This window comes from Eschscholzia californica, unplaced genomic scaffold, assembly GCF_041429995.1.
Source record: "Eschscholzia californica isolate CP2 unplaced genomic scaffold, dmEscCali1.0.p SCAF_1, whole genome shotgun sequence".
Lineage (NCBI taxonomy): Eukaryota > Viridiplantae > Streptophyta > Magnoliopsida > Ranunculales > Papaveraceae > Eschscholzia > Eschscholzia californica.
Window position 1 is genome coordinate 38,095,020 of NW_028238198.1, and position 72,089 is coordinate 38,167,108.

Genomic DNA, 72,089 nt, shown 5'->3' on the forward strand with positions numbered 1-72,089 from the left:
ATTGAACTAGAGAACTATAAAAAGAAGAAAATGACTAACTATATATATATAATGGTGAAACGGGGAATACCCGTGCTCCAAGTAAGATTCATAGGATCCTACCTCTTCTTGCGCCTCGAATGGTGCTCCTGACTAAGCTCCACTTTTCCTCGAGCTCCCTATTGCAGTACATTAGTCCTACTGAAATATAAAAATACAAAACGGTCATTTGACAGTCACATAACTGCCAAAAGTCCTCTTGCAAAGCAAGAATGCATAAAATGAATGAAACTAGACTAAGAATGTCCTATCGGCACTATGTAGTTCACTTAGATGTTCCACCAAATATCGAAAATGCAAACCAAACCACCCAACCAACAACCCATAAACTCTATTACACTTTCAAGTCTTCATAAGCCGACAATGCATAACGAACCCAATACTATGAAGTTGGAACTATCAAATCATAAAATTAACCCAATGTTACGAATCCATACCTCAAACTAATCCATTTATGTGAAATATGACAAAGTTCGGGTAACCATCTCTATTCTAATTCATTCCCAAAACTAATCCAAATATGAAATTCTAACCATAAAATAATTCGGCAGCATCCCGTCTATATATCGGCACCCCAAAATAGTCCACAATATCCTAAACATGACCCCGAACATAAATCATTCGAAGAAATTGCGTAATAATAGTCTAAATAGCTCCAAATTTTGATCCAAATGAAATTAATATAACTATACAGTTATCGATATAACCATCAAATTTGGACGACATTGAAAATTCTGAACCGCTATATATGTAGAACGAGTCGAATAGAATTACCTGGAACAAGTTTCATTGAATTCTGACCACCAGACGCAAAGAAATTGACGGACAAAAACAAACATCAAACCCTCAAGCACCTTACAGCCAAAATCCATTGTCCCTCCGTTTCTATTAATCTCCCAAATGAAACCCCAACAGGGACTAGTATGTGTTAAGTGTGTATGGTGAGTGGGGTCCATATCCAAAATAATTTAGCTAGCCGTGGGACACGTTGTAATGGCATGCAAGATACACATGAGCTTGTTTAGTTTCATTTCAACAACAATGGTGCCACGTGTCAACATATAAGGAACCATATGACATAATTTACGTTATAGTCCCTAGTCCTTATATAACACATTAACGAATCCCGCCACATTTATATTGCTACTAATTCAACCCCCACAAGTTATGACCCCCTATTTAGCCTTTTCCTTTCCTTTTCATCCCACAAGCAACCATGAAGAAACTATATGGTCCCGCTAAGTTCGATACCAAAGAAAATTGTCGAATACGACTCGATAACCAAACCATGTCCGATAATTTCGTGTGACCAGTCAAAATTCACAATTTTTCGAAAATTGTCCAGTGAGCTATCTGAATCAATAAAAAAAAGTATTCGAAACCAAATCCCAAATGAAGCCACTGGATCCGCTCGGCGTACTAACTCGTCCGATTCTCCGACTTGATGGTCTGGGCGCTACATTCAACATCAGTTTGTTCAACCTCCTCAATGAACAATGCATGAGATAACAAATTTGAACTGTCACCTTTGTTAGTTGTAGGAACATCAATTTGTTCAACCTCCTAAATGAATAACTAACGAGATAATAAATTTGAAGTGCCACCTTTGTTGGTTGTAGGAGGAGTGTCTCTACTAGGTAGCAACACAATTTTCTTCTTGTCGAATTGAAAACTGTAAGTATTCTTTTCTTTGCTTCACTTGTTGCGATTTTTGATACATTAACATGGTGTAGTTATGAGGAAGAAAAGTTGCACGCATATATTTCTTCATCTTCTCTCACGAAGTTACCTTTGATTTCCCTATTGTGGACCGCATTAACTTGTGTTGCTGCCACCATGCAACAACCCTGTCATGAAGTCTAGTAACCACAAGAGGAACCTGGTTATCTTGAGGTATCCCCTTAAACTCTAAAATATCGTCAACCGTAGTTAACCAATCGAGGAATTCTTCAGGCTGACCACGCCCTCAGAATTCCGGAATATCAATCCTCTAAAAAGTGTGGCAAAGGGCTCATGGGGCTTTTTCGTTGTTTCATTTTCTAGACATGTATTGAACGCCTTCGAGGCATGTATGACTTCGGACGCCCATGGGGCTTTTGTAGTGTTTTGTTGTTGTTCTAATCACACTTTGTTTATATTCTTTTAACAAAAGTGTAGTGTTGAACTTCTGAATATGTGAACCGGTTAATCTCTTTAATGAAATTCATGCTTTAAGTTAAATAGTTTGAACATGTTGAGTAAGAAAATATTACAAGCAAGTAGTTTAGAGTCGGGGTTTGTCGTCTCGAGCCCAGCCAACTGGATTTTAAAGGTGCACTTTTTTGGGTTGACCTTTGAGGCCCCTCTATCATCTACTTGGTTGGATATAGAGATAGCATTCTTGAAAACGACCATCAGGGATAGTACACTTTTAAGGCATCGTAATGGAATTTCAGAGTCAAAAGCCTTGAGGCATCATTTCGTCAAGTGAAGCTCGAGGTTGCATTCTTTTCGGAGAGAGTGGGGTCTCAAAGTCGTTGTGTTATTTTGATGACTTCAAGGTCTCGAGTTTTCCTTCTAATAAGGTAACAACCAAGGTGTTTATATTCCCAGGATGTGACTATCTCGAACCTTCCTTAGGTCGGGTGGAGTCTGGGGAGACGTCTCGACCCACGCAAACTACAATGTGTAGAAAGAGTTGTAAAAAAGTAACAGAAGAAGGGAGATAAGTGGTGTCTTGTGTGTTATGTGGATGAAATGTGGGTGCAAGAAGGCGTATAAAGTAGTACTCCCTGTTAGGCCACTTGGAGCTCGAATGTGAACCACGTTGCTTCGTTTAAGTGACAGTAAGCTTCTAAAAATTGTTGTTTTTCGTCGAAGTCTTATGTTCTTCTTCTGAAGTTTGAGGTTGATTGCTCTGGTCTTTCATGTGGCTATGTAGGAAGTTTAAGCTTGCATTTCAGTGTCTATTTGTCCCCTGTTAGGCCAACTGGAGCTCGAGTGTGAACCTTGTTGCTTCGTCGAAGTCTTACGTTCTTCGTCAAAAGTTTAAGTTTATAGCTCTAGTCTCCCTCTGGCTTTGAGGGAATTCAAGCTTGCATTTTAGGCACAATTTGTCCCCCAACCTAAGCGTAGAAATAAAGTTTCTAGATATAAGTTGATTATCAGTCGGTTAGCTTCAGTGGATAGGTGATGGTTGTGCTTCTCCTGCTTGTCCATGAGCTTTGGCCGACCTGCACACATAAAAATGATGGCCGATGACAGCGCCATCGACCCTCCGACGCCCAAGTGAGTAATGTTCTATCAATAAAGGAAATGATAAAAGTAAGGGTTGAATACATTCAATACTTCCTATTGTGTGTATGGGAGTTAAGACGGACGTTGCTTAACCTCGTATGGAGTGTAGGATTGTGCAAGATTCGAGAATGCTTCAGCTTGATCGTGCTCCCAAGGGGTCATTTGTTATTTTTGTGCCCCTGATTGAAGGTGGAGAATGTTTCGCGCCTTTTAGTCTAAAAGTTGAATCAACTTTTCTAGACTGTTATCTTTCGAGTCGACTAAAGTTGGTGGATGATGGAGGTGTTGTTTTCCAGCCATGCTTGTCCTCTGATTGTTTGTAGTCGCTCTGCAGTTGGGAAGGAAAGGGAGGTTGATGGTGGTGCCATCAACCCTCTGTGCTAAAGTTACTTAGTAGAATCTTGAAACTGTGTGAACTTTCAGGGTACAGTTTTAGAAGGTTAGAGATACACCTCCGGTGAGACGTCTGGTTGTCTGGGTAAGATGCTCTAACCTGCAAAAATTCGAGCTAAAGGGTTAGTTGGTAGCGTAGCCACCGACTCTCCGATGCTTAAGTCAATAAGTTTATTCGAGATGAAATGTAATAAAAAAAGTTTAGAGTTAGAAATGGTACAACTTAGATGTGTTGTATTCCAATTGTTATTGATGTTGAGTCCATCTCCGACTTGTAGTTTTTATGCACCTTGCCCTACTACCTAGTTGGTTCTATGCTCAAGTTGTATTCAGGGACTCTAGTGCGAACTGGTTCGTTCAGAAGTTCGACTTGGTGGATCAAGTAGTTTCCTGTCGTCTCGGGCTTGAGGTCGCCTTGAGGTAGTGTAGGGCTCTAAGTGTCTGCTATCTGATCTGCTATATGTTCGCCTCAAATGACGTTCTCGAGACCGCTCATAGCTAGAGTAGTGTCTATTTCGATGGTACTTGTCTTCTTCCAAACGAATTGCTACTAAGCTCGAGCGAGGACATCCTCCATAGTGGTGCAGTTGAACTTGCTGAGTTCTTTGTAGAATTCGTTGTCTGGCAGTAGCCCTTTTCGAAATGCATCCACTACCGTCTCTTGGTTGCAATAGGGGATCGAGATTTTCTCTCTATTGAACCTCCCCACATAATCTCTTAGTGGTTCACCTCTCATCTGGCTAAGTCGGTAAAGGTCTCCAGAGAGTTTCTCTAACTTCTTGCTAATAGCGAATTGTTCAACAAACATGTCTGTCAGTTGAGCAAATGAGGCGATGGAGTTGTTTGGCAGGTTGGTATACCACTGAAGAGCTGGACCAATGAGGCTCGATTCGAAGCTTTTACACATGCAAGCCTCTCTAAGATCCCTGGGTATGGCTGCAGTGAACATACTCTGTGGTAGACTCTTTCTAAGCGGGGTTGGGACTCCTGGAATGCGAGTGATCAGAGCCTCCATCTCTGCCAATTTTTTAGCCATCACCTGCTCCAAGGGGGTTCCTGCAAAGCTAGATTTCAGACCGTTAGTCAACAGACTAAAGGGTACTCCAATAGGTGGTAAAGTAGGAGCAATAAAGGAGGATGAGAAAAGTGGGGCAGTCATCGACTGCGATTGTTGATGGGTTTGAGGTGAGCTTTGGAAAGATGATAATAACGTCATTGTTGGAAGCGTAGTATTAGGCAATAGATTCGAAATCGAGCCGCCAATGGTGCCAAACTGGGCGGTTGGCTGGCTAGAGGAGTTTCCTGCATCAGGGGTCGCCAAAGCTTGCATCAGGTCGACTGGAATTCGGAACCTAGGTCCTGTTGGACACGCCATAGTGGTCTCAGTAACTTTTTCTTGGAGTAGTTGGTTCTCTGCTCGAACCAGAGCACTCTCTTCCTCCAAGCTTTAAACTTTTGGGCATTTTCTCGCATTTGAGCTGTGAGTTTAGCAATCTGGGTTGAGACGTCGTTTAGTGAGGCTATCATGTCTTCTTCCATTGACGAGGTCGTTTGAGATGTTAGTTGAAAGGGCCCCACGGTGGGCTCCAGACTGTGGACGGTAGAAAATCACACAATTAACAGAAGGTCGATTGGTGGGCCACCGACAACTTAGGCTTTGGACCTCGAGATGGACGAAGTTCTGGTTGGACCTGTAGACAGACAAAAACAAGTAAAAACCGTGGGATGAAACAAAGACTTTAGAAGAACTGGCATGAAACAGAGACTTTAGAAGAACTTCCAGAGGGATAGAGCTTGAATATTGAATATCGTCGTCTAGAGTGATCCACTAGAAAATTATCCTTCAAGTCTACTGAAATTCGAAGGTAGGTTATCGGCGTCTACAGTACTGATTAGAAGATAATAAATGAGAGATAGAGAATAATATTTAGTAGGTTTCTAGCTGATATTCCATGCCTTTGGAGTCTGAGTCTCCCTCTATTTATAGGCGAATGATGGGCTCGTGGAGTCTATCAGATTCGAAATAATTGGGGTCGAGGGTGACTCTGAACCCTAAGAGAGACTCGTTCTAGCCGTCGATCTGTCGCCTAAAGTAGTTTGACCGTGCGATTGCTCTACCTCAACTCTAGACTCTTCGTAGTCAGAGGTGACTTCGAGATATTTGAGGTGACGTGGGGTCTTTGAGTGACCTAGTCAAGTGGCACGTGGAGAAATCTTCGGAGTTGAAGACTACATGCTCGGTTGAGGGCGACTAAGGAGTGCTCGGAGTATTGTTACTTTTAATGGATTGTTGTTCGTCTAGATGGACGTTCACGAGGGCTTAGAGTCGTTTGGACCTCTAGTGGGTCGAATTCCACGTTGGAGAGTGTCCAACTAGTTGGCGAGTGGGCCGGGCCCAAGTGATATTTATTCGAAGTAGGATGGGTCTGGCCAACACTTAGGCGAAGTGGGTCTGGTACAATTTTTGGCCACTACAAATGGTAATTTTTGGATCACTTCTTTCGGGGTTAATCCGACCCTGCGTCATTCTTAGAAGAAAAACATTTTAAAATTACTGTGCCAGAAGCAATGGTTATGCCTAGTGAAACCAAAAAGAAAATAGGAACTCACCAAACTTATAATTTAGTGGGATGAACAGTGACACATCAAATTTAGCGCGTCACTATTTACGGGACTGAAAAACTTTGACATTTTCCAATCTTGTTGAATAAGGCATTGAAAAATACCAAATTTTTTGTGATAAAATTTGGGTTGCTCTAAGTAACGAGTTAAAATAGGTATAAAAAATTACTCGACTTGGGATATATCTTTGATGGCAGGCTCCAGAATGTTGATCTAAAACTTTTGTACGATGTTGTTATTTTCTCAATGAAATAATGAACACGATGAGCTATTTGATTGCCAGTCATTGTGTGCTCAAAGGAACATAAGGTACATATACACATCAGGGGAATGGGTATTTTAAGCTGATGAAATGGAGAAACCTACTAAAAACATATTTTCACCTTTTTCATTCAACAGTAAATATTGATGAAATGGATAAGATCTATATTACTTTTAGAATGGTATATTCAATCCTTCTTCAACCATAATTTCTAGAGCTCTGTTCGTGTCAGGCGAAGGGGACCTCGAAGAAGTTTCATTCCCTCCTTGAGGTCCCTTTCATCTCAGACGAACGGAGTTGGAGCAAAAGAAACATTTTCTTTCACTAGAACAACGAGAGAGAGAGAGAGAGAGAGAGAGAGAGAGAGAGAGAGAGAGAGAGAGAGAGAGATGAGCATGGGAGATAGAGAGAGAGGGAGAATCAATTGGAGATAGAAAGAGAGAGGGAATTAGCATGAGAGAGAGATGAGCATGGGAGATAGAGAGAGAATCAACCGGAGATAGAAAGAGAAAGTGAATTAACATGAGAGAGAGATAAAGAAGGAAGCAACATGAGAGTGTAGTGAGAGAGAATCCACCAGAGAGGGATAAGATAGGGAGATATGATGAGCAGGAGAGAGAGAAGAGGCTGGAAAGAGACGAAGATTATGGGGCAAAAATCAAGAAAGCCAATTGTGGACTCAAAATGAATTTGTCCCTAGATCAAATCTATTTGACCCAAGTGGCGAAATCTTTGTTCCCAAAGACTTTTTTAGATGTCCCAAAACTACACATCATTTAGATTTTCTCTTGGTATTACATGGGATATGCTCTTATGACATTTCAATTCCACATAACATACAAATGTATTAATATGAGTCTTTTATAGACATTAATTTGGAAAAAAGGGATTCTTGTCATAAATTGCCGCTCTATTTGCTCCAATGTGTCTTGATACTTGCATGCAACTTAATGGAATTAAAAGAAGAGAAAGAGATAGTGGTATTTAGATATACTAAATCAAAAGTATGAATTTAAACCAAGCTTTATTTGAAGTATGTTTTTCAAACATTTTTCCATACAACAACATACTATAAATACTGCATGCAAACCCTGTCAAGAAATAATTGTCTCATTAAAAACATTGTCAAGAAAACCCTGTGGGACAAAATATGATGAAGGAAAAATAGTACAAATAATAGATTTCGAGTGACACTGGATACGTTAAATACTGCCTCGTTAAAACCTTGCCAGAAAAATCCATTGGGACAAAAACTGGACGAAGGAAAAAAAAAGTACAGAGCATAGATAGCGATACATGAACCTGCACATGATAATAGACTCCCCCTGATGAATATCATATCTTGGACTGATGTAGTCGTAGATCATCAGACTATTCAAGCGTCGCATTCTGATGCCATCTACCAGTTTTCTGTACGTTGTAGTAGGCAGATGCTTAGTGAACAAGTCAGCATAGTTCTCACATGATTGTATCTTCTGGATATCAATCTCATTATTCTTCTGAAGGTGATGTGAGTAAAACAATTTAGGGGATATGTGCTTAGTTCTATCGCCATTGATGTATCCTTTTCTGATCTGAGCGATGCATGCTGAATTATCTTCGTGAATGATTATGGGATAATTTGTGATTGAATCAAGATCACTTGAGCTTCTAATGTGTTCAATAATGGATCTAAGCCATACACACTCTCTTGTTGCTTCATGGACGGCAATAATTTCTGCATGGTTGGATGAGGTAGCGGGCATACTTTGTTTACTAGATCGCCATGAGAAAGCTGTACCTCCACTTGTGAATACATAGCCTGTCTATGAAATTCCTTTGTGCGGATCAGAAATATAACCGGCATCTGTGTATCCCTTTACTTCAGAATTACAAGATAAGTCATTTGAATAAAACAATCCCATGTCAGTTGTTCCTCTCAGATATCTTAGAATTTGTTTTACTCCAACCCAATGCCTCTTAGTTGGTGCAGAGCTATATCTGGCCAATAGATTTACTGCAAAAGCAATGCCCGGTCTAGTGCATTGAGCTAAGTATGATAATGCACCAATAACACTCAGATATGCTATTTCTGGACCAAGGAGTGTTTTGTCTTTTTCTTTAGGTCCAAATGGATCTTTCAGAGCATCGAGAGACCTAACAACCATGGGAGTACTAAGAGGATAAGAATTCTCCATGTTAAATTGCTTCAAGACTTTTTCAGTGTATAATGTTTGATGTACAAGTATGCCACTTGTGCTTCTCTCAATTTGTAACCCAAGACAAAATTTTGTTTTCCCGAGATCTTTCATCTCGAATTCTTTCTTCAAATATTCTGCTGCTTTAGAGAGCTCTTCTGGAGTTCCTATAAGGTTGATATCATCAACATATACTGCAAGAATAGCGAATCTAACATCTCCTTTCTTGATAAATATGGGTAAATGAGATCATTTACATAACCTTCTTTGATCAGATATTCACTAAGACAATTGTACCACATTCGTCCAGCTTGTTTCAATCCGTATAAAGCTTGATTAAGCTTTAGTGAATACATGGTACGTGGGTTGCCTTCAGGGAATTTAAATCCTTCAGGGACTTTCATATAAATGTCAGTATCTAATTTTCCATATAGATACGCAGTGACCACGCCCATTAAATTCATCTATAGTTCTTTTAGAACTGCCAAACTGACCATATATCGAAAGGTTATTCCATCCATAACTGGTGAATATGTTTCTTCATAATCGATCCCCGGTCTCTACAAGAAACCTTGTGCCACAAGTCCCGCCTTATAGTGGACAACTTTATTGTTCTCATTTCGTTTTCTAACGAATGCCCATTTGAAACCTACAAGGTTTACATTTTTTGGTGTGAGGACTACAGGTCCAACAACATTACTTTTGAAAGAGGATTCAGTTCTGTCTGAATGGCCTTTTTCCATTTTACCCAATCGGTCCTTTTCCGGCATTCCTCAATAGAATGTGGTTCATAATCATCATTTTCAGTAATAACATCAGTGGCTACCGAAAGCGCAAATATATCATTGATGATTATGTTATCTCGATTCCACACTTTACCATTACAAACATGATTTATAGATATCTCTTCATTTTGAGATAACGCATGCTCTTCAAGAACTTCTGCCTCTTTTGGGGTGTATTTGTCATCTATTCGGGAACATTACGTGCTTGTGGTTGGTTTTTCCTCTTGCGGGGAACTATATCTTTAGAACCGATTAGTCGTCCACGTTTCAGACATGTCTTGGACGATTCATTTGCTGCAATATTTTTATCATGTCCTGCAGGGACATTTATCCTTGCTGGAACGTTTGCAACAGGTATATGTGATTTTGTCACTCTCACTGCGTCATCAAATGCATCAGATATTTTATTAGCAATCTCTTGTAGATGTATTATCCTTTGTACTTCAACTTCAGATTGGTTAGTACGAGGATTAAAATGAGACAAATTTGGTGTAACTCAAAAAAGTTCCTTTTTGGTAATATTTGCTTCAGGCAAATTTACTCCCCCTAATGGCAGGAAAACTGTCTCATCAAAGTGACAATCGACGAAGCGTGCAATGAAAGTCTCACCCGTCAGCGGTTCGAGATATCGAATAATAGATGGTGTACTAAAACCAATATATATTCCTAGTCGGTGCTGAGACCCAAACTTTGTGCGTTGTGGGGTTGTAATATGAACATATACAACACATCCAAAAATACGCAAATGAGATATGTTTGGCTGCTGGCCTTGAACATATTGCAAAGGTGAGAATTGATTATTTTAAGTAGGGTTAACCTTATCAAAGCTTCAGCATGAAGAACTGCAGGTCCCCATGCAGTCCTCATCAACATTGGTCTCGCAATCAGAGGGATATGTTTTATGAATGATTCAGCTAGACCATTCTAAGTATGAACATGAGCTACAAGATGTTTAACATTAATTCCAACTGAGAGACAATAGGAATCAAAAGTACTCCATGTAAATTCTCCTGTTTCATCTAGACGAATCGATTTAATCGGGTAATCAGGAAAGTGACCTCGTAAACGAATTATCTGAGCTAATAACTTTGTAAATGCCTGATTCCGCGTCGAGACCAGATTTACATGAGACCATCTAGTTGATGCATCGATTAATACCATAAAATATTTAATTGTTCCACACTGCGGGTGTATAGGGCCACATATATCACCTTGAGTCCTTTCTAAAAATTCGGGAGATTCGATATGTACTTTTGTCAAGGATGGGTGAGTAATAAGCTTCCCCAATGAGCAACCAGTGCAAGTAGAATCCCTATCTATGAGAAACTTCTGGCTCCGAAGAGGGTGTCCTTGAGAGTTTTATATTATTCTACTCATCATGGTAGATCCTGGTGAAGGATATATATCTTTATGGTCTAAAGGTATATCCTTCCGAAGGAATTTCCTTCGAACAAGATGGCAATGCGTACGATTTGGCTCATAGGATAATGATGACCTTATTTGGAAGATCAATCAATCCGGTTCAATTAGGAGTCGTAATGCTTAGGTAGAAGCCGCTTACGACTGTCAGATCACTTCGGTTATCCGCAGCTAACATAGACCGGATCCTACAACGAGTTACACATAAGAATGGTAAATTGAATAACGAGAATAGACTGATGGGAACTAGCATATAGATGGATATGATCCAGTCTGATAGCACTTAAAAGATAGAAAAAAATCGGGCTCGAAAGGGAAGCCCAAAAAGCAGCAAACCCCACTATATGGGCCAACTAGGGAAATCCCTTAAAGGGAGATCCCCGACCGGTCAAAAGGGTGAAGTGGGTCGGCCAAAACCAAACCCATAAAGGGCTGGTGTGGCCGGCCACATCGAGGGGAAACCCTAATTAGGATTTGATCCTAATAGGGAATCCGAGTTAGATAAAACTCTAACTAATGCTTATCTCTTCTGAAGGGACTTTTAGGATTTCTTATTTGAGTAGAACTCTACTAAGGTATTGCCTATATAAGGACCAATTAGAGTTCAGAAAATGTGTGGAATTTTCTCAGAAGAAAATCATCTCTCTTACACATCTCAGAGAGAAGAAGATTTTAGAGAAAAGGTTCCCATTCTATCTATCAAGTCTAGAAGAAGGTGTTCTTTATCTCAACCTTCAAGAAGGTCCTAGCTGACTGAAAGGAGGGAGTTCGAGTTATACATTCGGTGTCTTAAGTAGATGAGCTACACTTGAAGCTCTTTATCTTTCGAATACTGGTCGGAATTTAGTTCCTGGGAAAGCGAATAAGGTATTCTTCTTCCCTTCTAGTTCATTGTTAGTTCATGTATATGATCTTCGATAACTTAGTGTTAAACATTAGATGTTTGAGATTCCGCTACCAATACTAGTTAGATGATTAGGGTAGTCTTAGAGACATGTAATTCCTTACAGTAGCATCACAAGCCGTTTGCATGAAACTATCTTTGGCTAGAACGAATTAGATTCAAAACTTGAAATTGATAGATACATTTATTTCAATAGAGATTCAGACATATTCTTGATTAGTTTGAATTAGATTTAGACGTAATCAAACACGTATTTGAAAGAGTTTCAATGCATATAATCGTTAGATTTTGATGTTTTAGAAAAGGATTTTCGAAAATGGATCTAATGGATTATAGATTTTAAAAAACGGGTTTCAAAATCATAAATTTCGGATGTTGAATAGTGAAAAACAATAGGTTGGATGAAGAAGAAGCAGCTCGGATTGACAGTTTTCAAAAATTTGGAAACTGCACATGTGCTGCCCGGCCAGGACGCGTCTGGCCGGTACCGCAAGTCTCGGGAAGCTTCCCAAGACGCGGAATACTCGGACCGGGATGGAATCCCAGTCTGAGTACGACTGGGAGTCCGAGATGCGAACATCTCAAACATACCAGATGCGTCTTAGACGCGTGTGGGAATCCCAGTGCGTCTAGGACGCGACTGGGAGTCCCAGTCCGTCTCGGTCTAGGACCCGAGAGTCAAGACGCGTCTACGACGCGTCTGGCTCATCTCGAAAATCTCGGACTTTATAGTTCGAGAAGATCTTCACCGGAGAGATGGTCAGACGCGTCTAGGACGCGTCTAAGGCATCGAGACGCGTCCAGGACGCGTCTGATTCATCGATACGCGTCAGTCCCCACCGAGAGGCGTGAAAGACGCGTCTGAGTCTACGAGACGCATCAAGGATACGTCCTTGGTATCAAGACGCGCCTGGGACGCGTATGTGGAACAAAGTCGCGTCTGTTGCACCAGGATGCGTCTGGGCCGAGGGCAACAACACGTTTTGGAACGTGATGTCCCTTAGTCCGAAAGGTACCAAACCATTGTCTATGAGCCCAATCAGGCTTACCCGCGACTGGCTCATAGATGGTTGACCAAGTTTGACTTCGGTCTTCTGGGTTTTTTTGACTCATGCTTTTCCAATCTTCTTCGAATTCCAACTATATTTTTCGGACATAGACCCGGGCCATCCAAGGGCCCAAAACGGAGTTTTTTCAAAATTGATTTTAGAAATCATTAAGGAAGAAACAAAACGGGTTAATAGTCCGAATTTTACGAAAATAGACTTAGAAACCCATTAGACATAGAGATGTCACAATATCCCACAAATAACTATACGAAAATAGCAAAACCTAGAAACGAATCTAAGATACATACTTTATCTTATGAATGTCATATTTTTGTATGTATATGTGTGAATACGTAGAATAGTATTGCCTTTAGATAAGTCATTGATTCTTGTTTCTAAGCACAAACAAATATGTGTCTAAATAATACTTAGAGTATAGGGTCTATAGAAACCATTGATGAATCGAATGATGAGATCATGATTCGAGTGGGAGTAATCAATGGTTGTTCAAGGATGAAAATCTAAACGAACCATTAGGCGAACAAGAAGTAACCTAAAAGATTAGATCTTTTAAGAGGTTATACTAGGGTTTAGTCGAAACCTTACGAGAATTTACAAAAAACATTTACGTATACGTCACGAATGGTTAGGATAGAGTTCACAGTAATGCTAACTTGATAAAATACGTAAAATCCCTAAAAGAATTTTGAGTATAAGCCTACCCAGAATAAGACACATGTTGATCCCTTGTTCATCGATGGTGGGTCTGCCTCCGCAGAGTGGCTTCCTTTACCTCGTGACAATACAGGTAGATCTATGAAGAGGTCTACGCGTCTAAACTGGTTATTCTCAACGAGTCAGCAAAGGATTTTGGACTTCGAGGCAAAGGATTAGTTTGACACTCAAGTGTGAAACTAATCAACCAAGAGTCATAGGAGTATGTTCAGTAAAGATGTTACTCATCCAGGACGACGGAGTTAAGGGCAGTGCCCTAGTACGCTTAATTTCGAAGAATTGGGATCTTGGAATCGTATTATTCAAATAGGGAAAGGATTCTTGAATAATATGGAAAAATTAGGATTTTGCCAAGATAACAAGTTTAAGTCACTTTGAATTCTTTACATGTAGTTTAATTATGACAAACAAGGAAACTCTCAGCATCCGTTGGCTCCTTGAGAAGGAGAGGCTAAATGGAGATAACTTTAAAGTATGGGACCGGAATCTAGGGCTAGTCCTCAGATCCGAAAATAATTAGAAACTCCAATTCCGATGATCACTGAAGATTAGGCTAACGAAGAAAAGGAGCAAGAAAATAGACTTCAGAGGAAATTCGAACTCGTAACGTGCTTAATGTTAGCAACCATGGAACCTAGTCTTCAGGACAAGTTCATTCACGTGGATGCTTACACCATGATAGGACAACTTAGGGAATTGTTCCAAAAGAAGTCCAGAATGGAAAAGTACGAGACGTCAAAGGCAATACTAGATTATCGCCTTGAAAAGAGTAAGCTTGTAGGGTCACATGTTTCAAAATGATCAGTCTTTTTGAGAAACTAGCACGACTTGGAGTCGATCATGTCTGAGATTTCACCACTGATATTATCCTGCATTCACTTAATAATGGATTCAGTCAATTTAGGATGAACTACAAACGGAAAGAATAACGACTTAGTTTATTTGATCTTTCACCGATGTTGGTGTTGACAAACGGGCAGAGTAACGGCTTCTCTCAGTTGGTTAGAGACTCGTGCTGATAACCTGTTATAAATTGTCGCTCTATTTGCTCCAATGTGTCTTGGTATTTGCATGCAACTTAATGGAATTAAAAGAAGAGAGAGGTAGTGGTATTTAGATATACTAAATCAAAAGTATGAACTTAAACCAAGCTTTATTTGAAGTATGCTTTTCAAACATTTTTCCATACAACAACATACAATATTATCCCTATTTATAGGGTGGAAGGAGGAGTAGGATGATGACACCTAACCCATGTGTTGTCACTTGCATGATGTGGTGTCACTTAACAACAAACACTTGTCATATGGAACTACCATAAGATGACACTTCTCATATGGAACTATATACCATAAGATGATATTTCTCATACGGAACTACCATAAGATGACACTTCTCATGTGGAACTACCATAAGATGAAACTTCTCATATGGAACTACCATAAGATGACACCACATCTAGATGGTATTATATGAATGGTGGGCTTCTATAGATATAAGTTTGGATAAGAAAAGATATATTAAAGGCACCCAAGCCCCCTTGCAGAACCAATGATTTTATGAGCAGCCACATACCATATAACAATTCTCAAATTATTAGAAATATCCCTCAAGTTAGAAAAAAATATATTGTTTAGATTAAATTTTGTCCTACCATGATTGATGGTAAAGTATTTCCATCTCAAGTTAAGTAGTAGGATCCACTCAACCAAACTTTTCTTTCTTTCCTTAAAAAAGGGTTTTTGAGCTTACTGCCTCAAAACTTATTAGTAATTGAGTTTATCCCTGCAGTAATTGGTGATTGAGCTTACCTCCTTGAATTTAAATTTTTTGTCAAAACTACTAAAGACATGTTTGGATATGTGATGATAAAATTATAAATTAAATAATATATAAGCAAAATCATTCTTTACTAATCATATTCTCGGGACCCTATCAAACAATAAAGTGAGGTGTAATCTCTACTAGGAATCATATTGAAGAATAATTGCTATTGGTAGTCACAATTATTTCACGTAAGTCAAACAGAACCTTTGTATTTTTGTCAATAATATTAAGTCTAAGGTGGTAAGCTCAATTACCTATCATTGAGGGGGTAAACTCAATTACCAATTAATGACGAGTGAATAAGCTCAAAAACTCAAGAAAATACTTTTTTGAAAATGTTGTTATATGGCTAATTTCGTGTTGGCCTTTAATCTGTGACCACTCGCAATTTTAACTCTCAATTGTGGCTGATAGTCCGTCTTGCCCCAAAAACTTCCATTCTTTTTTTCCAAACTCTACCTTTATAGTGCTTTTGTAAATATTTGTTTTTATACTTCATCTCTTCCACCTCACTTATTTTTCTTCAACATAATATCGATGGCAGAAGGTCGTCTATACTATCGACCATATGCCAACAACTTTCATACAAACAATATTTGTCTCCTTCTCTTTACTTCCTCCTCCTCCACCACGACTACCACCATAATCGTCGTGTTTATCTTTCGCTTCCTTTTCTTTCTCTTAACGTTATACCAATGTTGGGAGGTTCGGGTCTCCCTAAACAAAAGTATAAATGAGAGGGAAGATAAACAAATTATTCTATTATTCTGAGTTTTGCAGACAAAAGAGTGACGAACGACTTCTTTTCGACGACAATATGTCGCAAAAGAAGATGACGTAAAGAAGATGAAGTGGAGGAGTGAGAAGTGATGGGGACGAGAGGAAAAAAATCATATTTACATAACTGTCGTAAAGGTAGAATTTGAAAAAATTAACAAATTCAAAAGTCATGGGAGCCAAAACGAACTCTCAAACATAGTTGGGGCCAAAACAAAAGGTGTTTAGTAAGGGGGGTTGCAGATTGTTGCTGGGGAGCTATTATGGTTGAGGAGCTATAAATATTAGTAAAGGGAGATAAAACTTCTGGATTATTACTTTGAAGACCTTATATGTCATAGATTTTGAATGTGAAACTCATGATCTGAAGGAATACAATGTGATAAGGTCAAATTAATCAGAAATAAAAATATCTTTCTTCTTCACTCGGTTCTCCCTTTCGATTTCGACTTCTCCCACTTTCCCCTCCGAATTCTCCTCGTCCACTCCCTTCCTTTTACTAACAACAACATCTCCGACAACTATTTTTACCAAGCATTTTGCTCAACGAAGAAGAAATATATTTAGTTTCGTAGGTAAAACTTTTCATTTACACCTTTTTTTGCCATATTTCCCTCGACCGGGGGAAATTTGTTGAAGAAAATAACATACATTTGTAGCTCCTTAGGAAAAATACACTGTTCACCGTATTTCCCTCCACTGGGGGAAATTTTACAAGAATTTTTCCAAAGAAATTTCTGAACGATACTGAAAGATTTTTCCTCTTTTTGGACAAACTTTGAAAGCTAAAGGAAGAAAAACAAATAAAATTTAGTCGAAAATATTTGTTTAGGGTTTTTTACATCTTGATAGAGATTTTCTTTTATAATGTCACAGTTTGATCGAGTTGGTGGTTGTTGGTTCGACTGGAAAATATATTTTCCCTCCATTAAAACAACATCAAGAATATCTTAAGACATAATAAATGTAAGTATCCAATAAAAGAAGAAAATAAGAATAAATTAATGTAGCGGCTTTGGAGAATAAAGAATAATCTCCTGGGAATAAATTCTCTACGGAATCCATGTTTTTTTGCACATTCTCGTGGGTATATTTTATTTTTAGTCCAGAAACTCACTTGATCAAACATCGCTACCTAACCTTCATCTTCTCTGTCCCTTTCACCACCGCAACTTCCCAACACCACCATTCCGACCACCATTGTCACCTCTTCTCCTCGTTCACTCATTGTTACCCTTTCTCTATGTTTTCCCCCTCTCTCTCACTATGTAGTTGGGAGTCTGAGATGATTCTGATTATGATTGTTATTTGGATGACAAAACCAACAAAGCATGAAGACAGAGAAGAGTAGAATGAGAGGAATAACATGAACCCATTTTTCAGAAAAGTCAGATGACCTTGAGCGAGAAGTTTATTTCTTTTCCGCCATTAGAAAATGATGAACAGAGGGATAGTTCATTATCGTCATCAGGTGTAACTGGTTTCTGTTGTTTCCAGTGGAGCTTTTGACATGAATATGTGGAATGTTAATGTCTTCATGGGAGGTTCGAATCGAGCTTGTTGGTCTTTACAGCTTCAATGATAGATGAATCTAGAAAGAGAGAGACATATAGATAGATAGTTAGAGAGAGAGAGAGAGAGACATAGGCAAATGATGATGCAAATACCAAATTACACTCATAAACACAAGAGCTTTAAATAAAGTTTTCAGAACTTTATCATAACTTCTACCCAATTTTCTCTATTTAAAAAACTACCTAGCTCGTAGGGTTGAGGATCAAAGGGGAGTGGAAGATAAATAGAACAACCATGATTTAGTTATAGTTGTTCTTTGAAGGTGGAGTTGAAAGATTTAGGTTTTGGGTGAGGAAAACCATATACCTCCATATTTATTTATAATAGAAGAGAATTACAATGGTTGGAAATAAATAACGTAAACATAGAAATAATCTTAATTCTAGTGTATTCATATTATGGATATATATATATATATATATATATGAGAATATTTCTTGATTACCCTCCCGCAAATTGAACGGAGAATCAAACCGATAGTTCAATTTGGAACTAACTTGATGAGACGATTCTTCGACACATTCTTCCTTAAGGCAATCATAGAATTGGTTGGTAGACAAGCTTTTCTTTGGTGTAGATCGATAAGATTTAGTGCAGTAATAACGAACAAACATGACATAATAACAACGAGAAATGTTGCACTTAGTGAGCATAACCACCCTGGGTTCAGAGGCTCATGGCAACAACACGAGACATATGCCTTGTGAAGAAAAACCTAGCAAAAACACCAACAGGGAGGCAGCTACTTTGCACTCCAAACGACAACAACAATGATGGCCGATATTATCGATCGGCGAAAACTGTCCTTTATGGATATCGATCGTGCACCAAAATTGAATTGACTTTGAACTTACTTGAACACTAATTTAACTCTCAAAACACCATTGATCCCCTTCTCATTATAAATAGTTCGTCCATGATTGATAACAAAAACCTCCCAAGCCCATAACCGATAATATTGATAACTAGAATCTCCACTATTGAACAGGGCCGTGCCTGAGAATTCAGAGGCCCTGTGCGAAATTTGAATGTGGGCCCTTCGTGCTATAAAGATTATAAAAAAAGAACAAAATGTAAGCTAATTTATGATCGGTAGATGAAACCATAAATGAACCCAATAATATTTTGTAAAAAGTAGTCATATGAATAAAAATCTCTAAAAATTATTTTCATTGGAAATCTAGTCTAAGAATTCACAATCATCGGTAAGCAAAAAGATTTATTTATTCTATCTTAAGAACTCGAATATAAGTTTATAACTATAAATGACATTGAAATTTTAAACTCTAATAGAACGTGTGGATCTTAATGTAATATCATATTAAATATGTAGTTTGTCGTTTATCAAACAGACGAGGGGCGGAACAAAGACTTTAAACAACAAAATGTTTAAGAAAAAGTGTAACCGACTAAAAATAAATATTGGTTTAACAGTTATACTAATAAGCTCATAAAGGAGACAAAACCAACAAAAATTCAAAAATCGAAAAATAATGTCAACACTTAGTTGCCTAAGTAGTTGAAAGTGTTAGGATAAACTCCAAAACCTTAGAGATCACATTTGCAAAAGAGATAAAATTCATAGTTATTGAATTTGGGTCATTAAAGGTGTAAATACAAATTTGTCCGACTTTAGGTTCTATGTGGTTGGGTTTTAGTGTTAATCACATCACGATAATTCCCAAATAGCAGTTTTAGCCTTTTAGGCGCCCAATAACACACCCAAAAGGCGCCAAACACAATATCTAGGGGTGTCTATAGGTCCCCCCAAAAAAATTAATTACCATGCAGGCTAGAGGAGTCGAACCCGCGTCAGCCGCAAGGCATTCCCGCCTGCTTACCAACTAAGCTATTGGCTTGCTTTGTAATAAACTAGGTATCTGCTGTATATAAATATTAGGGCATTATGAAAAGTAGGCCCCTTGTGTTTTGGGGGCCCAGTGCGGGCGCCCTGCCCGCACTCCCCCAAACACAGCCCTGCCATTGAAACCTTATTGAAAAATATCAAAAAACTTCGACGGTAAACCTTGACTAAATTTATTGAGAAGAACGAACAAAACTAATTAAAAAACTAGAAAAGAAAATAAAGGAGAAGAAAAAAAAAATAACTATGATTCCGGCGGATGGTAGTCATAGAAGCGGATACCGTCGCCGATTAAGCGGAAGCTAAATAGGATTGAAACTCTACTTGTTAGTCTTTTAGGCTCACATACCATGAAAGATTTAGGTTTTGGGTGAGGGAAACCATATACCTCCATATTTATTTATAATAGAAGAGAATTACAATGGTTGAAAATAAATAACGTAAACATAGAAATAATCTTAATTCTAGTGTATTCATATTATGGAGATATATATATATATATATATATGAGAATATTTCCTTGATTGTATCTTGGGTAGGAATACTTGACTTAAGTACCACTTTTAGCCTTATTAGGAGTTGATGGTGATTTGGTGGTGATGTCAACATCTTCAACCGTTAAAGAAGGAATAAGAAGAGGAAGGAATAGAGAGAAGATAAGACAGATGCAAGTATTTGGTTGTGGGTAAGTTTAAGAAGTGAATTGTTGTCTTCCTGGTTATATTTCTTTATAGATGGAAACGATTCTAGTACACTTTGTGGAACTTACGAGGGAACAAACAGAGAGATTAGATACAGAGAGAGAGAGAAAAAAAGATGAAGATTAGGAGGCAATGTTTGATCTACTCAATCTTTGGACTAAAAGAAGAATATGCCTCCTAAGTCAATGTTTATTGACTAAGTCTTTATGTCTCAGATTATTTTTATTCCCCAAAGCCATGACCTAAATTAACTAGTAGTTTGTTGGTAATGGTGTTATATAACTAAGATTGTCGACAAGAAAAGATAGGTAATGTTACGACAAAAATGAAATTTACCATTAAATTTTTTAAATTGTGTACTTGTTCCTTTTAATCCTTCTGTATCTCACTATTTAAAATCAGTCTACAAAAATATCTCCGATTTGGTATACAGAAGTAAAGTACATAAAATTGATTTTATACTATAGCTCCCCAACAACAATGTCTAGCTCCCCTTACCTAACGCCAAACAGAATATACTCTATGGGTGCTTCTAAAGGCACCGGGCCAAAAGACTGTTAGCATCCGGAAATTTTATTGACTCGGGTCAATCGCCATTGACCTGAGTTATCTATAATCACCGGTTTTTAATGTGGGTGACGTTCGCCTTCGCTTGCTTCTTTTATCTTTTATCCTCTTGCTTATTCTATCTTCTTATGCCATTTATTTTCTTTCATGTTTAAACTTACACCTCTTTTTCTCCTTCAACAGCTCCATTTCTTCTTTTGGCAATTAGTCAAACTAACCGTACCTTCTTCAGCTTTCCTAATCCTCTCACTCACTTGACTCACTCCCTCCCTCATTGTGGTTTTTAAGGAACAAAAGACATCCTGGGTTTCTTCCACTCTTGAACTTGACTTCACTCCTTACTACTTTCTCTGCTCTACCCTCAGTTAGAAACTGGAAGCTTTCATTTTTGGGTTGTGATTAGAGGATTGCTTGTGTTTGGGTGTCAAAGATCATCATGATGAAAAACAACAAACCTTCATTTTTCAAGGTCTTGCTTGCTGATTTCACCAATGAGCTTGTAAGTTCTAACTAGTTTTGTTATTTTGATGTATAGAGAATACCACCTGATTTTAGTGTTAAAGTGAAGCTCGGTAGCTTTCCTTCTCATCATCATCCTATTAAAGAAGAAGAAAGAAGAGGGAGAGAAGAAGAAGAAGTGATCTTCTGTGTCCCATGTTCTGTTTGTGGTACCATGAAGAGACGAATTTCTCATTCCCCCATACTCCCCCACCAACATCAACATCAAGAACAAGATCATCCTCCTATCGTTATTAACAATGATGATGATCAACTCATCTTTTCACGGATTAGCCAATCCGTGAGCATATGAAGAGAAGCGGATTAGCCAATCCGTGAGTATTTGAAAAGTAACGGATTGACTAATCCGCGATTCAATGGAAACAAACGGGTTGGTTCAGTCCGTCTAGTATGTCTTAGAGCAGCATTGTTGTCCGAAATTCTTGTTGTCTTAGGGTTCACTCCCCTTGACCGGTGCATACATATAGTTGGACGGTGCTAATAGAGAAATGAGCAGTTGAGCCTGGTGCTAACAGAAATGGATACTAACAGCATTTTGGCCAAGTGCCTTTAGAAGCACCCTTATATTCGAAGAAGTTATGATGATATTCTCGAGATCAACTAGCAGAAGCAACGGTAGATATTTCCTTTTTGAAAGATTCATATACAAGATTTGTTTTCAAAATGGGAATGATATGATTGATTAATGACGTATTAGCTCACCAAATTATGAGAAGTTTAAGCTGTTAGTCACGTTTGTTGAGAAGTTTGTCGAATTCCATGCTCTTATTATTTGGAAGATTTTAGAGAGAGAGAGAGAAAGAGATGAATTCATTTTCATTGACCTTAGATTTCGATGACTTTGAAAACTCCGAAATCGCCTCGTCTCTGATGAAGATTGTACTATTAAATTCTACCTTAATAAACACATCAACATCTGTTTCTTCATCTTTTTGATTCTTAGATTTCTGAACCCAGAATTTTGTTTACAACAAGAATCACAGATCAGTTTATTACAGGTAAGATATCCCTTTTTGGGTATTCTTTTTTTTTTTTTTTTTTTCATTAAATAGGTCTGAAATTTTAGGGATTTTTATTTGATCCTCTGTTTTTCTTTTTTGGGTAAATTTAGGTTTATTTATTGATATCTGGAACATTAATGGTTGGATCTGCTTAATAAAGTATAATAATTTCTGGGTAGATTTATTTTCATATAATAGGAATTTTATGTTCATTTCTGCTTTTTAGAATATCAAATTCATCATGCTTTGATCTGTCTCAATAACTCTCATATTCTAGGGTTCTTTTTCATTTTGCAGGATACCCAATTAAGGATTTTGGTTGGACATCTATTGTTGCTATATTCCAATTTTTACTACTTGGGAAACTTGGATATTTCATAGGAGACCTAGTTGATATATTTTGGGTTTTTTTTTTCATTTTTCTTATTGATTGAAATTGGGGAAAGAATCATATTAGAGATCTAAAGTTTGATTGAATTCAAAAGCTGTGTGAAGTATAACTAAGATGTCAAAGACACATGATCAGCTAGAAATCAAGTTTCGATTAACCGATGGGTCAGATATTGGTCCCAAAACCTTCCCTGCTGCTACCAGTGTTGCTTCTCTCAAGGAAACAATCCTTTCACAATGGCCTAAAGGTTGGTTGTCTGTCGCCTCTATATTACATCGTTTATATCGGGAAATTATGCAGATTACTTAGTATTTCCATTGCTGATTAGTTAAATCGGATATCTGTCTTTATTTTGTTCTTGTGATGGATTTAGGTGTGTATGGATATGGATGCTTCATATAATTAGTTTACCTTGGTTTAAATTGTTCAATTGCTATCGACTTTATTTACTCCTATTTTTATATTTGAGTTTGTGAATTTGCCTTCATTTGTGCCATTGAACTTGTTATACTGGTAGCTAGGGAAGATGGGTTCTCTCGAAGTTCACTACTTTCTTGGTTAGGAATAGCATCTTTGAAAAGTCTGATCTACTAACAAGCAGCACTAGTCCTTGTCTCTTATCCCGTAGTTTTGGGTCTCTTTTTCGCAATTGGAATGTTACTTATCTCCCTTTGTTTATTATTTCTGCTTCAAATCATACAGTAAATGTTAACATCCAATGCAAAAGAAATTTGGAAGCGACAAAATAGTCACTCTGTTGATGGTTTTGGAAATATGGTGGCATTTTCGCTGTGTGTGAAGATATTCATAACATTATTGTACCTCTTGGGTCATGTTGAAGGCGAAGTATGTAGGTTAACAAATATACAAATGGTGTTACAAAGAGGGATTATACGGTCTCCATGTATCATGTACGTAAACACTTCGTAAAAGTTAACATCGATATTATCGGGTTGTTGGAGACAGACACGCGTGAAACAAGGGTCCTCTTATAGAGAAGTTGACAATTGAAATCAAAGATCAATTCTCAAACTCACTTTGGTTAGGTGATATCAAGTGTATTATCTCCACTGCAACAATTCTCAAACTCACTTTGGTTAGGTGATATCAAGTGTATTATCTCCACTGCAACAAGTAGGGTTCTTCTCTTGGTCGTGGAAAAAAAGTTGATTATCAAAATCAAAGATCATTCTTACTTTGTCTGTGCACGAAACTCTGGCACGTGTGGGTTTGGTTATGATAATTGTTTTCTCCTCCGTTTTATCAATATGCATTTGATTCGCTGTTTTTGTATATTAATCTGCTGTGTTTGGTTACTTTGTCAATTAAGTTAATTATAAGTTTAAGCAGTTCTTGTTCATAAACTAATAGATAAATGATCCTCTGAATCAGAGAAGGCGAATGGACCAAGGACAGCAAAAGATGTGAGGATCATAAGTGCTGGAAGAATATTGGAAAACAATCGAACCCTAGAAGAGTGCAGAAGCCCATTATGTGTTGTTCCCGAAGGTGTTACAACCATGCACGTTATTGTTCAACCTCCTTCAGAGAGAGGAACAGGTAAAAACTCAATGATATTTTCCTCTATTTAATCTATGAATATTGAAGAGAACCGAAGTCAAATAAAATGCTTTTTTTTCATTTTAAAGCAGAGAAGAAGAAAGCATCGAAAGAACCTAAGGAGAACAAATGTGGTTGTGTTATCTTGTGATTAGCATTTTTTGGGGGGAGTAGAAGATTATCGGTCGGTGAGATCTAAAAGCTTATCGTTCTTGCACAATATCTTTTTTCTCTCTTAATTCTCTATATATGATCAACCATTATGTGTTTCATCCTTAGTAGTCTTGGTCACTTGGTGGTTGATTGATGACATAAATGCAGATGCATCCTCCCCATTCGTTTGTCCGAGAAAGTGTTGATTTGTTGTACATCACTATAGATTTGTTTACAGGATTATGCTTTTACTTGTTAAATGTCTTGTGTTTGAATAATTCATTACTTAATCACTTATTGGTAGAAAAAATCATCTCTCTCTCTCTCTCATGTGAAAAAAGATGGGGAAATCCACACTGGCATGAGATATTGAGGAAGCAATGAAAAAATGATCACAATTTACTTATATATAATGCCCCCAATATTTGGAGATTCGTTTCGAACATTTCAATACTCTTGTTGGGTATAACCATTGTCCAAAATATGCCTTTTTCACCACAAGGAGATTTTCGCAGGAACAACGAAGCATAACCATCAGAGGGAAAAAGGGTATGCTTTAGGAGAGTAACCATTCACAAGTCTCTACATTATAGAGAAGTAGAGAACCTATAGGAGAGAGGTCTTACCTATACTTATTCATGCTTTGTACAAAAGCGTTCACCAAGTCAATTGCTACAGACCAATTTGAAGGGAAAATTCATGGTTCCACGGTTTTCCCAAATTATTTCTCATTTGCTATTTGCAGAAGGTCACAATATCTCCCAACTCCTTAAGAAAGTTTGTAGCTACATTTTGGTTTTGGATAACAGAAAGTGTTTAATGCTTTCAAGGTTCACTAATATCTTTCAAAAAGTACATTCAACCTGCTTCCTGAGATTCCCACTCGAATCGTATGGGAGAGAAACAAGGGTTTTTTCTCCTCTCACATGTTCAGTCACTTGGAGAGGGAAACCCTTGTTTCTCTCTTATGCGGGCGGTTCATGTGGGAGTCCAAAGAAGCGGGTTGTGTAACCTTGTTGTACCCACAAATGAGCCAAAAGCTAAAAAAATCTGACAAGAAATGGAACACCATTGAAGCACCTATTCAATACATGTTCAATGCCTTCGTAGTTTTTGGATTGTTAGTCGGGTGAGACAAGATTTTATATCAAATATATAGGGCTATAGTATATCAAAAATTTCCTTGGTTTATGTGTAGTTTTTTCATGCATATTGCCAAACTTTATATTCAAATATTTTATATCAAATATATAGGGCTATAGTATATCAAAAATTTCTTTGGTTTATGTATAGTTTTTTCATGCATATTGCCAAACTTTATATTCAAAATACATAATGTTTTCTACTTAATGTAAAATGGAAACGGAGCTGATTTTGAATTGTAATCAATTCTCAAAGTTAGGAGATATACACATCACATTATGTTTGTCTCATCAAGATCTTAAGTTTAGAGGCAAACTTTCCTCAAATTTGATTCTAGATTAATGAGATATTGGTGATTGAAAATTTGAAAAGATTAGGTTACCCTCACTAGCGTTCAATTATAACAAAGGTTCCGTTAAAATGCGAATCAAATGTTAAAAATGGGGGAACTAAGCCATTATGGATCGTCGTGATCCAACTATGGGTGTTCCACCCACTCAAGAGAAATGATTTAACGGCAGTCACACGGGGCACGTCGGACGTGCTGATAAGCTTCTAGAAGTGCACAAATCTCGCATCTAACGACCATTGTTGTTGTTGATCTTTTTTTTGGAAAGTGACTACGAAAGTCATTAGAATGAGATTTGATACATCAAAGATGTGATAAGCACTGCCGAATTAAATAACGATCATTTCGTCTGTTAAACCGTCGCAACCCTGGTTTCCAAACTTTAATTGCAACTTTATGCTAATGTTTTGTCCCTAATAAGAGTACCTTTTCATATCCAAAACTAAAACAAAGTTTTTTTTTTTTTATTTCTTTTCATTCCGTTTTTCTAAAGGTTAGAGCATTATTAGAACTTCATTCTTGAAGCATTCTAGTATAAGAAATACTGTATATGTTATTTGTGTTTCATAAGTACTTTGGACAAGTCAAGTTTACTTTTCAAGAGGGAGATAAGTCTACACACTAAACTCGTCCTGTTTCGATAGAGACAAGCCTTTACATGTTTGTCAATGGAAAATCATTTTGCATAAAATAACACCACCATACATCTGTCAAAGTGGTCTTAGTCGCATAATATTATTCACCATACGACCACTCAAAATTATTCGTACTCAGCTAATTATAAACAATATCAACAACAAAATTTATGATTATTAACATCCACGGTGAAATCGAAAGAATCTGAAGCCATCACTGTGTCACCAAGCCCCAAAAGTTATCGATTCTGTCTGAGTTTTGTTACCAAGACTCAAGCCCAACTGATACAAGGTTTTGTTCTTAATATTGACATCTTATAGGCTTTTAGTATAACTCAAACAATACAGACTGTTTCTTCACTGATGCTAGTTAAAGCTGAATCATAAGTTAGTGGTGAAGAAAGAACAAAGGTATATGAATTCATGGTATCTAAATAATCAACTGTCATAAAATTCTGAAATTCACAAGTTGTAACACTGATACTTACCTGAAACAAAATTCTGAAAATAAAAAGCTGCAACAAACATACATGATCTCTTACTCAATTTTTTGTTTTTTGCTAAGACTCTGTCTGCGGACAAACTAGGCATCTTCATGAAGATGACTTCTTTCGATTTACGATGTTAAATCTGATTCAGTCCTCTAGAACCTACAGTACTATACCCTCGGCATCCTATTCTCACACACAACACAGAGAGGGAGTTGAGACCTATGATCAGAAGTAGGATGGTGAAGGCACTTGGCATCTACAATAAGAAACAGAAGACATTGTAGACGGGAAAGGGAAGTCGTCAAATTACACCATCAATGGTGTCATGTGGTGGGCTCCTTCGAAGAACTTTAGAAGGTTTAATTATATACCACAAGGAATCAGTAGCAGTTTTAAGTGGTGATTTCTCTCACCAACCAGTCCAGACTAGGATATGCAAAGTACAGTATGAGAAAGGATGGGAGTGCAAAGACCAGAGTGATGATTATGTACAGGAGTAATATCGCAGCACAAGCAGGTATAGCATAAATCACGATCAGAAGGAATATGACTACTAATGGGAATTTGGCAGTCAGGTGAACAAAGAAAAAGAGGGACTTTCTCAAGGAAGCATGAAGAGTTTCTAGGTTAAGGAAATTAGCTGCGAGGGCTGTATTATCATGGTTGTGGCCTGAATGTTCTTGGTTATGTAAGCATTGGGATCTCCGGAAATTACTATTGTTACCTTGGATTCTATTCGTTGGCCAAACTGATTGAGTTTGATTATCCCCGGAATATGTGGAGTGGGAGTTCACCCTATCACCGTTCATGCTCTCGACCATCCAAAGGAGGAAGAAGTTCTTGCGAGGAAATTTAAGATTTCCCTTGTAAATCCACCGCAAGGATAGCATATGACACCACGGGCAGGAAATGAATAGAGGTAATTGTATCGGTAGAGCAGGAAATTTCACGACTGCCCATTGGAGGCCCAAGACACAATTCTTGCAGAGGGTATGGCCACACCATAAGACATATGGCACATTCTCTACGATGTTGAAGGATTCACAGCATATTTGGCATTCTAATCCTTCCTCTCTGCTGTTTCTTGAGGAAACCTCATCATCATCTGAACTTTCTGAACCAGCTTCATTTACCTTGGGCTTGGGAGTGTCGTTCTTCAGGCCCATAGTTCCAGCTATGGCATTAGAAGCGAAGCTCCACATCGTGAAAGTGACAGGTTTGTGCTCATGAAACAGACATTAGTAGGAAATTGCGTCTGCTGTCGACATATCTGAGCTTCGAAAATGTGGTGGCAAGTAAATTACTCCATTCTCTGATGTCAAATTTGAAAGCGAAATCACATATCAAACAAGCAAAACGACAATAAGTTCATATGGAGCAATGTAGCATGAGTCGTGATCCTAGATTCCTATTTCCTAAACATAATGAAAGATAAATATGATACAGTATACGCACAATCCATATTGCTCACAAATAGACAAGGTTCATATCATACATATGCTTCTCATTTCCCTAACTGGAGACCAATCTTACTATTCATTCCATTCAAGAGTGGGATTTTTTAAGATTAATATGGCATAGTGGCAGTTTTTGGAATTTCGGTAGTGTGTCAAATTGGCATTGTAATTTGTAATAGTTCGACTATAAATAAATAAATAAGGATCGAGTAAGAACAACAAAATTATGCGGTTGCCGAAAATCCGATTACTTTTCATTAGGAGTTCCACTATAAAGCCTGCTACTTTCTAATGATTCCAGACAATCCATCCATGACCCCATAAACAACATTCTAACTTAAACATCAAGAAGGCACTAATACCACATGTAAAAAAAAGAATCAAAAGCTAAGAACATTAGCAAATCTAGGGCAAAAGGAATAAAAAAGGTCGCCATCATCCAAACGAGAACTAATTAAGGAGTAACTATTGTTACCCAGAATTTAATTTAATCCCAATGCAAAAGAATGATCCTTTAACCAAACAATGCTTATATTATTCAATAACCAAAATAAACAAATAACTGGACATGCACCTTTAACCCAATAACAAACCCTAGAATACTGATACTCTGCAAATATAAACCCACCTAAAAGTCATGAAAAGAATCACCCGTCGATCAAAAAATTCCAAAAATTGGGAAAGTCGCAAGAAACTTATTTCTAAATCCTGAACTTAGAGAAGAAATAATATCAAAGAGCAATGTAGCAGAACTTAATGTAGATCTAGAGATTTCAAACATAAATCAATGAAATATAATGCAAAAAAAATGCAAGTTTTTGGGAGATCACGAAAGATAAGCTTAACTAGAAAGAGGAATCAAAATCGATTAGAAAAATTACCGAATTTAGGTCGCGGATATGAAGATTGGGGGAATGGAAATGACCCAGATGAGATGAACAGAGAAAGAATCTCTCTTCTCCTCCTCTTTTCCCTCTCTCTCTCCTCTCTCTCTCTCTCTCTCTCTCTCTCCTTGCTGCTACTTGTACTTGACAAGAGGCCAAATGCATCTTGGCCACACGTGATGAGAAAGAACCGATTGCTGGATCCTACGTGTGGGAATGGGTCCACGTGGGCGGGAGACGGATATTAACTCAACCGGACCGGCGGAACAGGCACAAGTCATAAGTGTCCACTCGGACATCCGGACAAACGGGCGGACATTTCGGAGTTTTTCCATCAAAGTGTCCGTCCGTGACCGTTTTGATAGTCGGACAAATCGAGTATCGGTCGTCGGACATCGGTCAATAGTGAACAAATAAAGAAATTTTTATTTGAAATTAAACTCTTTAGTAGCCAAATACAACTTTCTAAACTCTCACTTTACAATTCCAAAAAAGTAAATGAATACAGTACAAAATTAAAAGATAATCATAGAGATTTCTTATGGATTACTATCGGTTTTGGTCTTCTTCTCATGGATTATGATCGGTGTATTTTGGATTCTTGGGTTACTAATGAGATATTGAAATTTAGGAGAAGTGAGAGACTAGAGAAGTAGACAGGTGAAGACAAGATTAAGAAAAATGATTTCTAGGCTTATATATTTTTATTCTTAAAATCTAACGGTGACAGCTAACCCTACAAATCTGAAGGCTCAAAATCAATGATATAGAGGGGCGAGTACAACGGGTAGGATAAATGGACGGGTTCTGTCGGACGGACTATATAAGCGGGTGCACTCGGTCGGATCACCGGATAAGGTTTTGTGCACGCGTCCGTCCGTTTAAGCTCTTTCGGTGGGGCGGGTACAAACTGATTCGGACATCGAACGGTCACAGACCCTTCGGACTCGGACGCCCGTATAAATAAAACTTACATTAGAATCATCTAATAAAACGAAGGGCATTTGATTCATACAGTCAGATCTGAAATCTAAATGAAAAACAACCTCTTACTATTTATTCAGAATGAAATGATTTGGGTGTAGAAGATTGAGACAGCTTAAACAAATCCTATTACTATAATTGAGGACTGAGGTCTATTGAAAGGGGACAAAAAAAAAGTACTCTTTTCATTGATACATTCAATCTGAAACTTAGGGTTTTGAATCTTGTTCCCCGATTCGTCGATCTGCTAAATTTCCCTCTCTTTCATCTCGAATATATCATCGGATTAAGCTTCCCCAGTACCTAATTTACGCCTCAGGTAAAATCTCCATTCCGAATAGGTAGATAGATATCTTGTGATTTTCTTCTTTTAGTAATTATGATTCTGGAGAAGTGTTTGTCTTAAAGCTAAATTGGATCAATTGCGAAAGTTTCCTCAATTGTGGAAGAATTTATGTCATGATTTTAATGGTAAAATGTGAAGCTTCCTTTAATTGTTAGGGTTTCACAGAGATAATCTCATAATCATTTTGGATTGTGGTTTGAGACTTCGAATTGTAGCTTGAGACATTTAAATTTTTTTTTATTTTCTAGGCAAAGGAAGATAGGAATTAAGGATTACTATTTTAATTGTTGAGGTTCAAAAATTTTAAATTCAGCTGAAGTATTTCGATTTTGGGTTAAGCAAGAGGAGATGGGAATCCATGGATTACTGCATTAGGTTTGGAGAAGTTCGATAAGAAGAAGATCGAAAGATTTGGTTTGGGGGTTGGGAAAATGTACAGGAGCATTCCTTCTGATAGTACCAGGGTAGGGTTACCTACTGATAGTGGAGAGCATGTGGTGAAACTTGATCAAGTTCCGCGTTGGAGTGATGCGGATTATAGGTCTTCTTTGGCACTCGAAGATCCCAGCTTGTACTCTTTAGATCCCCTTGCTTCTTCTTCAGATGCAGAAAGTGGAGGCAATGGGATATCATCGAGGTTTCCTGTTCATCATGAAGTTAATGCAAAGATTTATCTATGGCGAGGAGACCCATGGAATCTTGAAGTTGATGCTGTTGTTAACTCTACTAATGAGGTAAGCAAAATCACCCCCTAGATATTCTTTGCAGTATGTTTTCAGAAGTCCTTTTTTTTGTTCTGAGTTTGATCGGTCTTTTGTAAGGGTTTGACGTTCTTCACTACTACTTCTCTCACTTAAGTTCAGATATCTTTTCCTACAAGCAGATTTTAGCAACCTTCTAATTTAAAGTTTTCTGGATTATCAGTCTCATTTGTTGAAAGGGTGTTACAGAATTTGGATGAAGCGCACTGCAGTCCTGGTTTGCATGCTGCAGCTGGTCCTGGTCTGGCTGAAGAATGTGCGACATTGGTAATTTGCTTATAAATTTGTGATATTTACTATTTTTTTGAAATCAACTGTTTCAATGCAAGTCCATCTTGATTCAGCAACTAGTAGTTAGTCCAAGGACATTGTATTGGTTAAGGAACCTCATGAGTCTAGCTGAAGGACATGCTCAGTGCTCACAAAGTTATCTGAAGCTATCAAGCTGCAAATTGTTTTCGGAAGTAATTTTCGTAATTTGAAACAAGAGGTTTTACCACTACACAGATACAAACATTATGTTATTCGGTTATCAAATGCGACCCCTTTTGAAAGTTTTGGATAGAGGAATTTATGTAATAGTGTTACCTTCTCTTTCGACATTGCTGTTGATTCTTCACTACAGCTTTTGTTGTAGGGAGATTCTGGGGTATAAATTTATGGGTAAGCTGAGGAGCCACCTCTGCTGTGTATGGTAAAGAGATGAACCAAAATGGTGGAAACCACATGCAAGTATTCTTTCACAATTTAGATACACTTGTACAGCTCACTAAGATGATATATTGGTGGACTTTGTGAGAATAATCTTCAGGCTTCTTACAAACCCTATAACAATTTCAAATGTGAACCAAAAGCTATATGCCATTGTGATAGTGATTGATCGTTTGATATTATCTGATCCTCACTAGTTTCACAGTGGAAAGAATTTTATAATGATCTTTTAGTTGGATTATCCACATTAAAAACCCCAATTATTTCATTTCCGTGGTATACCAACTTTCAAAATTGTCTTCATTAAAACTCTAGTCATATAGGAAAAAATTAGCACACAGCAATATAGGAATACGTTAGCAGTAAGAAATCAAATCATAATGTAATATAGAACTCCTTTTCCTAGTCTCCTAGAATGGGAGGCTATGTTGCTTGGTATGCAACATTTGTGGCGAAGTTGCTTAACTAGGTTAGATAATGACTTATTTCAGGATTTTGAAACTTTCTGGGTTGGTAGTAGAATCTTTTCATTTAAACTGGTTTGGCATGTATTGATTTCCTTACAGGGTGGATGCCGGACGGGCATGGCAAAAATTACCAATGCATATGACCTTCCTGCCCGGTATGTTTACTGTCTGGTTTCAAACTTTCTGCTCTTTCACTTATAACTTTTGAATTTCTCCTCTTCCACTTACGAGCCTGACAATATTTTCAATAACGATGACACAATTTTATATATAAAAAGCTCGAAGGCCAATATTGTATAAGAAAAAGAGAAAATATGGAAAATAAGCTCTATTATATACAATTGCAATGAGAAATCATCGCTGTCGTAGTTATTTCGCCCAATGTAATAACTTCTGATTTCTTAGTTGCTATTGTCAGTGTTAGATATGGATAAGTGTATCAATTCCTATCTGGTGGTTTTGAAAAAGTAATTTTCTTGTGTCTTTTTTTTTGTTTTGCATTTATAATTTTCTAGTGTCTATAAATCAAATAGTTGTATTTATGTTGCAGTCACGGCCTTTATTCATCATACACGATTATCACAATGTGCTAGTTAATTTGTTTCTTTTCTTCTTGAAGCAAAAAAGTAGCGCTCTTATGTAAGTTGGTAAACATGGATATATTTCTTATATGGAATATCATTTGCCCGGTGATCTATCAGGAGGGTTATACACACAGTGGGTCCTAAGTATGCAGTCAAATATCACACGGCAGCAGAGAATGCTCTTAGTCACTCCTATCGCTCTTGTCTCGAGCTTCTTATTGAGAACGATCTTCAGAGGTTGGTATTCTGTCAATGTTAATCATGGTATTTATGTTATAGCTTGCATTCTGTGGAAATAGAATAAATTTTTTTGGCAACTTGGATGCAGCATTGCCCTTGGTTGTATCTATAAGGAGGCTAAAAATTATCCTCGCGAACCTGCTGCTCATGTAGCTATAAGTAAGACATCTACTTACAAGTTCTTGCATTATTATTGTTTAGTTCTTGGAAGGTTATTCGGGTTCACTGAGTATTTATTTGCATTAATGTGTATTGTTTTACTCAGTATGCCTTTCCTGCAAATTTATGAATGTAATCACTCCTACACTTTTCATCCCTCATTGTAATGAACAGGAACGATTCGACGATTTCTGGAGAAGCAGAAAAATAAAATCACTGCTGTTGTTTTCTGTACTACGACCGCATCTGATACGGAGATATATAAAAGGTATACCTGCATGCTAAATTTCTCTTTCCTAGTTATATAGAATTGTCATTTCTTTACGTTCCTTTATATTCTACTTTGCAGACTACTTCCTCTTTACTTCCCTCGGGATAAACAAGAGGAGGAGATTGCAGTGTCAAAACTTCCCGCTGATGTTGGGGATGAGAATGGCGAAACAATTATCTACGAACGCAAAATCAGAATAAAACCTTTGCCAGCCATTAGAATGACTGCTCCTACAACTCCCACTGCAACAGTAGATCTTCCTGTCAGTGATGTTGGAATGAGAGTAAGACGGTGAGCGAACTTGTAAGATACCATAATTCAGTTTCTGTTTGTATTACTTGTGTGGTCAGAGATGGCACACATGCATGTTCACCAAATAACAGGTACCCTATCTTACTCCGATTAAGGAATGCCGAGGTGGGTGGTTCAAGGGACTTCTGAAGAGCTCTTGTGGCTTCAATTAAACGAAAGAAGTCATTAGTCACTTATGTTATATATGCCTCACTGCTTCTTATATCTTTTGTTCATGCTCCTGCTTTATTGGCGCATCTGACCCACTTTTTCTCTCCTGATTTTGATGTCTAGACATCAATTATTTTAATTTTTTGAGAAATAAGTTGGTCATTTTTTAACTATATTAGTATATTATATACAATTCCTTACTATTCCACATTCAGTTCCTTGAGAAACAGACATGAACATCTTCGTGTGTGTGAAGTATGCACTTGCTTTATCTCCCGCTGTTTGCTTCTTTTGTATGTTGACTTCACTGGATGACTGCTATCTTAACAGCAGTTCTTCCTTCCTGGACACCTATCTGGATCCCGCATTCATGTCCATAATTAGGGATCCTGATGAAAGGCATAAGGAGCAGCGAGAGAAAGCAGCTCAAGCAAATAGTGGTTTTAATTGTGCTAAATTTCTTGGATTTGGTGATCTTGGTGGCCCTCCATTATCCGCGGCTGAGGAATACTCACTTCATTCTAGATATCTCGCCAAAGCAAATTCTCTTAATCTGTCTGAAATTGCAGAAATGAGAATAGTGTAAGTAAATCTACCCCAAAATTATGTCGAAATCCTGTCATGTGTATACTATAAAATGTGAATACAAATCGTAGTTCTTATTTTCGTGTTTCTGGGTTTATTTATGGAAGTCCTGAAAGAAATACTTTGTTTGTTATACATAGAATGTGTTGGTACTTTTAATGCTATGCATCTGCAAAATGGTGGCACCCACAAAATTTTCCAATTATTTTGTAATATAATGAAACCTAGCGTGATTGGTTTCATATTTTTATGCATGAAACAATTCTTTAATTCGATATTCTGTTGCTATATCAGTTATCGTGGGGGTATAGATAGTGAAGGGCGTCCTGTTATGGTGGTTGTGGGAGCTCATTTTCTACTGAGATGTCTCGATCTGGAGCGTTTCGTGCTTCATGTTGTAAAGGTACACATCATCAGTTTCTCCATGCAAGATTTGTTAACTGATCTCTAGCTGTTTCTGATATCTTCTTGCTTATTGTTCTTTGCTTCTATAGCTTCCCCATATTAACTAAAAACTTCGCGCATAATCTTCATTTCAGGAGTTTGAGCCTTTGATTCAAAAACCTTATTCTATTGTCTACTTTCACTCAGCGGCATCTTTGCAGTCGTAAGTATGTAGGATTTAACTTGCATGAATGAAAGCAGACTAATTTTGATAATAAACCCTTGTCCCATTCTTCTGTTACAATTTTATTTTCTCCTCCACCTTTTACGCCCGGTGTAACGACATCTTGATTGACAAAGAAACTAGGGTATTTGGTCTCTCTTCCAACTATAATCTGTAATGTAGTACAATATCGTGGACCCGTTTATTCAGTTGACTAATTTATTGTGTACATAGTATATGGAATATCATATTTTATGATTAGACATCTGTAATGTAAGTATGTAACTTTATATGTTTATTATATCGGCTCATCATTCGCCTTCATCTCCCCGCCACTCCTTGTAGAGTAGTTTAAATTTCTTCTATACTCCTCGCTTTCCACCCTAATTCCAAACTATTTTATTCTCTCCTTGTAATTAGTTAATAAATTATCTCTAGGAACCTTCCAGCGTGCATTTTTTTCTTCAATGATGGTAGTTTTGAAGGTGTCATCCTGACTTTTTTGCCTATCAATTTGGAATATGTACTAAACAGTCAGCCAGATTTGGGATGGATGAAGCGGTTACAACAAGTACTTGGCCGAAAACACCAGCGTAACCTGCACGTATGCATACTAAATTATACGCTGCTATTAGTATTTGCAAGATTAAAAATTGTATTCTTATACTCGAAATAATTGATTTTAATCTTTACTCGAACAGGCAATACATATTCTTCATCCAACATTTGGGCTAAAAGCTGCCGTTCTTGCTCTTCAATTGTTTGTAGATGGTGAGGTATGTTAAATAATCTCAGTTTAAGTGTTCCTGGGAATCCTGACTTCTTTCAGTTCTTCCATCCAATTCCTTTGAATCATTGTCAGTCTGAAAAGTTATTTAACTCCAAAAAACACCATTTTTGTTGTCTCTAGGTGTGGAAGAAGGTTTCTTATGTCGATAGGCTTCTGCAGCTATTCAAATATGTTCCTCGTGAGCAGTTATCGATCCCTGATTTCGTGTTCCAGTTGAGTTTCCGATTCTTCTCTCTTGTATTTTTCGTTTATACAATTCGCCTAAATCGTTCATACACACACACGTGCACACTTACACACACACATACTGTATAACTAGATTTGAAGTATCAGGCTGATACCATTACGGGTTTAGGGTTTTGATAGCCAATGGGTTTATGCTCTACAGGCATGATCTAGAAGTAAATGGAGGGAAAGGTTTGATTGTTGATCCGAGAACAAAATATGTATATCAACGGCCACAGGAGCAGTGAGATTTGCAACCTCTCCAGTTTCCGTCAAATAAGTTTCACTATATTTACGTGTCTTCATGTATACTTTTTTTTCCGTTTCCTTCTCCGAGGGTTGGTGATGGGTGGTGTATTTGATTCTTTTGTGTACAGACACTGAAATTTACGATTGCCATTTTTTTTCTCTTTCCTTTTCGAAAATCTGGAAAATAAAATTATTATAAGTTGGGAAGTTCTGAAATCTGTATCTATACTGATGTTAAGTGGGAGAGCAACCTTGCCAATAGTGTTATTTGAAGTCTTTACTCTGAAGTTGATGACCTTGCTTTTAGGGAAGTAAAAAGATCAAATTTTTGCACAATAATGCAGATTTATGAATTTTGGTTTTAACTAACTTTCACCAGTCCTCTCACAGGGTATGATCATATTCTGTATTTAGGCGTGTTCATTGCTATAACCAAGACTTAATTTCTACAAGGTAAAATTGAGACCATACAAGTCCCAAGCTGGTAGGTTTAAAACATCCTCAAGTGTTTGAGATTCTTTGAGGCATAAAGACTTCAACCAATTAGATTTGATCCAGGAAAAAACCTCCATCTTCCTCTCATTATCTTCGATGAAAATGTTCTGTAAAATGAAAATAACAAAAAAAGATTCATTGGAAAATGGACATTCATTGATAGAAAGAACAAAAAAAAAAATGAGAGAAAGGCCGAGAGGTAGAGTTTGGAGAGAGGAAAAAAACATAACTTACAAGATGAGGCTTGTATTTAACAAATATTCGGTCCAAGTAAAAAAAACAACCAAATTTTAACTGAGAAAAAGAGAATTCTAGATACGAAATCTGAACTGAGTCTCAATTCAAATATCAGATGATTTTTTTTGTCAGTGTTTTGGGGAAATAAGCAAAATTTCTAGGGCGATAGGTTTTGGGTGGGAATAATTTTTTTTGTTTCCTCCAAACATCACCCTTTCAATTTTTTATTCCTCTCACCTCAACTAGAACTCTGACGACCTCCACCGGATCCCGGCGACTTCCACCTTAACGTCGGCGATCACCATCAACAGAGTTCTCTCTTCTCTCTCTCCTCTTATCCTCTCTCCCTTTCTCATTATTCTCACGAAAGTTTCGGCGAAAGGAATCTCCCTTCGCCGAAAACTCGTCTAGATCTAGTTCTTCATCTAGTTTCCAGACGAAGGCTTCCGGCGCCGGAACTTTAACAAAGAAAGAAAGAGAAAAAAAGAAGGGAGGGGGGAAAGAAGAGAGAAAGAGAGAGATGCAGATAGATGAGAGAAGAGAAGAGAGAGGGAGAAAGAGAAAACAAAGAAGAGAGAGAGTGAGAAACGGCCATTTCCGGTCGACACCTTCATTCCGGCGACTTGAGGGGGAGTGTTTGGTTTTATTTTTTAGGTTTTCCACCTTCTTCCCTGAAAACTCTTCTGCTTTCCCCAAAACGATGGCTTTTTTTTTCATTGAATAAAATTTGAAATATCTAATGAATGGACTGTCTGAATGAACTAAATAAATACCACTCATTTCCGTCTTTAGACGGAGTTTGAAATGAGAGCCCAACATCTACAAACACATTTCTAACAGACCAGATTTAAGATTAAAATAAAACATACTAAATTGTGAAACGATTCAAGCAATTCAGATTCAGTTTAACTAATTCAGATTCAGTTTAACTAATTCAGATTCAAGCACAATAAAAACACAAATAAGAAAAGTACGGCTGAATATAAGCAAAAAACAATGTATCTTAAGAAGAAAGGAGAAACTACTAAAACAGTGTCTCATAAACTTAGGAGAGATGTATTAATTAATATCAAGAAAGATAAACCGCTACATCCTCTTTATAAACAAACTATGACCACTCAAATAAGTTGGGACCTTGCACCAACTTCTCCTAAAGCTTTCAGAGAAACAAAGCTTCCAGCGTAAGGGTGTGCGTCATGAAACGGCAAACACATATCAAGCTGCTTTAAGTTTCCAGACTCCGGGTCATACAACAAGACATTATCAAAAACTTTCTGTACCAGAATTTTTCCCTGTTTCGTAAGCACGAAAGGCACATAAAAATGGCAGTGTGGAGCCCAATTGTTTCCCCAAGTTATCCTGAATCCGATCTTCCATTCATTGTTCTTGCCCAGTGACCATATTCTTGTACTACGATATTGCTGATTATCAACTAAACACAAATCACCTCCCAATACCTTAAGTTGACAGAGATATAATTCCTGAAGTAATACAGAAGGTGGCAAAGGAATCAATTTGAACGTCTCATCTGCCAAATCAAAGGAAACAACATTGCCATTCCTGTCAAGCCAATAGAGACCTCCGTTCGCAAAGATACCTGACGAATAACTATATGATATCGAACACTTGATTTCTCCTTTATTTCTCCACCCACTCTCACTGCCAAGAGTATAAACTTGACTCCGTCCAACTAAGGGAGTATAAATTTGATTCCGTCCAACTAAGGGTTCGCCGATGTCGTAGTAGATCATAACAACCTTATACTCGTTTCTAGGAGGATGATAACCAAATCCGTAAGCTACTCTATCGACACTCGAGTTACCATTATTAAAATCGATGGTGTATCTTGGAAGATTGACATATTCCCCTGTAATTGGATTATAGATGTTTATAGGACATCGACTTTGCGTATTGTATTTGGATTGAATTTGAGTAAAACAAATCAAACCGTTGCATGAACCAACAATGCAGTGAAAACGCATGTCATGCGGATGGTGACAGTTGATGTTTGTAATTCTCTTATAAGAGAGTTTTTCATTATTCTCTTCATACTTTACATAGTAAAGTCGATTAGTAATTCCTTCCTTTATATTAGTTCGGACAATGAAACCCACCTCGGCAGAAGTAGAATTTTTGTTGTGATCCAATAATTGGCGATGCATGTGTGCATAAGCAAAAGGAGCAGTAAGAAGAAGATTTCGCAATGTTTTGCATACTCGTCTGCACTCTAAGATTGATTCTAGAGGTAAGCGAGAAAGTATGTCTATCAGGACATCTTCTGGGAAAAGATCAAAGCTCTTCATCGACCTGAATAAATGAAAAATTCTGAAGACATTAATTTGTTATAGCTACTAACCTACTCACACATTCTTCGACAATATTTAACTTAACAACTTCTACTACTTTTCTAAAAAAAGTGTGTTTGTTTATGTATATATATCATTGATCTGTCTCAGTGTCTCCTTCAATTGTGCAGTAACACCTTCACGTTTTTGAGATGCACAAAGATCGAATTACTGGATTCAAAATCGGGTTCTAGCGTTCTTAAACCCTATAGCAGAATGAAATCTTTGGTTAAACAAAATTTAAGGAAGTTTTGCTACTAGAATCCTCCCATCTTTCAATTCAACCAAACTTTGATATTTCCAACAGAGTTTGTCTAACAACCATATCAATCACTATATCAAAAAACCATATGTTTGTGCAATTAGGGTTTTCCAACTCATTTCTAATCTCTGAGCTTAACATGAATACTAATAGGGATCAGTTGGGCATTTATACAAACACAAGTACAATCTTTTGTTCTAGCTATGGAACCCAATTCAAGTGAAAAAATAGATATAAAGAAAATCACAGATGAGAGAGAGAGAGACTAATAACAATGTAGTAATAATTTCAAAGAGTAAAATGAAAAAACCCTAACTACCCAAACCATAAAAATGTAGAGTTAGAAAAACTTACAGCATAATCTGCAGTTTGCAGCAAAAAATAATTACGTCGGAACTTCACTTTCTTGCTGATTAAGGAATCAAGAAAGGAGGAATCAGAAGAGAGAGAGAGAGAGAGAGAGAGAGAGAGAGAGAGAGAGAGAGGGAGGAATTACAGGTAGAAGACGAAAGAGAAGGAGAAATCTATGAGCGGGTCAATGACTCGACGAGTTAATAGGAATCAAGAATGTATTCGTATATTCATTTATTAGGTTTTAATTCTCTCTTTTTTATATTAACTTACATTGTTAATCCCCTTAAGTTTCCAAAATCTGATCAAACCCCCTTGCTTAGCCCTCAACCCTCAATGTTTGACTAGTTTCAATTTTTGCAACCCTAACTAACAGAATTGTACTTCTGTTAAGAATTTTTTTTCTACTTTTAGTCCTATTTCATTCCAAGGAAAATTTTGATAGAAGAAGAGAAGTAATCTAACTCTCTAGATTAGAGATTTTTTTTTTGTTGAGAAGAACCTAAACTGTAGGTAACATTTATCTAGTGGTTTTAATTTCGACGAAACCATTAAATTAATTGTTTCGTATAAAACTACCAATTCAATACATCTCATAGTTTTACACAAAATTTTATATAGAATTTTTGAGCTTATAGCCCAAAAAACGACCCCTAATAGGACTTTTAATCCTCTCTAATCCAATAAAGAGATTGAAAACCAAAATAATAATCTAAATGGATATCTAGTCCATTTGGGTCCATCTAGAGAGAAAACACAAATCTCTATAATACTTAATCTTTCTTAATACCGAATATAACCTTCCTTATCTAATGTAACCGATTAACCATAAAAATCTTAGCATATCTCTTTTCCTTTTTTATCTCTCTCATTCTCTCTCCAATCACATTTCTATTCAAAGTAATCTTACCTTCATTATATTCTGTAACGGAAATTTTTTATTTCCTCTCTTTTGAACTCGAAGCTAGTTGTTAAACCTCCATTAATCTCAGAACTTTTCTTTCATCTTCATTAGATTGCTCGAAAATCATTCATCTTTTATAAGGTTTAAGATTTTCAGTTTTGTATTAACACAATTGTTAAGATTTAATGATGATTCTTTTTTTCCATTATCAGATTACGATGCTCTATTATTGAACATATTACATTTGTGATCCAACTACATAAAATCTGTTTCCATCTTAACTACCTTCGAATGGAAGATTTATATTTTCTCTCTCTAAAACTTTCATAACTCTTTAAGATCTTTGATGTTTATTTCTTATTTGATGATGTGGTCAATGTTAGTATGTTATTTCTCCTTCCAATGTTCATTGTATATTTCTTCAGATCTACGTTAATTCCTCTTTTTTTTTTTGTTTTTTTTTGCAGATCAGAATCATCTGTCCGTACAGTTCTTGATCTTTGTGATTATCCACACTTATTCCTTTAACAGAATATAAAGTACAGGTACTTTACGATAACTTTCCATGTTTTCTAATACAATTTGCTAATAATATATTGATGTTTATCCTTTCTGATTCTTGTAACAGAATAAAAATTACAGTTACTTTACGATAAATTACCATACTTTCTGATACAATTTGCATACATTTCACATAAGATGATGTGTTAATGAACAAAGGTGCGTAAAGTATGAAAAATTTATCCAACATTACACGTCCTTTTTTTACAAGAACAGTGGTCATGACAAGCATATAAAACTTCTCTTAACCTAATAAACGATTGTACTTTTCCATACATTATACATAACTTATTGATCTGTACCTGTTATTTATGATCCATCTCATTTGTTTTTTATTAAATGTTTCATTATTGATGTATGTAAATTTGATTATAATTTTTTTTAACTAATATATATGTTTTTTTTCTTGTAGTAAACCAGCACTGATGGAATTTCTTACAGAATCATCACATAAACTATAGAAGTATAAATTACGATGAAGAAGATTGTTTCTATGATCCTGTTTGGACAACGGAGTCTTACGTGAAGACTTACAAGGAACATATAAACCCTGCCCCTAACTTCGATGAACCATGAACATTTAATGAAGAGTCAAAAACACTAGCATGTTTGATTCGCCGAAACCTGGAAGACCAAAGACAGTAAGGATCGAGAGCTCGTGCAACATTCTGACGGAGTTTGTTTTTAAGCTACCTAGTCTACTATGTTCTTTTCATTTACAATAAAACACAGATTATTGTTCAATAAAATTTCGTTTCGGTCGTACAAAGGTTGTGTTATTTACTATACAGTATACATAATTTATGATAAATCACATACTTTATAACAAAAAACATGATTTCAAATTTACATTTCCTAACAAGTTACTATAATTTATGGTACATAATGAACATGTACGCGTAAAAAACAAGTAATTTATGTCAGAAAATAATCTAAGTATTCAATGGTACATAATGGATGACACACACACATATGATAAATTACGTTGTATACATGACAAATGATGGTTTCCTCGTCATAAATAACACATAATTTACGAACTTGTTTCATAATTTGTATTCGATGTGTGTTTATGTATGAGTAAAAAACGAAAGTTAAGTGAGAGAAAGTTGATATATATGTTTTGAATATTAACCCCCAAATCACGCTAATTGATCTCAGAAAATATACTCATTCCAAATCTGAAAATTAAGTGAGAGAAAGTGATATATAGATTTGGTTTCCAAATCTGAAAGGACGAGAGAGAAAATCTGTTTTGGAAAATATCTGTTTTCCAAATCTGTTTTGAAAAATCTGTTTTGGAAAATATCCTTGATCCGTTACTTCCTATTAAATCTTTTCAGTTTATAACCTAAATATCTCCCCCAAATCACGCCCCCTGGTTTGGGAAACTTTCCGGATTCATTCCGAAATTTAAAAACCCCGGATTTTTTAGACGAGGGACATGGAGGGTATTTATCAATAAAGTATGAGTTATTTATGCCCTTATTGTAAAAGGACTAAATGTCCATATTTTGGGAAGATTGGTCTATATACCTATTATGAAAATGATTTTGGTCTATATACCCATTGACTCTTTTATATAAGTGGCTTTATTTGCTTCGTATGAAACTATTGAAATACTAGTTGCAGTAGTTGATTTTTATGTAAACCACTAAAACAACTTTTTTTTCTGTCGTTTGCTTTGTCTTTAGTTTTCTCTCTTCCGCCCCTACACTATCTTCTTTCCCTTTGGGTCTTCTTTTATCCCTTCGACGCAAATGGAGAGGAAGATGGTTAGTCGACTCTCTCATCCTTTTGTAAACGTAATAATAGTAATGAGGGGGGTTAGTTAGAGAGAGAGAGAGAGAGAGAGAGAGAGAGAGAGAGAGAGAGAGAGAGAGAGAGAGAGAGAAAGTATACCAAAGAAAGGGAATGGACAAAGCGACAAACTGTAGAAGAGATAGACAAACGAGAAGGGGTGATAGAGAGAGAACAAGTAAAAAAGATCTGGAGATTTAAGTTGATCAAATATTGAGTGCTAAATGCAATGGAGGATCCAAGATTAACATCAAGGGTTAGCTAAAACCTAAGACAAATTTACAATAAAATCTCATTTTATAATTGGACCTTTTTGCAGCAATTTAACCCTCAATTATCAGTCACTTTCAATACTTTTGTTAATTCTCATTAAAATACTAGGTATAGCCCGTGCCTCCGGTATGGAGAAACTCATTGCATTTAGCACCATATATATGTAGCCTAGGAAATATCTTTTCCCGCTTGTTCATGATTGGCTGCCCCACTCTATATATATGTGCATAGGACATTTTCAAGTCCTAACTTTAAAACTATTTCTTATTGTTCTAGATTTGTACATCATTCTGTCTACTTCCATCAATAAAAAATGCTTCATAGGCAATTTACAGAGACATACACAAATACTAATAATTTTGTCTCATTTATTTATATACGAGAAAAGATATAAGAACCAATTAATTAAATGAATTGATCTAACAATAGAGTCACTTGGGAATTAATGTAAAGTTTATGTTTCCATATTTTCAAGTTGTTGAAGTCCTTCCCCCACAAAAAATAAAACAAAAAGTTGTTGAAGTCCAAATGAGAGAGTATTTCTTGCACTAAAATTTCTATTTACCTATTTAAGTATTTATGTTTCATTTATAGGATTCATGGACCAACTAATAAATTCGCAAAATATGAATTTTAGTACAAAATCATGTAAATCAATTTGTAAAACTTCTACTCTCACGCCCAATTTATATAGAGGTAGAAAGATATAGTCGCAGTTGTTGACTTTTAAACAAAAACATTTTTCCCCGTTTGTTCTCCTCTTTTCTCTCACTCTTCATACAAAAAATGGGGAGGTAATCCTCCTATTTGTATAATTCATCTGGTTTTGTTTCTTTGAAACATCCACGATCTTTTTTATCGTTCCTTAGTTGGAGTTCAAATAGTTCGAAGTTGTTTAGACTTGCGACATTTTTTCTGGTTTTCTCCAATCTCTCAATTTTACTTCATTCTTATCGTCTCTCTCATACTTTTGGGATACATAATAAAGAGTAATTACATTCTCTCTCTCTCTCTCTCTCTCTCTCTATATATATATATATATATATATATATATATATATAGAAAAGAGTGATCAAACTCATAAGACAATTATGGAAGAATTTTACTATGAAGTTCTACGCTCACAGAAATTATGTGACCATCCAATAACAATGTGTGAATTTTAAGTAAATGAAATGAATATGAAGTAAAAAAGTTAAGTTTTACCTACGATATTTAGTGAAACGACAAAATTTTAAATCCCGTTTCTATAGTAAATCAACATATACACTACCTTCCTATATCGACTTCATTGCATGCTCATTCTACTTAGACGACCAAATTTCATCCAATTTACTAATGGTTTCAGGCCAATTCAGTATGTATTTCACGAAACAAATAAATGTTTTCTTTTCTCCACTATCATTGTAATTTAAGCCTAAGGACGAAATATGACCACACATTTTGGCCTATCTACGTCAATTTTCTGGAACAATAAAATTATTCGGCAAAGATGGGTACAAAAGTTTTCATTTGTTTGTAGCTACATTTGAACTGAAAAGTTATTTGCACTTTGAATGCTTTAATTGAATAATATAACTTTGCACATGCAATCAAATTCATCCGCATAGGTGTGTATATATATCGATATATTCTAGAGTATGTGAGACATGGACACGAAATTTTTGCTTTTATTTGATGATCAACAAAAGTTGAAAGTTTGTTTAATTATGTATAAAAATCATAGAATTACATCTTCATCCACAACATATACTTCTTCCTAAACAAACTATCCAACACTATCAAAGAACTGCTAATTTGTTTCATAGAACCTAATTATTCATTATTACCTTGACACAATTTATGCATTTGACTATTCCTGCAAAAACATGACATTTTTCTTAAGCATTGCATTGAAAGATGATAGACAATACTGAGAACAAAGTAGAGAGAACAATGCCAAGAAAGAAAAAAGATTCAAAAATTAACCTCAAAAAAGGTTGTTCGCTTAGAACAAGCAACTACATTAAAAATATTACATTGCAAGACCAATGAGTTAAAATTTGAGTTGAGCTAATAATAAACAACAAGTGGACTTGAATTAATCTAATAATAAACTGTATTTGAATAGACAATAGTTAGGAGATGTTGTTCGTCATGGATAGAGGAAGGGAGAAAAAAACTGAAGCACGTACAACAATCCTTAAAAAGAAGAGTGAAGAGATGGATGAAGAAGAAGATACCCATGTTTCCCCCATCAAAAACAGAACCCTCAATTTGTATCTCTTTGTGACTTTCGGCAATTATAAGAGCTGGATGAGGAAGAATATACCAAGTAAAGAGGCGATTCATTTTAGGGGAAGTAGAAAACATCTGTCCCAACTGAAATTGAGTATCGGAGATTTTGGTAACTTAAAGTTAGGGCAATTAAAAAAGATTTTGTTTTCTAAACTATTTCATTGATTTAATTCATTAATCACATTATATTCAAATAAAAAAGATAATTGAATATCTTCATTGAACAAATCCCAAACAAACTGTTTACTACTTTAACAAGAGATAAAGGTTTTAAAATTTAACTTTGAAATCTCCCATTTCAATCGAGAAAATCTGAAGAAGTGCTTGGTTTGTATTTACTACCTTAGGTGCTGTTTGTTTTTTATTTTTTTCAGACCTGAAATCTGAATAGAGACACAATTCAGATTTCAGATGTTTGTTTTCTAATTTAAGAAAATCTGAAAATGTAGCTGAATTAGGTTGTGGTCTGAATGGGCTGAAAACGAGCCCATATAATTCAGACTTCAAAACAAGTCTGAAAAGGAGCCCCAAATGCTGAAATAGATCAAATGACCTTTATACCCCTCTGTTTTACAAAAAAATTCTCATCCAAATATGTAAGTCAGACAACCACCAACACCTGACTCAGACCACCACCAACACCTGGCTCAGACAACCACCACCACCACTTGAGTCAGATAACCACCACCACCTGAGTCAGATAACCACCACCTGAGTTAGACCACCACTACCACATGAGTCAGACCACCACCACCAACACATAAGTCAGGCCACCACATAAGTCAGGCCACCACCACCACATAAGTCAGAACACCACCACCACCACCGGTAGCACAACACAGAAGCCACCACCGGAAACCTAAGTCAGACCACCACCGTCAACACAAAACCACAACCACCACTGTCAAGTGTCCACACAACACCAAAGCACATCAATAACACATTTCACGTCCACCACCACACATCACGACCACCACCACCGCCATACATCACGGCCACCGCAGAGAGAAAGAAATAGAGGGGGAAGAGGGAGACCCTCACCGGATCTGGCGAGGGTTAGCTTTGCTCAAATGGATGAAAAGCTCAGATAATGGTTAATGGTTCTTTTCCCTGACCTTCCAACAAATGAAAGGTCTCAATGAGTTGGGATTATAAAAACACTATCATCATAGCCACCACCTGAAAAAACCCTAACTTTATCAAAACCCCCAAAACATTTGAAAAAGGCTATGGTGAGGGAGATGATAACAACCCTAAAACATTTGAAAAAAATATAGACTTCCTGTTAGGGTTATTGTGAGGGAGATGGAGACTTCTCAATCTTTTTTGTTTTAAAATAAAGAGAGAAGGTAACCCTAGATTTTTAGGGCTTTTATAGTTCTTTTCTTCTTATTTGGCCAGGAGACAAAAGTTGAATTTTTTTTAACGAGGGGCATAAGCGTAATCTTACATTTTCAGACTTTATAGTTCAGACTTAAAAAACAAACATCTAAATTCACTCAATTCAGATCCAGACAATTCACATTCAGCCAACTCAGATTCAACCAATTTAGATTCAGACATAAATAAAAAAACAAACAGCACCTAAGACTTGTTAGGTATGTCTGAAATGATGCAGATGCAGGGCTTGAATATCGAAAATGACTTATTTTTTAGTTGGTTCATCAAAAAAAAAAACGATCTTGCTTTGCTTACTATCTCTCTCTGGAAATTGCCATCTTCAAGAGAAGGTGGTGCTCAGATTACTAATTTTTCTTTTGGTATCAAGTTCTATGGTTACTTTTATTCTTCTTCATCATCACCACTTTCACGGCCGACCACCATTTTCATTGGCGACCATCACCTTCACGAGCTCCGACCACCATCACCACCACCATCTCTTGAATTGAAGCACATTGATAATCATTAAACTCCATAATTATTTACATCGTTGACATAGAAAAAATGAAGGGTTCTTGGATATGATATGACAACCTTCATGACTATCTTGGATTTGAACAAAGAGATCGATATCATGAGGAAAGTCAACACCCCCACAATAACCGAAAATAAGAACAAATACGGAGACATGGCCGGAGAAGGAAAATGCATAACACTTCCCGGAGGTTGCACTCAGCAACACGACCATGATGAAGGCAAAAGTCAAGCTGGTATTGAGCACGCACATTACCAACATTTAAACCTATCAGTAACCTTTTTACAACCTCCTCTAGGTTAGGAAATTCAACTGAAACACAGTAAAAGTGAAAAGAAAAAGTTTGAACATGGAGAAAATAAGACCTACGAAAATACATGCCATGTGTTGCTAGCGCGTGTTAGCAGTGGTTAGACATATTTTGATCTGGAGAAGGTCACTAATGGATTAATCATGAAGTGAAGTTATGATGCTAGTGAAGTGAACGTCACAATAGACACATAACTTTTAGGTTAATGTAATATGCAGACTTCTCCTTGAATATAAGAGTAGTGAAAATGAATCAGACTTAAAACAAAGTAACATATCTGACAAAAATAAATTAATGCATTACCCAAATAGACAATCCAAGACCGGAAAGCAATTATTAACAATATATGTATTCCATATTTCATTACCCAAATGAATAATCTAAAACTAAAAAAGCAGTTATCCACAACATATGAAATCTATGTTTACATACAAACATCTACATCTCAACAACATAAACCAATAAAATTGACAGTCAAGAAAAAGCTTGTACGAAAGATAACGAAGTCTTCGGTTCACGATTCCAAACTACTTTGTTCCAAACATCAATGAAATCTTAATTTGTTCTTTGAATAGCTAAGATATCTCTAGATAAATAAGATGGAGAAGAGGATGATACATGAGATTAGTCGTGGTGGCCTGATGGGTGCTCGTGAAGGTGGTGGTCGTCGATAACGGTTATGACTGTTGGTGAATATGGTGATGACTGATGAAGAAAAAGTCGGTTTATATAGGGATAAAGATTGTAACTGGTGGATTGAGGAATTTAAGAATGAAGAAGGAGAAATCGATGAATATAGACGGATAGAGATTGTGACCGATGGATTGACGAATTTTAAGAATCTTCTAATTGACATCTTCATGGTCAGTTTAAGATTTCAGAAATTGCAACATAGATGGATAGAATTGTAACTGACCTATTGACAAAATTTCAGTTTAGTAAACCCTATTTTTTGTTTGGACTAGGTATGACCCGTGTGCCTTTGGCACGTTCAGTTTCGTATATTCATCTCAAAGATCATAAAAGAATAAAATAATTTTAAAGAATAAAAATGTCAGAAAAATATATGTCAATTTACATGCATATTGTAAATGAAAACAACATCGAATTTTTTATTCTAAGATATAATTTTGTTGTTAAAATCAATAAATGGCTTGAAAAAATTAAAAATTTTGTTAATATAAACTAATTAACTCACATAACATGTTATACCTTAGTATGTTGTTGGAATCAATAAAATGGTAGATATAATCAAATTTTTATTCACATGCTCTAATCAAGTATTGACCGCAAAGCATCTCGGAAGGCTTGAACCCACCCTCAAACTCTTGAGCGAGGTGGCTGAAAATTGGACCCCAAGCATCTGGCTTGGTTATTTCCATGTAAGGTGACAACCATAAGAATGCATCAGTGAAATTCATTCAATGATTGAATAATTCCCCGTAAAAATATAAAAGAATTTCGTGTAATAAGAATAAAGAAAATTCTAGAGAACTGGTTAAAATGTTGTTCTCTTAATTTAAGTGATACATGAGAATCAAGGAAATGCTAGAGATTTGTTAAAATTGGCTAAAATAATGTAAATAAGTCAGAAAACATATCATACATTATTATGTTGTTGTTACGTCGATTTATCACGTACGTTGTTTAAAAAATAAGGTTTCTAGTCCAAAAATCTACACCTAAACACACATTTAGTCCACCCTAATATTAATATAGGATTTTAAGCCAAAATAATAATTATAATTGATATTTAGTCGAAATTGACCCATCTCTATAGAAAAAATATATCTCTATCATTTCTATTTAATCATAATACCCGGTATAACCTTTTATATAAGCAAAAACTCACTTTTGAAAACCAATCTCCAAAATTCTCTTTCTTTTTTTCTCAAATTTTTTCGATTGATTTCAAACTTACTATCTGTTTCGGAATATACACGTTATTTAGTACTCCCAATTACGTATATTTCTACAACAAAACAGATTTAGTATAGTTAAAGTATGTATAGATGTCAAAGTTACAGTGTTTTTCTGTTTATTGATTCTTGTTTTCTTTCATAAATAGCGTGTTATTTATTGTTAAAGTTTCATACTTTATTTCATTTTTTTTATATGTGTCATACATAACATATTATGTATGAACAATGTTTCTTCCAAAAGGGAAAATGACTAAAATCCCATTTTCTGGAAAGATTGGACCTTAATCTCCTTTTGAATTTTATTTTGGGCCTAAAATCCGTGGACCCTTTTAAAAACATAGAAGTATTTTTTAGTGTAAGTATATAATTGTGTTTTTTAAATCAATAAAATGCTAGATTTTTTTTTTTTGAAATTTTGTTATATCTAAGAATGCTGTTAAAATCAATAAGATGCTAGATAAATAATTAAATTTTTATTCACCTACTCTAACTTTTATTTTTTTTCATTGTTCAGCATGCCTTGAACCTTTGACCTCTAAAGTAGAAGTTTATACCTCTTATCACTCCAACCAAGCATTGTTGGTCCTACACTAACTAATTCATAACATATGTCACGCATATTATGCTAATAGAATCAATAAAATGTTAGAAAATACGGAAAATGTCAGCAATATAAAATCAGTTTACATTATGTTTTTATGAAAACTAGACTGCAGTGATAAAAAAGTATTACATTTAAGTATGTTGTTAGAATTAAATAAATGTTTTGAGAAGATACGAAATTAATCAACATATATTTTCATAATGATTTTCTAGACAAAATACTTTGTAGAGATGGAAATGTTGTAAGAACATAGAGAGAGAGAGAAAGAGAAGTGAATCTCGCTTTTAGGACAAGAACTACTGATTTGTTATGTTGGTATTGGCAACTATAAATTTTGAAAATAAATTTTGAGAATAAATTTTGACCATTAAATTTTCACTCTTAAAATTTATGGAAAAAATATATTTATTGACTCAACCACAAAAAGATTTTGGTTTACTATAAATTAAATATATTTATAAAAAGACAATAAAGAGAGAAAATAAATGACTTGAAGCGTGGAGTCCACCAAAATATAAACTTTGGACATATTTTTCATTTCATATTTTATTTTGGTCTCATTTTCGACTTTAAATCAAGTATGAAATGAAAGCCCAACATCTCACACACAAATTTGAGACACACCAATTTAGAGTAAAAACAACTCTAAAATTCACATTCAATTTAGCCACTTCAGATTTAGAGCAAATCCAATGGCAGTCTGTCTTAGGCCGAAAAAACCACTTTTTCACTCAAAATTTTTGGCTTCAGCTCAACCTCAAAAATTCAGCTCCAACCCCAACCTCTATTGAGGCCGAAAATTTATTTATGTGAGAAATGCGTGTGTGGCGTTTTTGTTGGTGTGCGAGAAACGTGTGCGGTTTTGTGTATATACAAAACACGTGTTTGAACTATTTTCGAAATAATAATTTTTTTCCAAGGTTGAAAAATTATTCGGGGACCGACACTTTCGCTCAATGTATTTTAATTATTAATGTGGAAGGTTATTTTAGAGTTGAAAAAAAATTAAAACTAATTATATTAAAAAAACGAAAAAAAATAAGAGAAGATCTTGGCTGTTGGATTTTTTTTCCATGGTTGAAAAATTATTTGGGGACCTTCAGCCCGACCCTCATTGGACTTGCTCTTAGATGCAATAAACACATGAGCCGAAAATTATGGTTGGATAAAGGCACAACAATAAGGTGTGTGTGTGTATAAATAAATAAAAGTAAAAATAAAAAACTACTAAAACAGTGGCTAATAAGGCTAGGAAAACAATCACTACTTGACTTGAGCAGTTTGCTTTCTAAGTCCTTTCAGTGAACTTTTATCACCCTTCTATCTGTTTACTTTGAACTTTAGTCCTTGAGTCATTGTAACAAATATGGGATGTTTTATATATGAAAGCTTTATTCAAAAAAAAATGCTAGGAAAACATGTATTAGTACAAGCAAAACAACACTGTATTAACAACAATGAATTAACAACAACATATATCCAAAAAAAAAAAAGAAGAAACTACTAAGACAGTGGCTCATAACCCTAGGATAACCCGAATACATGCTTTTTATACACGATCAATGACCACTCAAATACTCGATATTTAGGCTAAGACCTTACACCAACTTCTCCCAAGGCTTTCAAAGAAACAAAGCTTCTAATGTGAGGGTGTGCCTCATGAAATGGCAAAAACATATGAACCTGTTTTACGATGTTTGCATACTTCAGGTGACACGAAATGACATAACGAAAATTATGGTGGAACAGAACTTTTCCTTGTTTCGTACGCGAGAAAGGAACATAAACATCCAACCTACTACCAAAATTGCAGCTCCAATTTATCATGAATTCGGGCTTCCATTCATTGTTCGTTTTGTGCAGTGACCACACTCTTGTGTAACCAAGGTTCTGATTATCAACTAAACACAAATCCCCTTCCAATACCTTAAGTAGACAGAGGTGTAAGCGATTAAGTAATAATACAGAAGGCGGCAAAGGAATAAATTTGAACGTCTCATCTGCCAAATCAAAGTAAACAACATTGCCATTGCTCTCAAGCCAATGGAGACCTCCATTAGCAAAGATACCGAACAAATAATTATGTGATGCTGAAAATTCAATTTCTCCTTTATTTCTCCACCCTTTCTCACTGCCAAGAGTATAAACTTGACACTGTCCAATTGAGGGTTTGTCGATATCTCTGATATTGTAGTAGATCATAACAACCTTGTACTCGGTTTTAGGATGATTATAACCAAACCCATAAGCTACTCTATCAAAATGAATGGTGTATATTGGAAGATTGACATATTCCCTTGTAATGGGATTAAAGATGCTTATTGGACATTGGTTGTGCGTGCGTGTGTTGTCTTTGAATTTGATTTGAGAAAAACAAATCAAACCGTTGCATGAACCAACAATGCAATGATCATACATGTCATGCGGATGGTAATCATTGATCTCTCTAACTCTCTCGTAAGAGAGTCGCTCATTCTTCTCATCATATTTTACATAGTAAAGTTGATTAGTAATTCCGGGCTTTTTATCAGTTCGGACAAGGAATTCCACCTCGGTAGAAGTAGAGTTTCTGCTCTGATCCAATAATTGGCGATGCATGTGCCCAGAAGCAAAAGGAGCACTAAGAAGGAGATTTCGCAATGTGTTGCTTACCGCTCTGAACCTAAAGATTGATTTGAGTGGTAAGCGAGAAAGTATGACTATCATGATATCATCTGGTAAAAGAGGATTGTTCGCCATCGACCTGAATAGATGAAAATTCGTAAGTTATAGCTACTCACCTACTTACACATTCTGCGACAAAGATCATCGTTCACCTAGAGGCGCATAAAGATCGAATTACTGGATTCAATCGGTTTTCAACAAGTTCTAACATCCTCAAAACCTAAAAATTTAACGGACTTAAAGCTACTAGAATCCCTCCCCCCATCTTTTAATTCAAGAAAGCATTAACAAACTTTGAAATTTCCAACAGAGTTTGTCTAACAACCACTATATCAAGAAACCATATGTTTGTGCAATTAGGGTTTATCAATTCATTTCTAATGCATGAGCTTAACATGAATACTAATATCGATTGGGCATTTTAACAAACACAACCACAATCTTTTGTTCTTCCTCTTGAACCCAATTCAAGTGACAATAGGCAGAAGGAAAATCACAAATGTGTGAGAGAGAGAGAACTAATAACAATGTAGTGAATTCAACTAGTAAATGAATAAACCCTAATCACCCAGACCATAAAAATGACAAGGGTTAGAAAAACTTACAGCAGAATATGCAGTTTGCAGAAAAACAGAAGTAGGCTGGAACTTCACTTTCTTGGCGATGAAAGAATCAAGAATGGAGGAATCAGAAGAGAGAGATAGAGAGAGAAAGAGAGAAGAATTACAAGAAGAAGACGATAGAGAAGGAGAAATCTCTAAGCGGGTAAATGATTTGATGAGTTAGTAGGAATCAAGAATGGAGGAATCAAGAATGTTTTCAGATATTCAAATTTATTAGATTTTAGTTTTTCTTTCTTTCTCTTATTAAATACATTCTTAATCCCCCTTAAGTACCCAACTCTGATCAAACCCTCTGGTTCACCCCTCAATATTTGACCTATTTCGATTTTTGACACCCACCTAACCCAACACTACTTATTTCGTTTAGAAGCTTTTGTCATTTCTACTTTTAGTCCTCTCTCGTTCCAAGAGAATTTTTTATCGAAGTCGACAAGTAGTAGATTTTCATTAAACTCTATAGACTAGAAAAGATATTCTTTTGAGAAAATAGAAAAAATACTTCTTTGTTTAAGAGAGTTTTTATTTTTTTGTGGAGATGAAACTGAACTGGGTAACATTTATCTAGTGGTTTTGGTTTCGACGAAACCATTAATGATGTGTTTGGATGACGGAATCATGATTCCACGGATTCATGAATCCAAGTAATATTTTTTGGTTTGTTTGGCAACTAAAATTATTGAATAAACCTTGTTCTCAAAAGTCGTTTTTTCAAATATCGTTTCGTTCGAGGAAATATCAGATTTTGAGAAAAAATTGATTTTTGGAGAAAAATGATTTTTTGCAAAAAAGAAAAGATTTTTCGGGAAAAAATGACTTTCGGAGAAAAAATTGATTTTGGAAAAAAAGATAATATTTTGAAGAAAAAATGATTTTCAGGGAAAAATCTGATTTTTGGAGAAAAAAAAAATTTCTGAGAAAAAACTAAATTTTGGGAAAAATAATGATTTAAAAAAAATATATATTTTAAAATAATTATTTTGTTGAAGGAAATAATTTTTTTTGTTGATTTTAAGTTTGAAATTTGGATAAATTAATCCAAAATCCTAGCAAATTTTAGGGGGTAGGGTGGGATTTTGGTCCAATACAAATTTTGAAATTAGGAATCCTTAGGATTCAAAAGTCCTATGATTCTTGGTAGCCAAACAAACCAAGGATTCATGATTCCTACCAAATCCCACTTTTGATAGGAACAGGAGCGAGTCCACATAGGGGTCTGTGGGGGCGCAGGCCCCCACGACCCCGATGTGTCTCGTTTATGTTGTATTTGCCGATATCTAAAATATATATATATATATATATATTTCCATCTCTTAAACAGAATTGTTTCCTAGCTTAGTTGGTAAAAGACTTAAGTTACAACTTGGAGGTCAAGGAATCCATTCCCAGTAGCCACGACATTTTTTTGGAAGAATTTCTACGACTCTTACCCATTTTTTTTCTAAAATGTCTACATTAATAATACATTACAAAGGGCATGTCTGGCTTACTACTGATTCTTTTTTTTCTTGTTGAAACTAATACTGATTCTTACTGAGTGGGATGAATCAATTTTGACCTCCTAAAAGTGACCAACTAAAATAAAATAGTCTCGTAAAGATGATTATTTTTTCTAAGCAACTATCCTAATTTTGATTTTGTCTTTGTCGGATTTTTCGGTGACTTGTAGTTTGGACTTCAAAGTTGTCTTTTTTACACTGTTTGTCATAGAGTACGTTATTAGAAAGAAAACTTTATCTTCATCTAATTTCAAAGAAAAACTTTATCTTAATCTTTTCTCTTCCACTACGATCACTTCTTCTTCATTAACTATAACAAAAAAGTGCCCCCACTCATAAAAATTTCTGGCTTCGCCACTGGATAGGAATCCTACTTAGGAATCCTGCAACCAAACACACCATAAATTAATTATTTCATATGAAACTATCAAATAAGTGCATATAATGGTATTTAGTGGCTTCATTTGCTTCTTATGAAATTATTGAATTGTTAGTTTCAGAAGTTAGCACCACGGATCTAGTGATAAAAAGTGTTACACTTAAGTATGTCGTTAGAATTAAATAAATATTTTAAGAAGATACGAAATTTAATCAACATATACTAATTTTTATAATGATTTTTCAAACAAAATACTTTGTAGAGATGGAAACGTTGCAAGAACATAGAGAGAGAAAGAGAAGTGAATCTTGTTTTTAGGACAAGAACTACTAATTTGTTATGCTGGTCTTGACAATTATAAATTTTGGAAATAAATATTGAATATAAATTTTGACCATAAATTTTATGAGATATTGAGAATAAATTTTGACCATAAATTTTCCCTCTTAAAATTTATGGAAAAAATATATTTATTGACTCAACCCCAAAAATATTTTGGTTTACTACAAATTAAAATAAGAAATTTTGAGCGTATAGACCAAAAAACGGGCCTTAATAATAGTTTTAGTCTTCTCTAATCCCATAAAGGGTTTAAAACCCAAAATATTCATTTAAATGGATATCTAGTCCATTTGTATACATCTAGAGAGAAAACACAAATCCCTAGAATACATAATAAATCTTAATACCTAAACTAACCTTCCTTATATATAAAAACAGATTTACCTTCAAAATCCCTAAATATCTTTTCCATCTTTATCTCCCACCTTCTCTCTCCAATCACGTTTCTAGTCAAAGTAACCTCTATCTTCATTATCGTCAGTAACCGAAACCTGTTTATTATTTCTTCTCTCTCTCTAAATCCGAATCATCTGATAATCCTCCATTAAACTTAGAAAGCTTTTTCATCTTAATTAGAGCAGCTGTAAACACCTTCATCAATTATCAGGTTTTACACATTTCGGAAGTCTTTGTTCGTACCATTGAAACAAATGAGAGGAGTGCTCGAGAGAGAATCACTGACCAAAATGTGTACGCTAGAGAGAAATTGATTTATTGGATTTCACAAAAGCACTGTGGTACAAATGGTCAACCTACAAAATTATTTCTTACATTAGTATTGGATTTGTGTTGTGGAGTTTAATATTTTTGCATATGAATATCTTCTTGAGTATTTAATTGATTTCACGTACTCAAGTTTTTTATAGAAACAAAACTAATCTGATATTTATTTTGTAGTTGCTTAGATGAGTGAAGTAAACATCAATAGGGCAAGACCATTATTTCATTAGCCATACTTTTTGGATTAGGGTTGTGAGGAAGAAGATGAGTTAAAGATAGAAGAAGAAGATAAGTTAAACTAGGGGGTGCAAAGTACAATATTGATTATATAAGGGTGAACTGGGAATTATTTAGAATATGACTTGAGAGACGAAATATTTTCGAATGATTCCGTCAAAAGGGAATCCAAAATATAACATTGGAAAACAAGAGTTCAAACAGCAAGTTAATTATATAAAAAGGTGTCCAAAGAGCAAATCTCCCTAGATTCTACCATGTAAAATTGAGACCTTACAAGTCCCAAGCTAAAATAAGGAAGACGGTTTAGGGCATCTAAATAGTGGGTAGGGAATAAAAACTCCGGTCAGTTACATTTGACTTAGGGGAAGTCTTGTTTTGAGTCTAAATTCGGGTATATTTTTCTTTTCTATACCGAATTTTCATTTCCCCACATCCGACTACCACGTACCACCTCCAACTATCACCACCTTTGACCACCATCGTTATTTTCCACTATCTTTCTTTGTATTTTCTCCTTATCTCCATCTCTTTCTAACTATCACCACCTTTGACCACCGTCGTTCTTTTCCACTATCTTTCTTTGTATTTTCTCCTTATCTCCCATCTCTTTCTTCCTCCCTCTCACTTGCTCTCCTTTTGTCTCATTCTCTCTTACTTTCCTTCTCTCTCGTTTTCCATCCTTCTTCTCTCTTGATTTTTATCACTCTTGCTCTTTCTCTCTCATGGTTTGCTTGTTTTTGATATCTAATTTTCATATCCCGCATCCTACCACCACCACCAACTCCAACTATCACCACCTCTACCCACCATGGCCTTTTTTCACCCTCTTTCTCTCCTCATTCTCTCTCTCTCTCTTCACTGTTCTGACAAAGAGATTTTCGTGATTGGTCAGCCATGAAACCCTCAATCGAGGGTTACAAAACCCTCGATCGAGGGTCTGAAGCAGAAGACGGAGGGAATTTTCCCATTCATCTTAACAGTAGGATAGCAACAATGTTGCCTTGCTGCAACCATGAAGACGAAGGAACATACAATGAGGACGAAGGAACATCTCCAACGATGAAGACGAAGGGAACGTCTCCCTTCGCCTTTTCTTCTCCAACAGATCTCAGATACGTTGGGTGCAACCTAATTTAAACCCCTTAAAAGATGTTGGTTTCTTTTGCCTGGTTTTTCCTAAAAAAGTTCTAGGTCTTGTTTTAAAATAGCCTAACCTTGGGTAAGGCAAAGCCCTCTTATCTATATATAAGTTAGATAAGTTTTTTGCCATGTCATAATTTGCATTTATAAATCTCATTCCTTAAGTATTCAATGTTAAGTTTTCACCATCGGATTTTCTTCCACTAATTTGACAACTTCTCAAGATAACTCATCATTTATATGGTTAAGCAACTTGTGAAGATAAGTACCCACTATTCCTTCTTGAAATGTCTCTACATTAAGTGTTTTCAGCGTGAGAGAAAGCTAAAAATAATTGAGTCTCCTATTTGGGGGTTCAAATCTTCTTATTCTTCTCTCTTTTCTTCATTTTGTTTTTGTTGTATTTTTTTTTACACAGATGCCAATTTTTCTTTAATGTTTAAAGAGATTTATTCTATTGTGATATTACAAGGTAAGAATTTGTAATTCTTATTGCATATGTTGGTTTTGATACATTTTTTATGTGTTCTTTTAATGCATGAGTAGAAAATAATACAAATTAAGAATAATAGATTGAGATAAACTCGTTTTCTTCCAATAATTCTTGTGTATACAATAGGAGATGTTCTTCCCCTTATATAATTACAAAAGTTACATATATAGAATATATTATATAACGTATTTAGTATATCCCATATATCCCATATATCATATATATCATATATTCAATATATATCCCATATTGAGAGAATATATTCTATATTATGTATATATGCTATATTGGGAGAATATATCATATATTCAACATATTCAATATATATCCCATATTGAGAGAATATATTCTATATTATGTATATATGCTATATTGGGCGAATATATCCTATATTCAACACTCCCCCTCAAGTTGGAGCATAGATGTCAATCATGCGCAACTTGTCAATCGCTTTGTTAAATATTCGTCCGCAAACTCCTTTTGTAAGAATATCTGCAAGTTGATCTTCTGATTTTACGAATGGAAGACATATGCACCCTTTGTCAATATTTTCTCTGATAAAGAACCGATCCACTTCAACATGTTTCATACGGTCATGTTGAATTGGATTATGTGCAATCATAATTGCCGCTTTATTGTCACAGTGCAGATCCATTGCTTTCACAAGCTTAAATCCAAGATCCTTCAATATATTTCGTATCCATAGTAATTCACACACCCCTTGAGCCATACCCCGTAACTCAGATTCTGCACTTGATTTAGCAACAACTTTTTGCTTCTTAGCTCTAAACGTTACCATATTCCCACATACAAACGTAAAATATCCAGAGGTTGACCTCCAGTCCGTTACATCTCCTGCCCAATCTGCATCGGTGTATCCCATTACTTCCATATCACCACCTTTCCGAAATAAGAGACCTTTTTCCGGAGATTTCTTCAAGTACCTTAGTATTCGAAAGACTGCCTTCATATGTTCTTCACTTGGATTATGCATGAATTGACTCACGACGCTAATGGAATATGCAATATCTGGTCTAGTATGAGAAAGGTAAATAAGTCTCCCCACTAAGCGTTGGTACCTTCCTTTGTCACATGGAACTTGATCTGAAGATATTCCCAAGTGATGATTTGCTTCAATCGGTGTATCTACCGGTTTGCAATCAAGCATCCCAGTTTCAACAAGAAGATCTAATATATACTTTCGTTGGGACATGAAAATACCTTGACTTGATCTTGCAACTTCAATGCCTAAGAAGTATTTTAACTGCCCCAAATCCTTCATCTCAAATTCCTGTGACAAATAGTTTTTCAGAGCCTCCATTTCCACTGAGTCATTTCCAGTAACAACCATATCATCAACATAAACAATAAGAGCAGTAAGTTTGCCTAACTTTTGTTTTATAAACAAAGTATGATCAGAATTACTTTGTTTATATCCAAATGCCTTCATGCTCTTTGTAAACCGTCCAAACCAAGCTCGTGGTGACTGTTTTAACCCGTACAATGCCTTCTTTAATTTGCATACTTTTCCTACTTCAGAATTCGTGACTCCAGGTGGTAACTCCATGTATACTTCTTCTTCTAAGTCTCCATTGAGAAATGCATTCTTCACGTCAAACTGTTGTAATGGCCAACCTTGATTGGCTGCAAGAGAAATGAGCACACGAATAGTGTTTATCTTTGCCACCGGGGCGAAGGTCTCCTCATAATCCACACCATACGTCTGGGTATACCCTTTGGCAACAAGTCTGGCTTTGTACCTGTCAATACTTCCATCTGTAGGGATTTATACCCTTCTACTAGTGTTTATAGCGGAAATATGACATCTAATGTCTACACTAGTATTCCCAGGATCACATGCAAAACTAGTAATTAATCTAATGGAGATAGTAGATTACCTTAATCGCTTTTCCCTCGAACTAGTTGAATTGATTGAAGAAGACCAAGAGCTTCAAGTGCAGCTCCTCTACTTGGGACACGAGCAATCAATTTGATCTCCCAACTTGTTGTATAGCTAGCACACCAATGGTGGTTGGAAAAGAAGAACACCTTCTTTTTGACTAGATTGATAGTAATGGGAATTAGCTCACTTTCTCCTCTCTACTTGATGTGGTAGAGTAAGAAAGCTTAGAGAGAAATTCCACACCTTATTCTCTGCCCTAAGAGTGTTTATATAGAACCCTAATAAGAATCCACCTCCTTTTAGGTTTCCTAAAACACCCTTTAGAATAAGATTTAGGGAAATAGTCGAAAATAGCAACTATTGGTATTTTCTCAATTCCCTAAGGAGGAGGTGCCCAAACACCACGAAAATTGGGAGATATAATGTTTATTATATCAGCAACTAACCCTCCAAAATTCAGCCCAATGCGAGTCCTAGAAGTACCCGAACCGGTCTAGGCCCAAAAACCCTGTTTTTGGCCTTTTTGTACTATCTTTGCCTAATTCATTTTTAGGCCTATGAGATATGTTTATGGGACACTCCCATGATTATATCTCACTCCCACTAGTCATATCCTAGATCAATTTGTCACTCTTATGTGTAACCCGTTGTAGGATCCGATCGAAGTTAGCCGCGAATTACTTCGTAATTCGACGATCGTAGTTGGTCTCTAGCTACAACTCTACGATCCCTAAATCAATCGGACTTGATGATCTTCCACATCAATTGTCCTATCCGACAATTTGTTCGCATTGTCACCTTGGTCGAAGGACATCTCCTTCAACTCCTTCAGACTCCCACTTGGACTTAGAACAAGTGCAATGCCTCGATTCCCGTGTCAATTTAGTATCCCATCTGATACGTCACGTCATTCAGACTTTCTTGATATCCGAGTACAACTGTAAAAGACAAACGATTAACTTTAATCCGTTTGAGCGCGGCCACGCATTTTCAGTTGCTACTCATCAAGTGGCCTTGAGACACTTTGTACCTAATGTGATTAGGGTGACACAATCCATTCTTGCGCTCCCACTTAACTTCATGTCTATCCTGTCCTTCCCAGTATCCGTCTTTATAACCTCCTTTTACGGCGCGGCGTTTAACGGAACCAAAGTCGGGCATTCCTTACATAAGATGAGTGGAGCACTCATGTTTTGAGGAATCTCTCCAATTGTCTTTATGAGAAGTATTGACGTCCATCACGAGTGATGTACTTCTCATTTGAGGGTTATCCAGTGTATAAACCTTTTACACACCCACGTAGTCGAATAGAATATATTATTCATATAGCCCATGAAACTGCGCAATCCCATCGACTCCCGTGCTAGTCTTCGTGAGTCATTGTTGTCCATGCAATGACCTGGACCAGGGATTTTTGATAATAATTATTCCAAGTTCACTTAATAGGGTTTCATTCATCAGATCACATATCTGACAAACCTATTCGGAACGTTTTATTATCGATGGACTGTCGTTTAAACACTAAACCAAGTTTAGACGACTGGTGAAATAATTCTTATTATTTCTGATAACGAGAGTTGTAAATCTGAGCCTCTTCCGTAAAACTCCTTTTACCCACTCAGTTTTACTTGTCGAGGTTTAAAATTATACCTCATGCCTTAGACTGTGTATGAATCTCATACTATGCCTTAGGTGACAGTTTAGTTTGACTACCGTGGTAGTCGGTTTTAAACTTTGCTTATTATCAATTAATTTGAAGATTACTATCTTCAACCTTGATAATATCTAGTAATCTTTACTAGATTTAAGGCCTTTAATTCTTCGTGTAGTATTCGCAACAGTTCCCGGCTTAAAACACTTTTAGCCTACTTTCCTTCCATGTCTGGAAGTTTGCTACGATGACATGTTCAATTTTGTACTACTTCATCCTTTAGCCTTCTAGGATGTACTAAGTAGTGTTTCGGTTTTCCAATCCGAATTCGGATGTTTAAATGCTAATCATGTCCAACATGATTGACTTTACGTTTTCGAACATAAATGTCTCTCTCATGCGTGCTAGCTCATCGGTGTCTTTTAGACTCCGAGTTTTGCAACGCCCTCTGTCATGAGTTTTTGGGTCGAAATTCTTTTAGACTTTCCGAGTCTTAGATTTTCTGTTTCGGATCTCAAGCATCTCAGCGTACTGAGTCTCTCTAATCCTATCATCCTTTTGATCTATGCTTATAGATCTTCAGATGCCCAAAATGGCATTTTATCCTATTGTGTGTGGTCCTTTATTGAGTCAGTTCGTTACTGTTATACAACACCTTATGTCGTACTCAATCTTTTGTATGTACTCTGCATACGGACCCGGAAGGTTTGTTTACTCCCACTTACCTTCTTGAAACTCGTGATTCAAGATTTTCTTCATTCTCCAGGAATCAAATTTCTCTGATTGCCTTTTGAATCGAAGATTCTAACTCTTGCGTGCTTTTAATCCGTCGATAGATTTCTGAAGCATGCTTGTGGACATAACTTGATTGGAAGAATCTTTATTCTTCTTGTCTTGTTTCGGGAAACACGAATGTTTCCATCCTTCTCAGTTTTCTATTTTGGAAAACCAATTTAGGTCTTTTGTTGACTTAAATTATCAAGCTTCATGTCTTGACGAGATATGGATTCCACGATGATTTTGGCTTCTAGCCAAAATCTAGAGTCAGTTTCCGTTTCTGCGTAGGTCTTTTATCTCTTCAGAAATAACCTTTATTTTCTGTGTCTTTGAGATTTGACCTTTTAGGGCTTTTGAACAACAATTTGGAATTTTCTCAACTACTTTGAGATGTTCCTTTAGAGACACTTTCACTTGTTTTGAGAGTTCTCCGGCGAATGACATTTGCTTTTGTGCGGTGGGTTTATAAGATCATATCTTTAACCTTTCCTTTTCCAAGGAGTCGCAGTTTGTTGCTCTTGGTCGAATTTAATCGACTTGTACAAGTTTCATGATTGTTCTTTATGACCCTCCATGATTTTTCTCATGATCGAATTAAATCGACTTGTACTTTTCTCCCACTTATTCTTTTAATAATTAGTGTTTTCTCCCAGACTACTAGGTGTGCTAATTATTAGAAGAATACTATCATGAGCAACAAACACTTTGTTCTCTTGATTAGTTATGGAAGAAGCCCAAATTTCTTTTAAAAGAAATTGCGTCAGATATTAGCTAGTTTTGTAATGCTTTTACAAGCTTAGCTGTTAGACGGAATTTTGGTAGTTTTGTGAGAAGCTATGTCTAGACTAAATGGATTTTGGAGGATAGAGTTTGATTCGTGTTCTTCATCTTAATCCTTTTGGACACTCCAAATATGGATAAGTTAGAAGTACGTTTGAAGATCAATCTCTGTTTTTGACTCAAGGCTTTCTTTCTTGTCAGTTTGATTCATGTTTTGGTTATAGTGGACTTGTTGTCCTCATCCCTTTCGATTGGGATGAACCTATCTTATAGGTTTTTGACCAAGTTTAAAATCTTTTGGTATAGTTTGTTAAACTTAGCACTTATTAACATCTCAATTTAGAAATAAAATTCTTTATTGATTCTCCATAATACTTAGTACAGAGATGATGTTAAAAAACTAGAAAAACGATTAATCTAGAATAGTGCCTAAAGTAGACTTCGATCCCTTTCAGCATCCTTAGCAGTCGAGGCTTCTGCTCCCTCTTGGATCTTGTCTTCCTTAGCCAAATACTCAGTTCCCAGCTGCGCCTGTACATTCATAATGAAAGGGCAATTTTAGGTATTACATACCATAATTTGGGAATTTTACAGTATTTGATAAGTTAACTGTTTATACCTGAATTGGAAGCTACTGTTCCATTCTTTTTGTCCTCCAAGAACTTAGGGCAGTTTTTTTCCAGTGGCCCTTGCCATCACAGTAGAAACATTTGGTGTCAGGAGGAGGACCTTTGTCTTTAGGTTTGGCAATTCGTTTGCTTTTACCTTTTGACGCGGTTTTCTTCTTCTGTTTTCCACCTTTCTTGAACCCTTTGTCCTTTTGTACCATAAGAACGTCCTTCTTAGTCTCCACTATAGCGACGTCCTTTTCGGCTGTTAGAAGCATAGAATGAAGTTCCTCCAACGTTTTATCCCATCCATTCATGTTGTGGTTCATCTTAAACTGATTAAAACCACTATGGAGGGAGTGAAGGATAGTGTCGGTAGCCGTTTGTTGGCTATAAGGGAAACCTAGTTTAGCCAGCTTGCCTATGAGCCTGATCATTTGGCGAACATGAGGCCCAACTGGTTTTCCCTTTTCAAGGCGCATGTCCATAATTGCTTTAGAGGTTTCAAACCTCTCCAATCTCGACTGTTTCTGGAACATTTCCCGAAGTTGTCGCATCATGGAGTAAGCATCCATGTCTATGAACTGCTCTTGCAGAGTCGGTTCCATGGTTGCTAGCATTAAGCAAGTTACGGGCTCTGCCTTTTTCCGCACACTCCTTTCTTCATCTATCTCTTCTTTAGTCGAATTATCATCCAATACAGGAATTGGAGTTTCTAGTACATGTTGTTTTCCTTCCATCCTGAGAACTATTCCTAGGTTCCTTTCCCAGTCAAGGAAGTTGTGCTCATTCAGCTTCTCCTTGTCGAGAAGTGAGCGGAAGTTGAAAATATCTTTTGTCATCTTTGAACTACATAAAAGAAATGGCAAAGTTTGAAAACTCGTTATCGTTTTTGAAAAACATTAGTTTTCCCACATTATTCAATAAAAATCGTCCCCGATTGAATAAGTGATTCCAAGACCCCAGTTCTTCGAAGTAAAGCGGACGAAGGCCCTACCCTTTGACTCCGTCGTTCCGGGTGAGTGAACTACTTCACTGATCATACCTTATGACTCTTGGTTGATAGATTTCATTAATGAATGACTAATCTATCCTTTTGCCTCGAGTATCCAAGACTCTCTTGCTGATCTCGTTGAGTAGAACCATTTAGACGTGTAGGCCTCTTCTATAGGCCTACCCGCATTGTCCCAAGGTAGAGGAGGTACTCTGCGAAGGCCGACCCACCTTCCTCGAACAAGGGCGCAACGAGTGTCTTAATCTGGATAGGCGATTACTCAAGATTACTTTTGGGGACTTTTACGCTAGTCTGGCGTTTGTTATAGTGAACTATTTAGCCTAACTAACATCCACGACATAAAGCGTAAATAAGTAAGTAAATGCGCGCGAGAAAGTAAATCAAGCAGACATGGATCCTAGTATGGCCCCTAACCTAGAAGATCTAATCTCCCTTGGTTTTCTTCTTGTTTCGCCTTTTGGTTCGTCTTGGATCGCCATCTTGTAGGGATTTATACCCTTCTACTAGTGTTTATAGCGGAAATATGACATCTAATGTCTACACTAGTATTCCCAGGATCACATGCAAAACTAGTAATTAATCTAATGGAGATAGTGGATTACCTTAATCGCTTTACCCTCGAACTAGTTGAATTGATTGAAGAAGACCAAGAGCTTCAAGTGTAGCTCCTCTACTTGGGACACGAGCAATCAATTTGATCTCCCACCTTGTTGTATAGCTAGCACACCAATGGTGGTTGGAAAAGAAGAACACCTTCTTTTTGACTAGATTGATAGTAATGGGAATTAGCTCACTTTCTCCTCTCTACTTGATGTGGTAGAGTAAGAAAGCTTAGAGAGAAATTCCACACCTTATTCTCTGCCCTAAGAGTGTTTATATAGAACCCTAATAAGAATCCACCTCCTTTTAGGTTTCCTAAAACACCCTTTAGAATAAGATTTAGGGAAATAGTCGAAAATAGCAACTATTGGTATTTTCTCAATTCCCTAAGGAGGAGGTGCCCAAACACCACGAAAATTGGCAGATGTAATTTTTATTATATCAGCAACTAACCCTCCAAAATTCAGCCCAATCCGAGTCCTAGAAGTACCCGAACCGGTCTAGGCCCAAAAACCCTGTTTTTGGCCTTTTTGTACTATCTTTGCCTAATTCCTTTTTAGGCCTATGAGATATGTTTATGGGACACTCCCATAATTATATCTCACTCCCACTAGTCATATCCTAGATCAATTTGTCACTCTTATGTGTAACCCGTTGTAGGATCCGATCGAAGTTAGCCGCGAATTACTTCGTAATTCGACGATCGTAGTTGGTCTCTAGCTACAACTCTACGATCCCTAAATCAATCGGACTTGATGATCTTCCACATCAATTGTCCTATCCGACAATTTGTTCGCATTGTCACCTTGGTCGAAGGACATCTCCTCAAACTCCTTCACATCTTTGAACCTCCATTGATTTCTCCCACTCGCCTTTGGATTTCATCCTCGAGTTTCTTCAATGGACTCATAGACCCTAAACTCTAATTACAAGACTCTAACGATTCGCAGATCGTATAAACTTGAAATTAAAATTAATTACAAAGCATGCACCCATCCGTGCTTAAAACAAGAATAAGGAAATAAATCTATGGCCATATTAGTTTCCCGCATTCACATCACATGCAATCATATAATATATCAAGGCTAAGAATTATACATGCATGATTATCTTGGGAGATACTTTTGTTGACATCACATGTCACATTGCGGACCTTAAGTCTAAATTCGAAGAATTCAACTAATGGTGCTTTCCGGTTTTATGTTTTATGATTAAAATCATCTTTTAGAAAAACTCCGTTTTGGGCTCGAGAAAGCCCGGGTCAATTTCAGAAAAAATATTGGTTCGATTCTTAATGATTTCATAAATCAATTTAAAGAGAAATCCGTTTTGGGCTCTTGGATGGCCCGGATTGATTTTGGAATTATTTTGTTGGAATCGGAAAAAAAATTTGGCAAAAACTCCCACTCGAATGATGGTCCCTTTTCGTGGTCCGAAAAGCCTCGAAAAAGCCCGTGACAAGTCCTAGACAAGTCCCGGCCCAAGCCCAAAAAAGGGCTCGGACAAGGTCCGGACATAGCACGGCCCATAGGGCCGGCATGTCCTGGCCGAGGCCTATCAAGGCCTGGTCTCGTCCTGGCCGGAGCCAGGACGCTAGTCCATGTACCAGACGCGTTCTAGACGTGTCTGGTACTGGACCGGACCAGCACTAGGTGTCTCGGACTAGTCCGAGACACCCAGAACCTCCCAGACGCGTCTCCAAGACGCGTCTGGTCGAGTGCTCTGGACGCGTCCTAGACGCGTCCAGGAAGCTCCTTCGCAGCTGCTGGTCGCGTCTTAGACGCGACCTGGACGCGTCTTGAAGACGCGACCTGGACGCGTCTTGAAGACGCGTCCTTAGTAGCTGCTCTGGACGCGTCTTCAAGACGCGTCCAGAAGCTTCTGTCGCAGCTGCTGGTCGCGTCTTCAAGACGCGTCTCAGCAGCTGCTCTGGACGCGTCCAGAGGACGCACCCAGGAGCTTCTGGTCCGGCCAGGAAGCTTCTGGTCCGGCCAGGAAGCTTCCAGGCCGGACACTAGGGTTTTTCAAAACCCTAGTTTCCAAAAAGGAATTTTTTTTTTTTTTCTTATGCAACTTTAAGTTGCTATTTTCCAATTTTAAAACTTTTCTTAAATTTTTGAAATTCCTTTTAGAACACTTCTAAAATTTTTCAAAACTTTTAGAAACTTTTAAATTTTTCCAAATTTGTTTTGAGAGTTTCCCAAACTCAAAACTACTCTTTTTAGAACACTTCTAAAATTCCAAATCTTTGTTTTTCAAAAGTTTCCAAAATTTAAAAAACAACTCTTAATCAAACCAATTTTGGATCAAAATCTAGGTTTTTGAAATTTTTCAAAGAACAATTTTGAAATCAATTTGAAAAATCTTTGAATCCAATTCATAATTAATCAAATTTTATGTTTAAAACCTTTTTAAATATAACTATCAACATAATCAAGCATGGATTAGTTTGAAATTCAATGAAATTGAGTCTTTTAAAACACTTTTAATCATCAATTTGATTCTAAATTTGAAAATTTATTGAATCCCATCAAATTATGAGTTTAAAATACTTTTAAAAACATCTTTTAAAATACTTTTATAAACTCAATTTTCAAACTATTAAGCATATTAATTAGTTCGATTCTTAGCAAAAACTAGTTAATGGCAAGAGGCTCTGACGCCACTATAGGGATTTATACCCTTCTACTAGTGTTTATAGCGGAAATATGACATCTAATGTCTACACTAGTATTCCCAGGATCACATGCAAAACTAGTAATTAATCTAATGGAGATAGTAGATTACCTTAATCGCTTTTCCCTCGAACTAGTTGAATTGATTGAAGAAGACCAAGAGCTTCAAGTGCAGCTCCTCTACTTGGGACACGAGCAATCAATTTGATCTCCCACCTTGTTGTATAGCTAGCACACCAATGGTGGTTGGAAAAGAAGAACACCTTCTTTTTTACTAGATTGATAGTAATGAGAATTAGCTCACTTTCTCCTCTCTACTTGATGTGGTAGAGTAAGAAAGCTTAGAGAGAAATTCCACACCTTATTCTCTGCCCTAAGAGTGTTTATATAGAACCCTAATAAGAATCCACCTCCTTTTAGGTTTCCTAAAACACCCTTTAGAATAAGATTTAGGGAAATAGTCGAAAATAGCAACTATTGGTATTTTCTCAATTCCCTAAGGAGGAGGTGCCCAAACACCACGAAAATTGGCAGATATAATTTTTATTATATCAGCAACTAACCCTCCAAAATTCAGCCCAATCCGAGTCCTAGAAGTACCCGAACCGGTCTAGTCCCAAAAACCCAGTTTTTGGCCTTTTTGTACTATCTTTGCCTAATTCCTTTTTAGGCCTATGAGATATGTTTATGGGGCACTCCCATGATTATATCTCACTCCCACTAGTCATATCCTAGATCAATTTGTCACTCTTATGTGTAACCCGTTGTAGGATCCGATCGAAGTTAGCCGCGAATTACTTCGTAATTCGACGATCGTAGTTGGTCTCTAGCTACAACTCTACGATCCCTAAATCAATCGGACTTGATGATCTTCCACATCAATTGTCCTATCCGACAATTTGTTCGCATTGTCACCTTGGTCGAAGGACATCTCCTTCAACTCCTTCAGACTCCCACTTGGACTTAGAACAAGTGCAATGCCTCGATTCCCGTGTCAATTTAGTATCCCATCTGATACGTCACGTCATTCAGACTTTCTTGATATCCGAGTACAACTGTAAAAGACAAACGATTAACTTTAATCCGTTTGAGCGCGGCCACGCATTTTCAGTTGCTACTCATCAAGTGGCCTTGAGACACTTTGTACCTAATGTGATTAGGGTGACACAATCCATTCTTGCGCTCCCACTTAACTTCATGTCTATCCTGTCCTTCCCAGTATCCGTCTTTATAACCTCCTTTTACGGCGCGGCGTTTAACGGAACCAAAGTCGGGCATTCCTTACATAAGATGAGTGGAGCACTCATGTTTCGAGGAATCTCTCCAATTGTCTTTATGAGAAGTATTGACGTCCATCACGAGTGATGTACTTCTCATTTGAGGGTTATCCAGTGTATAAACCTTTTACACACCCACGTAGTCGAATAGAATATACTATTCATATAGCCCATGAAACTGCGCTATCCCATCGACTCCCGTGCTAGTCTTCGTGAGTCATTGTTGTCCATGCAATGACCTGGACCAGGGATTTTTGATAATAATTATTCCAAGTTCACTTAATAGGGTTTCATTCATCAGATCATGTATCTGACAAACCTATTCGGAACGTTTTATTATCGATGGACTGTCGTTTAAACACTAAACCAAGTTTAGATGACTGGTGAAATAATTCTTATTATTTCTGATAACGAGAGTTGTAAATCGAGCACAATGATCTAATTTTCCTCGTTAATGTTTAGGTATATGAACAAAGACAACACACCCAAAAACACGTGGTTCTAGGTTTGGCATTGCAGGGATGGTGATAAGGTCATGGAGTTTTTTGAAAGGGGTCTGAAATTCAATGACCCTAGATGGTGTACGGTTTATCACATAGGCAGCAGATTTTAACGCCTCTCCCCAATAATTTAATGGCATATTCATTCCGAAAAGAGATGCACGAACAACTTCTAGCAGTTGTCTATTCATTCGTTCAGCTAACCCATATTGTTGTGGGGTATAAGCGTTAGAAGTTTGATGTCGAATGCCGTTATTTATCAGGAACTTTGCCATGTCATTACTAGTAAATTCTCCTTCGTTATCAGATTGATACACTTGTATCCTCCTTTGGAATTGGGTTTAAACCATCTGAAAAAATACTTTAAATACTTCAAAGACTTCACTTTTATGAGTGAGTAGCGATACCCACGTCATACGAGTACACTCATCGATAAAAGTCACATAGTAACGAGCTCTAGACAAAGAAGGAATACGTGCAGGACCCCATACATCAGAGTGAATAATACTAAAAGGTTCTGAACTTTTATTGAAACTTGGAGAATATGTAATACGGTGACTTTTAGCAAGTTCACAAATATCACACTTAAATTCTGAAACACTACACTTCGAAAATAACGATGAATTTAATTTCTGAAGATATCCGAAGGAGAGATGACCCAATCGCCGATGCCATAACCAAACATTAGCTTTTGCTTCTTCAATTCCTCCAACTTTATTCACCTGATGAATCCTCTGCTCTCCACTACTAGACAGGTCCAAATAGTAGAGATTGCCCTTTCTAACACCACAACCAAGAACCTGCCGCGTCACTATGTCCTGAAAAATACAGAATTGAGGCCAAAATGTCACAGTACATGCAAGTGCAGCAGTGATCCTACTGACTGATAGGATATTGTACTCTAGCGCGGGAACAATGAGGACAGAGTTTAATGTCAAATTTTCAGATATGTCA

The 72,089-nt window shown here is 36.5% G+C and overlaps 5 protein-coding genes and 1 non-coding gene across 16 annotated transcripts; 2 read left to right on the forward strand and 4 right to left on the reverse strand.

Moving 5' to 3' along the window:
* Positions 1-22,049: 22,049 nt before the first annotated feature.
* On the forward strand, positions 22,050-25,002 carry LOC147566615 (membrane-anchored ubiquitin-fold protein 1-like). Of its 4 annotated transcripts, none has more exons than XM_086653107.1 (4): positions 22,050-22,489; positions 22,790-23,130; positions 24,276-24,443; positions 24,533-25,002. In XM_086653107.1, the coding sequence occupies exons 2-4, from the start codon at positions 22,998-23,000 to the stop codon at positions 24,592-24,594; spliced, it is 363 nt and encodes a 120-aa protein (XP_086509233.1). In that variant the 5' UTR covers positions 22,050-22,489; positions 22,790-22,997; the 3' UTR covers positions 24,595-25,002. The 4 variants fall into 4 exon arrangements, with proteins under 4 accessions (XP_086509233.1, XP_086509235.1, XP_086509234.1 ...); XM_086653109.1 differs by having other exon boundaries at positions 22,054-22,489; positions 24,536-25,002; XM_086653108.1 differs by having other exon boundaries at positions 22,241-22,489; positions 22,770-23,130.
* A 2,116-nt stretch (positions 25,003-27,118) lies between these two features.
* Positions 27,119-29,690, reverse strand: LOC147566616 (uncharacterized). Its single transcript, XM_086653111.1, has 2 exons — positions 29,553-29,690; positions 27,119-28,526 (listed from the first exon to the last, which is right to left on the reverse strand). Exon 2 carries the CDS (start codon positions 28,414-28,416, stop codon positions 27,607-27,609), a length of 810 nt encoding a protein of 269 aa, XP_086509237.1. The 5' UTR covers positions 28,417-28,526; positions 29,553-29,690; the 3' UTR covers positions 27,119-27,606.
* An 828-nt stretch (positions 29,691-30,518) lies between these two features.
* Positions 30,519-37,283, forward strand: LOC147566617 (uncharacterized). 8 transcript variants are annotated; one of them, XM_086653113.1, is made up of 15 exons: positions 30,519-30,858; positions 31,134-31,619; positions 31,836-31,913; positions 32,924-32,979; positions 33,526-33,645; positions 33,737-33,807; positions 33,982-34,075; positions 34,157-34,369; positions 34,871-35,122; positions 35,420-35,528; positions 35,665-35,732; positions 36,267-36,336; positions 36,434-36,508; positions 36,643-36,734; positions 36,911-37,283. In XM_086653113.1, exons 2-15 carry the CDS (start codon positions 31,317-31,319, stop codon positions 36,993-36,995), a joined length of 1,686 nt encoding a protein of 561 aa, XP_086509239.1. In that variant the 5' UTR covers positions 30,519-30,858; positions 31,134-31,316; the 3' UTR covers positions 36,996-37,283. The 8 variants fall into 8 exon arrangements, with proteins under 8 accessions (XP_086509239.1, XP_086509243.1, XP_086509241.1 ...); XM_086653117.1 differs by having other exon boundaries at positions 34,874-35,122; XM_086653115.1 differs by having other exon boundaries at positions 31,199-31,619.
* Positions 37,284-38,693: 1,410 nt separating this feature from the next.
* Positions 38,694-41,060, reverse strand: LOC147566618 (F-box protein At3g07870-like). Its single transcript, XM_086653120.1, has 2 exons — positions 40,690-41,060; positions 38,694-40,035 (listed from the first exon to the last, which is right to left on the reverse strand). The coding sequence occupies exons 1-2, from the start codon at positions 40,692-40,694 to the stop codon at positions 38,847-38,849; spliced, it is 1,194 nt and encodes a 397-aa protein (XP_086509246.1). The 5' UTR covers positions 40,695-41,060; the 3' UTR covers positions 38,694-38,846.
* A 6,514-nt stretch (positions 41,061-47,574) lies between these two features.
* On the reverse strand, positions 47,575-47,681 carry LOC147566619 (small nucleolar RNA snoR69Y). Its single transcript, XR_015231659.1, has one exon. It is a non-coding gene; the product is annotated as a small nucleolar RNA snoR69Y (small nucleolar RNA).
* Positions 47,682-52,604: 4,923 nt separating this feature from the next.
* Positions 52,605-54,862, reverse strand: LOC147566620 (F-box protein At3g07870-like). The gene is made up of 2 exons (XM_086668531.1): positions 54,522-54,862; positions 52,605-53,995 (listed from the first exon to the last, which is right to left on the reverse strand). Exon 2 carries the CDS (start codon positions 53,989-53,991, stop codon positions 52,843-52,845), a length of 1,149 nt encoding a protein of 382 aa, XP_086524657.1. The 5' UTR covers positions 53,992-53,995; positions 54,522-54,862; the 3' UTR covers positions 52,605-52,842.
* Positions 54,863-72,089: the final 17,227 nt, after the last annotated feature.

Coding starts and splice junctions, on each gene's coding strand:
- LOC147566620 (XM_086668531.1), bottom strand. CDS start 53,991: ATGGCGAACAATCCTCTTTTACCAGATGATATCATGATAGTCATACTT.
- LOC147566615 (XM_086653107.1), top strand. CDS start 22,998: ATGTCAAAGACACATGATCAGCTAGAAATCAAGTTTCGATTAACCGAT. Junction 23,131..24,275: donor CCTTTCACAATGGCCTAAAG/GTTGGTTGTCTG, acceptor CCTCTGAATCAG/AGAAGGCGAATGGACCAAGG. Junction 24,444..24,532: donor TCCTTCAGAGAGAGGAACAG/GTAAAAACTCAA, acceptor TTCATTTTAAAG/CAGAGAAGAAGAAAGCATCG.
- LOC147566616 (XM_086653111.1), bottom strand. CDS start 28,416: ATGTGGAGCTTCGCTTCTAATGCCATAGCTGGAACTATGGGCCTGAAG.
- LOC147566617 (XM_086653113.1), top strand. CDS start 31,317: ATGTACAGGAGCATTCCTTCTGATAGTACCAGGGTAGGGTTACCTACT. Junction 31,620..31,835: donor TTGTTAACTCTACTAATGAG/GTAAGCAAAATC, acceptor AGGGTGTTACAG/AATTTGGATGAAGCGCACTG. Junction 36,735..36,910: donor ATCCCTGATTTCGTGTTCCA/GTTGAGTTTCCG, acceptor TATGCTCTACAG/GCATGATCTAGAAGTAAATG.